At 36.1% G+C, this 72,089-nt stretch overlaps 2 protein-coding genes and 2 long non-coding RNA genes across 9 annotated transcripts; 2 read left to right on the forward strand and 2 right to left on the reverse strand.

Annotated features, from left to right (window-relative positions):
• Nucleotides 1-6,209: 6,209 nt before the first annotated feature.
• Nucleotides 6,210-11,641, reverse strand: LOC110689119. 3 transcript variants are annotated; one of them, XR_002504805.1, is made up of 5 exons: nucleotides 11,083-11,640; nucleotides 10,525-10,595; nucleotides 9,957-10,089; nucleotides 6,997-7,306; nucleotides 6,210-6,821 (listed from the first exon to the last, which is right to left on the reverse strand). XR_002504805.1 is itself a non-coding variant. In XM_021865848.1 (5 exons), exons 1-4 carry the CDS (start codon nucleotides 11,237-11,239, stop codon nucleotides 7,227-7,229), a joined length of 441 nt encoding a protein of 146 aa, XP_021721540.1. In that variant the 5' UTR covers nucleotides 11,240-11,641; the 3' UTR covers nucleotides 6,941-7,135; nucleotides 7,210-7,226. The 3 variants fall into 3 exon arrangements, 2 of the variants coding, with proteins under 2 accessions (XP_021721540.1, XP_021721539.1); XM_021865848.1 differs by lacking the exon at nucleotides 6,210-6,821 and having other exon boundaries at nucleotides 6,941-7,135; nucleotides 7,210-7,306; nucleotides 11,083-11,641; XM_021865847.1 differs by lacking the exon at nucleotides 6,210-6,821 and having other exon boundaries at nucleotides 6,941-7,306.
• Nucleotides 11,642-20,185: 8,544 nt separating this feature from the next.
• On the forward strand, nucleotides 20,186-26,594 carry LOC110689121. 2 transcript variants are annotated; one of them, XR_002504806.1, is made up of 2 exons: nucleotides 20,186-22,310; nucleotides 25,865-26,594. It is a non-coding gene; the product is annotated as an uncharacterized LOC110689121 (long non-coding RNA). The 2 variants fall into 2 exon arrangements; XR_002504807.1 differs by having other exon boundaries at nucleotides 20,200-20,635.
• LOC110689122 lies at nucleotides 22,317-25,096 on the forward strand. The gene is made up of 2 exons (XR_002504808.1): nucleotides 22,317-24,540; nucleotides 24,874-25,096. It is a non-coding gene; the product is annotated as an uncharacterized LOC110689122 (long non-coding RNA).
• Nucleotides 26,595-66,446: 39,852 nt separating the features above from the next.
• Nucleotides 66,447-70,856, reverse strand: LOC110689123 (vesicle transport protein SEC20-like). Of its 3 annotated transcripts, XM_021865851.1 has the most exons (9): nucleotides 70,536-70,856; nucleotides 70,319-70,414; nucleotides 69,877-70,183; nucleotides 69,709-69,778; nucleotides 68,079-68,134; nucleotides 67,876-67,951; nucleotides 67,730-67,766; nucleotides 66,976-67,090; nucleotides 66,447-66,886 (listed from the first exon to the last, which is right to left on the reverse strand). In XM_021865851.1, exons 3-9 carry the CDS (start codon nucleotides 70,158-70,160, stop codon nucleotides 66,649-66,651), a joined length of 876 nt encoding a protein of 291 aa, XP_021721543.1. In that variant the 5' UTR covers nucleotides 70,161-70,183; nucleotides 70,319-70,414; nucleotides 70,536-70,856; the 3' UTR covers nucleotides 66,447-66,648. The 3 variants fall into 3 exon arrangements, with proteins under 3 accessions (XP_021721543.1, XP_021721542.1, XP_021721544.1); XM_021865850.1 differs by lacking the exon at nucleotides 70,319-70,414; XM_021865852.1 differs by lacking the exon at nucleotides 70,319-70,414 and having other exon boundaries at nucleotides 69,877-70,237.
• Between the last annotated feature and the right edge of the window lie 1,233 nt (nucleotides 70,857-72,089).

The raw sequence follows: 72,089 nt of genomic DNA on the forward strand, positions 1-72,089 counted from the left end.
TAAAACTTGTTGGCGACTCTTTTGCTCTATTTTCTTTCCCTTTGGACGCCACCGTACTTTAGTGTATGATCACAGTGGGGTTCAAGATAGGGGTAATGCTTGAAATATTCCCCACAGTTCAATATTAATTTTTATAATATTTGTACAACTTAGAATTTTTTTTTTACTAAACATAATTTTTTATTAATTTATGCTTTTCATAAATATTCAATATTAATTTTTAATAACATTTTTAACAATTTAGAAAATCATTCAAATAATTTTTTTTTAAAAATGATATAAAAAAAATTAAATTAAATAAAGAGGGACCACATTTTTATTGGTGATTATTAGCTTGAATCATAAAATATTCTATGGTGATAAAAAAAAAAAAAATAAAAATATTTGATTACCTTAGAGTTTTCAAATGCGAATGATAATTTGCAAGTGAATACTCCGTATGAAAAAACCACTGTCTTGTTAAAATAAAATAAAATAAAATAAAAAAATCCATTGTATCATACATACTCTCTCCATCCATATTTTTTTGCCCTATTGTTAAACTTGGGTCAATCTTTTAAACTTTGACCATAAATATTTGTTATCTAAAATGAAGTATAATATAGTCTTGTGAATTTTTTTTTAATCCGTCTAATTGTATATTTTATTAAATTTTTATAATTTTTTTTGTGTATGAAAATGGATACATAAGCCTTTTAATATGTGTCTTGGAGTTCGTAAAAACTGAAATAGAACAAAAAAAAACAAATGTTTATTTAAATCAGATTTACACTAAACTTATTGTGTGGCGTGTTTTCACACGTGTCATTCTATTGCTACCTACTCCATAATAAACTGCTTTAGGAAAATTATCTCACCTCATTTATTTTCCTTTTTTTCAGAAAATTTGCACTCTCTTCTTCATTTTGTTTCTTTTTCATATACTCAAATTTTCTCTGTCTTCTTCTCTAATTTCTTCTTTGATTTGAGGGTTTTTAGCGTGGCTTCATCAATGAATTTCTAGGTTTGTAATATCAAATTATTTATACATTTTCCTTAATTTACTATACTTTAATTTAGAATTTTCATTTTTTAAAAAGTATTACCGTTTTAAATTGTTTTGTTACTTGCTATTTGCTAACACTTTGATGTAGAAGAATATTATAAATTCAACTTTTGAAGAATTCAATCCAAATGCAGGTGATAGGTACTAAATACAGGACAATTTTACCTAAATTCAGAATAAGTTATTTTTTGAAAAGGATTATATTCCAATTTTGTCCTTGTTTTAACTTAATCCTCTCATGCCCAAAAAAAAAAAAAAAAAAAAAAAAACCTTAATCCTCTACACTTTTTTTTTAAATGATTAAAATTAATTTTGTATACACCTAACTATATAATCATCCCTATTCCCAACTGTTTAATTTACAAACCAAATTCTAATGTATTCAATCTTGTATTTTATTTAATATTGAATACTATACAAATTCAAAGACAATAATAAAGTGCACTACGACGATTTTTTTTAGTGTGAAAATTATGTGCCGTAATAGTTAAATAATCAAACAAAATAAAATTTCCATCTTGTACGGCTAAGATTTTCAAAGGTCTCCAGCACCCCCCGTATACGATTTTCGGGGGTCTCTAGCGCCCCCCGGCTAAGATTTCTGGGGGTCTCCAATACCCCCCGGCTATGATTTTCGGGGTCTCCAATACCCCCCGGATAAGATTCTCGGGGGTCTTTAGTACCCAACGGATAAGATTTTTCGGGGATAACAGTGTCCCCGAAAAACATAGACGGGGGTACTTATAATAAAAAATTACAACAATTAAACAAAAAAAAATTAAACAAAAAAAACCTTAGACTAGATGGTTTATGAGTGGTGAACGACTTTTTTTGTCTCTAAGGCTCAGATTGAAGAATTTTAAGGGAAATAGTGAAATGAAATGAGTTGAAAAAAAAATGGTGACTGAAATGGTGAATGAAATAAAAAAAAAATGGCGAGTGAAATGAATTGCAAAATAAAAAATGTAAAAACTGAAAGACTGATGGTAAAATGGCAAATAAGTATTTTTATTTTGGAAAAGACTATTTCAGTCTTTTAATTATTTTCGTATTATTAATTAATTTCTGCATTTAGGCTATTTTGTACTGCATTTAGTACTTGCGTTCTTTTATTTGTTAGATGATGTCGTTTTTTTTCTTTTTTTTTGTTTTAATTGTTTTTTTTTTTGTTTTTTTTTTTTGTTTTTAGATTTTACATAATGATTGTTTAATTGTTGTTTTTGTATATTTTTCCCTCTAATTTTAAAAATATAAAATATGTTTTATATTTTTTGTACTACTAATTTGTTCGCTGTTTGAATTAACTCTGAGGTTGATAGTTTGATTGTTTGAAGATTTGATAGTTATTAAATTTTAATCAATATATTGGTGGTTTCTTGTCATTCATATGTAAGTGCAGGGAATATTTCAAGCAATACCCCAAACTTGAACCCCACTGTGATCATACACTTAAGTATGGTGGCGTCCAAAGGGAAAGAAGTTAGAGCAAAAGAGTCGCCAACAAGTTTTAGAAACTAGTAAACCGGTCACAGGGTGAAGGTTACACCCCTTAACGATCCATGAGATTGTTAACTCCAATAGGTCTGGAACCATGACTGGAAGTTCGAGGAAGAAGGTACAAATCCAACCTAAAAGAGATTGAACCTACCCTAATAATAGGCCTCTACTTTATTCTGATCGTATTCATGTGTGCTTTCTGACTAACATGCAATCAATAAACTTACCCTGAAACATGTTTATCTATGTTGGTTGAATATTAATGCACAAATAAATTTATTATTGACGATCACTTGAACTATAATCAAATTAACCCTAAACAAGATTATTAATCATCTTATTTAGCGTGATTACAAGTACCAATTCCCTTGAAACATACATAAAAGGTGTGATCAAGCAATAATAATAAATAAGCATCAAGCAACATAATAATTATCATAGTCATAATTATCATAATCATGTTAAAGCATAATAATAGCAATATCCTAGGCATGATACCAACAAGATTAATAACAAACTCTGACATGTTACTAAGCATCAAAGATCAAATATATAGCCCTAACATGATACTAACTTCTAGAAGATTCTAGAAGACTATAATCAATCCTTATCGCATTAGAAATGATAAATCAATAATAGACCCTCCTGTGGATCATTAGGCCTCATATAAATATTAAACCGGGCCCAGTTTAGTAGTTTGACCATAACTTCCTCATTATTCATCGGAATTGGGCTTTTAATATATCGTTGGAAGCTCTTTTCGAACCCTACCCAACTACACTATTATTAGACCCTTGCCATGGACCAAACCAAACTGGATTGGCTGTTTTCACAAAATAGGTTTTCAAAAACAGAGAGAAAGAAAAGAAATAAATCCAACCGCAACACTAGACTTTCCACACTTTCACTTCATTCGATTATGATTCGATGTGAAAGGTACTCATCACCGAGTTTGATTTTGGGGAGACACAAATGGGTGTCTATAGGAAGTATGCCATTTCTCCAAAAAAAAAAAAAAAAAAAAAAATGTAAGTATGGCACTGCTGGTAGTTGCATTGACTACTCATATATATTTCTGTGAGAAAATTTAAGTGAACCATATCACTAATACAATGAAAGCTACTCTGTACTACTACTCTAGGATCTTTTGGCTAAGAATAAACTCTGATAATGCTATAGTAATAGGTTAGTGTTGATGAAGTTTCATTCCCTCCCACCTCTCTAGCTAAATTTTTAAAGTCATTTTCCTTAAATGTGTGACTGTGTTATGTTGTTCCCATTGTTATGATAGAATTGAAATGAGTCTAATTTTAAGGCTATTAGCTTAAATGGTAGAGCAATGTGCTACTGCTTACATGGTGTGGGTTCGAGCCCCACATAGCCTAAATACCACCTTGTTTATTAGTGCATTCCTAATGTTGGTTTATTATGGTCATATATTTATAACTTGTATCTAGCATAAAACTCTTGCTTAGGATAAAAAAAGTACTTTTGGCTAAGGTTACTTTTGCTGTACGTTGTGAGGGTCTCTTTTGTTCTTGATTAGGATAACGTTTGCCTTAGTAAGGGTCACTTTTGTCTTTGTTAGGTAAGTTTTTCCCTCAGCAAAGATCACTTTTGTTCTCGATTAGGGTATCTTTTTCCCTTGGTTAAGGTCATTTTTGTCTTTGATTAGGGTAACTTTTTTCCTCATTTAAGGTCACTTTTTTCCTTGATTAGGGTAACTTTTTCCTTCAGTTAGTGTCACTTCTGTCCTTAATTAGGCTAATATTTTTCCTCAAATAAGGTCACTTTTTCCCTCAATTAGGTCACTTTGTCCATAGTTAAGGTAAAATTTTCCCATTATTAAGATTGTTGTCGTCCTTAGCTAGATTTAGATACTTTTCCCTTTAATTAAGGTTGTTGTTATATTCTACTAGGATAACTTTTTCCCTTGAGTTACGTCGCAGTTTTCCTCGCTTAGGTACTTAGGTCACTTATATCCTTAATCAGGATTACTTTTATGCTAATAAGGTTTATTTTGTGTGTCACCATTGTTGGTTATTATAAGTAACTTCTAATTACTGAGCATAGCCCTATTCGTTAGGGTAACTTTTTAATCAAAGTCACTTTTGTACTCATTTGGGATCACCTTTTCTTTCGATTAAGGTCACTTTTTCTCTCGAGAAAGGGTCATTTTTGCTATTGGTTAGGGTCACTTTTGCCTTTTATTTCAAAATGATTAAATCAAGTTTTAGAAGCAATGCATTTGTGTTTTATTTTGGCATTGGTGGGTGGATTGTGGTGACTGGTGGAGCATTTGTGAATTTTGAAAGTGTTTTATTCAAGGCTATTAGCTCAATTGGTAGAGTAATGTACAATAGGGTACATGGTGTAGGTTCAAGCCCCGCATAGCCTACATAACACCTGTTTATTGGTATGTGTCATTTATCACCATTGTTGGTGTACTAACAGTCGTCTTTATAATTTCTAATGGGCATAGAGCTCACTTTAATTAAAGTCACTTTTGTACTGAATTAGGGTCACTTTTTTCCTTCGTTAGGGTCACTTTTTTCCTTTAATTTGTTAGGGTCACTTTTTCCCTTGATTAGGGTCACTTTGATCCTTGATTAGGGTCACTTTTGCCCTTGAGTAGGGTCACTTTGGTCCTTGATTAAGACACTTTTGCTTTGAAATAGGGTCACTTTATCCTTAATTAGGGTCACTTTTGTCCTTTATTAGGGTCACTTTGGTTCTTAATTAGGGTCACTTTTGCCCTTGAATTAGGGTCACTTTTACTTTGAAATAGGGTCACTTTATCTTAATTAGGGTCCCTTTAGTAACTTTCTTTTACATTAAGGTAACTTTTATTTAATTCGGGGTAACTTTTGATCATTTTAGGACAACTTTTTAATGAATGTACCAGATTTTTTAATAACTTGTGCTTCCCTAGTACTTTTTTTTTTTTTTTTTTAACACAAAGGAGAGGGGCAATATTATTAAAGCAACAGAAACAAATTACATCAAGTAAATATCCGCCAAGGCCATGACACTTAGCGGAAAAGAATTGTAAAAACTTGATAAACCCCATCACTAGGTTCTATGACTTCTATCCTAGATAGGGGTGGCAATTCGGGTCAGCAGGTCGGGTTCGGGTCAGATTTCGGGTCGATTTCGGGTTATGCTTAGAAACTATTAAAAATAGTGTAAAACTTAATATTATTACGAAATATGAAATTTGGGTCAAATCGGGTCGAATTCGGGTTGTTCGGGTTCGGTTCAGGTCGGGTTCGGGTCTCTCTCAGTAACTTCGGATCGGGTTCGGGTCGGGTTTTCGTGTCGGGTCAGGGTTTGCCAGCCCTAATCCTAGAAGCTAAATGAGCAGCCCCATTCCCATTCCGTTTAATGTGCAAGGCTGCAAGCAAACAAAAGAATCAAAGCTCTTGCCCAACTCACGGATATCCTCAATAATCAGATCAATAGGTGCTGTGCACAACTACCATTACACTGTTGAATCAAGTTTACCACAGCAAGAGAGTCGCATTCGAATTCCACCATCCTGCATCCAAGGTAAACAGCAGCATATAGACCACATCTAACAGCCATAGACTCAGGCACTCAGCCATCTTAACAGAAGAGAACCCCCCCCCCCCCCCCCCATTTGGCGTCGCACAACAACACAAATAAACTTCCCATCGTCATCTTAAAATTGATCGAATTCATCAACAAAATTCTCTGCTTCATCTTCTATATATGGTTGTGCGATTTATGTCAAAACTCGTATGCTTCAAGTTCTCCAGATTTTCAATTAATGGTGGTTGAATTTTATATCAGAATATCTTGAATTAGGTATTCACAATTTGAGAAATTAAATGATGATCGAAAATTGGAGGTAAGATCATCTCCAATTTCTTTCTCGCAATTCATATTTTCATTTTCTCTATCCTCCATTGTTGCTGTGTTCAACGGTTGTGCGGAGAAGTAATTAGAATTCTGGAATTTCTGAAAAAAAAAAAAACTGTTCACACGTGCAAACAGCCCGACGTGCAGTAAATTACTGTACACCGGGTGTATGCAAATTAAAGAGATATGAGTAATAAATAGCAAGCATGTCCTTCTCCAATTTGCATCCTTAATTGCCTTTGAGCAAACAGAAACAAGATTATTGTGGTGCACTTTAACAAACATTTCATATCCCATTGCGGCATTGCCTTCATTGGAGATATACAAGATACAACAGGGCTGCTCTGATTATCTTGCGCTCTGATTCTCCTGAACAGAAGCTTGATGACACAGAATCCTACAATATACAAAAGTTAAACTACTCTGACTACGAACAGCAAAGTGGCAGGTTGCTCCACAAACTTAATTACCATACAAGGAGGGAAATTACGGCTAGCACTAATTTTGCGCTAGGAGTAGATTGGACATCGAACAACTGCATTAATTAAACAGTTATATTCAGTACAACTTACATGATGACTGTCCTCAAAAGTCACTCGAAATCTTGGTGTACACTAGTCATAGATTGGAATTTCCTTTTTACAGTTCTGTTTTTGGTCGCGTTACCAGAGCACTCTAATCATTACAGCACCCAGGTTTTGCATGAATAGCCTATGAAGAAGGGAAACTTTTAACAGCTTGCAATCCAACTTTATGTCAGCTATTAAGAAGAATACAAAACTAACTTTTAGTATATTCATGCTTAAGAGGCAGCTGTTGCATTTCTTCCCATTTCCCGTTGTCTGGCACGCTCCATCTTTCGCTTCCGCCATTCTTCCAAAGCTATTAAATATAAAGTACATTAGTGTTGCCAAAATAGAACACAAAACAGATGACAATGCTCATACTAATTTCTGAAGCAACAACTAGATACATGTACAATGGCTTTGTTATATCACTTTTATGCAAACATAAAAAATGCCAATGACAAAACTTCAGTAGACAAAAAGCCTAAATATGAATTGAGTCAAAATACCCAGGAAGAAAATTGTTATAGATGTAGCTTAGTTGGAAATATTTTACTATTTTGGTAGATTCATCAAACAGAATTTTCATATCCTTGCAAAGGTTGAAGCTACAAAAGTGAATAGAAAACAGTAAGGGATAGCTAGTAGAAGAAAGGTAAATATTTTTTTTAAAACCAGCTGTTCCATAAAAATATTACGAGGCAAACTAAACTTAATGTAGCTATCCAAATGACTCTTGGAAGTTAGAACCCAAAATTCAGATAAACTTGGACCTTGATAAAAGTTAATGGTCGGAATTTAAGATTACTCATGGTCTAATCGATGTTGTACAAATGAAAGTTTCCTCCTGGAAATGCTTGACTTTGTACCCATTTGGAAGATTGCTTCTAGCAAATAAAATTCTAACATCTTTGAAAAAATGTGCTCTTTCTGTTTCCAGTGCTTCAGGATATCAAGATAAGTATTAGTCTATCATCTGTAACTTTTGGTCGACTAGTTCTGGTTATGCTTATATTTTCCAATGGAGAAGGAAGTTTTAGAACCTCCTAAAGACTTGGAGGACTGGGGTTACTCAATATCAATTTATTGTATAAAACTCTTAGCAAAAAAAAAAAAAAAGCATTTTGGATTCATAAAAGAAACTGTCTACTTGTAAATTTTTTCATACTTGTTCTATGTACCCAGTATCATTTTTCCAAATTTATGTTTCAATTAACATAGCAATAGATTATCCAAACACAGCTTATCTCCTAAAACTATGTCCACTATCAGTTTTTAGACTAATGTGGGACAAAGGAAGTATATCCTCTGCAGTTGAGCACAGTTTTCACAACTCTTATTCTCCTAGAACCTCATGGAGATTCAAGTTGAGTGTAAGAGCATAAGAAAGCACAGGAATCGGGTTTACAAGTAAATTGAATGAGGTGCAACAATTAAAATCCAGAGGACAGGTGGGTTGTAGGTTTTGGCTTAAAGTTAAAGAGCCAAGATGACTGTTAATGGATGCACTTGCAAAAGGTCAGTGATCTAGTGATTTCTGGACAGAGGAAATGAAACTCTGCTCTCATATGAAATGCTTTCCACAGAGAATTAGAGACTCAACCAGGCCATTCTTTTGCTTTATGACTTCAATTCCTACTAATGGGGGAATTGTGAGATCTCACTGTTAGGTCAGCTTATGTTGATTCAATGGAGAGTAATAGTCCAGAGTTCAGGAAAATTTAAAACAGGGTCTTCACCATGCTTGGGAGCACTTCTGGTACTTAGAAATTTTACCCAAGTGAAAATTATATGTATGGAGACTCGTGCATACAGCAGTAGGCCATCATCAGTTACTGTAGACTGAGGACGAACATCACTTATTCAAGGACAACTCAATTATTAAGTATATTTGAAGAGATTCTACTCGGTATCAATATCACTAAGAACAATACTACTCTAATTAAAAATTAGATTTGTAATTTTATCACATTCTTCCTATTTTAGGAAGGATGATGAGCCTAATATCTTGTGTGCTACAGAATTCCAAATCACCGGGAGATATAGATTCATCATAACGATATTGTCTTCAAATTTGGATCTGTCGACACTTAACAGTCTTAACACAGAGAATGTAATGACACTTGTTGATCATTTTGAGAAGAAAGCTGGAGGGTACTGGAGCTTAAAAAGAAGATGCAACTGCTCTATAGTAAGGTATCTTAATCAATCAGGTTTCTGCTAGCTGGGAAACCAGTAGCTAATGAAGTACTTCTTTGTTGTGGATGGTCCATGGACAAAAATGATAAGGGAATATTTGGCAGGCATTGGATGGAACTGTAGTAAATCGGTAGCAATTTGCGAAAGGAGAGAGTGTTCTAGCTGTTAATGCCATAAAGGCGGGGGGAATTTTCATGCTAAAACGTCAGCTGGAAGTGAAGAGAAGAGAGCTGGAGAAGGTGGATATTCGATCTGACGGCAAGGCATTATGAATTTCTTGGAAGAATAAAGTTGCTGGTGCGATGGAAGTTTCAAGCCTAAGAATATCAATTCATGCACACTTTTTGTTTAGTGTTGTATCAGTCATGTTAGCAGGAGCTTGTCATCTAGCTTTTCTACCAGGAAATCAAGGTTTGTTTGGTCTCATTTTTGTATCTTGCTGTCAAAGATGAAATTACAAATCAACTGTTCTATTGACACGGCGGCTCAATTTTCCTGGCCCATCTTAGAAACTGCAACGTATCTTGGTCTGTTTAACATATGTCAGCATATGGGATAGTTAGGTCTTAAACAAGTGTAGTCGAGGAATGTATAGATCTTAAAGGTTGTAGTTCATGTCCATCCTAAAATATCTAACTGCCATTTAACAAGCATTGAGATGACCCTCCCATCGAAAGATGAAAGCCACACTAAATGAACACATCATCTATCTAGGGAAAAAAAAAATTATGCGAAAGGGGTCAGGAATTAACTGACTATTTGCCTACCTTTTATGCTTGCTGCATCAGTAAAAGTGCGGGCGTTTAACCTCTTTGACAGATCAACTGCAGCAGTCTGCTTCGTCTCTGTATGTTGAACTGTTTCCGGTTCTGCATATGATTCTCGTTCAATTTCCCTGACCTAAATGCAAGAGATCACAAGTGGGTACTTTTAAGAATGAGAGATGACAAATCGACACTCATAGAAGAGATTTAGGGAAGCTACTCAGGTAACATCACATTGCCTTCTCAAACAGATAAAATATCATTTCTACAGTTGTTCCCCAACAGCATAAGTCCCTAGATTCATATCAAAATGGCAATAGTGCAATGAGGTATCAGTGACAGGACATTCGTGCATCGGAATCATATACTTCCTCGGATTCCCGAGGATTGTCTACTTCAGCATATATGATTAACCTTTGCTAGCTACCACAATTCCTATCAAATGACAACAAAGAAGAATTTGATCCTGACGTTGATCAACAAAAGTAAACAAATTCAAAACCTCAAAAATTGAACAAAATGCATCATTACAAATTGTAAATTTTTCAAAAGACAAGCTCATAGAACATACTCTTCGGATCAGCTCCAATGGTTGCATAGCTCTCCGAAGTTCATCAGATTCCTTAACATACCTAAGCTGAACTGTAATAAAAAGAATAATAAATCCTGAGTTGTAAGACTGCTATATCACAGAAAAATAGAAAATAGTGAGCAGTATGACAAAAACCCAGATAAATTAAAGGAGAAAAGTAGAATTTCCTAACAACTTTTTTCAACAAACCCAGGTCATAAACCAATCAAAAAACGAATAATTCAGATGATTTGCAATCTCAATTGAATAATACAAAGTAAACTAAGACATAAATTTGCCGAAAATGTAGAATCCTGCTCACTTTAACATTCATAGCTACAACAGTATAAATCACCTTTCTAACTTAGAAGAAATCAACCATTACAGTTATTGGCTAATTTTCAAAACACACTAGACTCCGACTAATCTGGATTCGAACCGGATCATGACCTATGTTATAATAGTGCACATTTATAAAGAATGGATCTTTGGTATGCTGCAAAATAAACCAAAAATTCACTTGGTACAAAAATCCAATTAGAAAAATAAAATAAAAACCTGAATTTGAGTGATCTGGAGGAAATCTGCGAGAAGAATAAGGAGAAAAGAAGCCCTGAAGCAAGAAAAGCGCAGTAACCAAATTAAACAAACAAACAATAATTGTAGCATTTTTGAAGGAAAATCTCAATTTCCATGACTGTTGTTGGCTCTCCATTTCTTTGCTTTCAGAGTTTCAGCTTAAATTAATTTTTGGGGGTACAATAGAAGGTTGGTAGAAAACAAAAATGGAAGAAATAGAGAAAAGGGAGTTTGTTTGTCCCACATCGGAAGAAGGTGAAGAGTAAGGTGGTTTGGAGTTATATAATTAGAAGTTTTGAATAACTTTATAAACTGCCTTAAACTAATGAGTAAGGAAAACAAAGCGGGCGGTGAGAACCGGCCGCAGCGTCTATCAATAAGAATTGGTGCGCAATAATTTTTGGAGGGGTTAAAGGCTAGCCAAGTTGAGACGCTGCTTACTTTTGCAGAACTCACTTGTGCAGGCCTCCCAAGCCCGCCTAATTCTAGTTTCTTAAATTTTGCATAATTTGTGATTCATTCCAATCAAGAGTAATTAATTGAAATTTTGTTAATTAATAGATAGGATCTTGTTAATGAGCGTTGGATAAGCATTTAAAATAGTATTTAAAGTGATTAATTTGGGAAAATATGACAAAATCACGCGTCGATCAGTGTAATTAATATTAATTTTAATATAATATTTTTCCTTTTAGTTAGTTTATCCAACGCATCCGAGGCGTTCGTTAGCTTTTGCCTAATGGAAAATGCAACTTAATAATCCCAACTGTTGACAGCTAATTGAAAATCAGTCGGCCAACCACCACCCACCTCCCTAACACCCGCCGTCCCTTCCCACTCCCGAAACTCCGGTGTCCGACCTTTTCTATACCTGAATTTCCAGTCGCACGTCATACCTAGTCAAAGGCTATTTAGGTTGATCGTGAGAAGGGAGATGGCTATTTTGGGGTCAGGGTTGGGTTTTTGGTGTAGATTGGTAGTTTTCCGGCGTGGGTAGGGGTTTCTCGAGGTCGAGGCTGGAATTTCGAGGTGGTTAATAGAGGGTTTTCCGAGCGTCAAACGACGGAGGAGACGAGAGGAAGAAAGGTCGGGATGGGGGGGTCTGGTGCCGGTCGTTTTCTGGGGTAAGGGGAGACGGTCGGCGGGCTGGGGTTGGGCTAGATCTGGGCTTCACAGTGGTGGAAAGGGATGTGTGGTGGCTGGGAGGTTTTTTTTTCCCCCTTTTTTTTAATTTTTTATATTTTATTTTAGACCAATCACGTGCTGACACGTGGACTGGTTATCTGCTAAAACAAGTCATTGACTTGGTGTTGACCGGTTGGGACTACTTTAGGCAAACATATCCAATAGTTGGGATTAGTAGATGATAACCTTAGTTGGCATTATTAAAAGTAAATCGTCAATAGTTGGGATTAAACCTGGGCACCGTGCCGGGCCGTGCCGCCGCGGGCCGTGCCTGGCGGGCCACGGGCTGGTTCGTGCCGTGCCGGTCGTGCCGGCGGGCCCAGGATTTCGTGTCGTGCCGTGCCGGGCATTTTCACAGGCCAGCCCACGGCACGGCACGGCCCTCGTGCCTGGCGGGCTGGCAGCGGGCTGGTGCAGTTTTCAAATAATTTTTTTTTTTTTTTTTATATGACAACATTATAAATTAATAAGTTTATAATGTATATAAGTTATAAAATTATAATTATAAGTTTTATAAGGTTATAACTTATAAGTTTATAACTTATAAGTTATAAGTTATTAAGTTATGAATTTTATAATTATAAGTTGAATATTTATGTTTTATAATTTGTATATTCAATATTTATATTTATATATTTACTTTATACTATTACTTTAAAATTTAATGTTTATGATTTATTAGTAATTGCTATAATTTTATTTTTTTTAATATGAATTTACAAATTGTAACAAAACGGGGAAAAAAGGCAAATTGGACTTTGGATGTGAATAATGCGTACTTTATATTATTATTACTTGAGTTGAGAAAATTGTACAATGATAACAATGATAAAAATCATACAATGATGGTATTAAACAAAAATTGGAAAATGATAAAATTGATATTTTTAAAATCGTACAATATACAATAATTGTCTATTCTTCTTCTCCTTCTTCTTGCTCGTCTTCGTCTTCGTCTTCGCCTTCAAGGTCATCGGCTAGTTGCATAGATTGGGAACTAGCCGAACCCGAACCGGAAGCGGAGGTTCCTTCTTCGTTGTCGTTGTGGTCGTAAGAACGGTCTTGTGAGCGATTTTCCGCATCCAACCAATCTTTGAAACACACGCACATTTCTAGTGTTTCGGGTTTTAGACTTATTCTTCTATCGTCTAAAACCCTTCCGGATGCGCTGAAAGCTCGTTCGGAGGCGACGGAGGAAACTTGGATAGCAAGAATGTCTCGTGCCATTGCCGCCAAAGTTGGATGCTTCGAGCTTTGTTGTTTCCACCATGCAAGGAGGTCGAGGCTGTTTATCTCATCGTCGTCCATGCCTTTGGTGAAGTCGTAACTCAGGTACATCTGCAACTCCGAGACGTCGCTTTGCGTTCTCCTGATTGATGAATCACCTGAAAACCTTGAAATCAAGTTAGTAGCTTGTGAAAATAAATGTTTGGCCTTCTTACTTACGTTTTTGGATGGTTGGGAAGGCCCTGAGCGAGGAACGGTGCCATATTTGGCTTCATAGACTCTATATAAAGCAAAAAACTGATCCTTCACATTAGTCTTATAGTTTTCTACATCATCGTCAAGAAACATGCATTGAAAGTAAATGTCAACTAACATAAATGTGTTTTCATACTTTTGCCTAGGATCTAATATGGAAGCAAAAATATAAATCAAAGGAATCTCACTATAATATTTACGCCACTTTTTTTCCATTGCTGGAAGATACTGATCATAATCACTTTGATGGCGATGATCAGCGAAAAGTTGGGCGAGTAAGCATGCATTAGAAAGAAAGTTTTGAGCACAAGGATTGTAAACAGTAGAAAAACAATACGTCATGTTATATAATAACTGTAAAAATTGCATATATCTTTCACAGTTATTCCAATCATCATCATACAAAGCATTTTGTGGAAATTTTTGGTTGTAAAATAATGTTAACGGGTCCTTGTACTCAATTGCCTTTGTTAACATGTCATAGGTGGAATTCCACCTAGTTGGGCAATCGGTTCTAATTTTTATTACCCTTATCTTTTGTTGTTTTAGAAAACTCTTCCATTCTTGGTATCTCATGTTAGAGCTATTAATAGACATAATAGCATCTCTGATTTTGCTGTAGTATGGGCCAATTGCCCGAACTCCATCCTGTACACATAAGTTAAGTACATGGCAAACACATCTAGTATGAAGAGCTTCACCGTCTAATAGTACATCGGTTAAGTTTTGTTTGATAAGATTAGCTGTGTATGTCATAGAGGTTGCATTATCAAAAGTCATAGACATCATTTTATCTCGAAGGTTGTATTCGTCTATTGCTTGCATTAAATGGTGAGCAATGTTAATGCCAGTGTGTGGGTATTCCAGCATTTTGAAATGTATTATTCTTTTTTGTAACATCCATTGATCATCTACCCAATGGCAAGTCACACATAAATAGTGATATTTATAACCACTATCCCAAGAATCGGCTGTTAAAGATACTCTACAGTTAAGGTTACTCAATTCGGCTTGTAACCGGACTTTGTACTTTAGGAAATTTTTCATTGCGGCGGAACGAACGGTTTTCCTAGAGATTCTTTTATGTTGGGGTTGTAGTGCTTTGTTAATGTAGGTGTTGAATGCGTCACTTTCCAAGAAAAGAAAAGGTTGTTCGGCGTGTACTATCATTTTTCCTAGTTTATCCCTATCCCTCTCATAGTTGTATGTAAAGCCGTATGGATGGAATTGGGAAATTTTGGGCTGGATTGGATCACTAGCTGGTTTTGCACAAGCTTTCATGTGTCTAGATAAGTGTCCCGTCCCGTTTTTGGTAACTGCCGTGAATACACTATTACATGTTTTACATTTTGCCCATTGTTCACCATCTTTACTTAGGACAAAATAACGCCATACCTCACTCCTTCGGTTTTTCAAAAGTAGCATCTCAGTTTCGGTTAACCATTCATGATGTGTGTGATGGTTAGTAGTGGGACTAGTGGGAGTGGCAGTAGAAGGGGTAGAACCGGAGGGAATTCGGGTACTTTCTTGGCTACCTTGGCTAGAACAATAGTTTTGTTGATCACCGATATAATTAGGTGGAAATTGGTATGGTGGTAGTGGAAATTGGTTTAGTGGTGGTGCTGGAAATCCCGACGTATTATATGGCTCATAGCCCGGGGGGAAGTAAATGGGGTCATTGGTTTGACTCGTAATTTGGGGGCTCGTTGTATTTGGTGGTTCCCTAGAACTACTACTACGGATAAGTCGGCCTTTCCCCCTAGACCTAGATGATGGGTTGTTCGATGCCATAATTAACAATTAATTTTTTAATAAAAAGTGGTTAACTATAATAATAATAATTAATAACAACAATTTTAACAATAAAAATATCAATAATAATAATTAATAACAACAACTATAACAATAACAATAACAAAAAAAATAAATAATAACAACAATTGTAACAATAATAATAATTAATAACAACAATTATAACAACAACAATAACAATTAACAACAATAATAATTAAACAAGATTATTCTAATAATAACAATAAAACAATAATAAATTTAAGATTAGTTTAGATCTTACAACCGTGCTTCAACGCTCCACTAATTACGATTACGAACTTTTTAATTTTTTAATTAGAGAATTTAAGAGAATAATTAGAGAATTTAAGAAAATAAGGATTATTAGAGATTTAGAGAATATAAGAGATAAGAAGAAGAGATTGTGATTTGGGAATGAATGGAGGTGAGTATTTATAGAATTTTTGGGGAGCAAATTGGCAAAAAACTAGCCGTTTTTTTAGCCGTTTTTTTGGCTTATTAAGGAGCTAGACTAAACGGTAATATTACCGTTGGCCCGCGGGCCGGCACGACGGGCCAACATGGCGGGCCATGGCCGTGCTCGTGCCGGGCCGTGCCTGGGAATTCTCAACCCTGTCCGTGGCATGGGAGTTGATCTTCGTGCCGTGCCGTGCTTGAATTCGGGCCGTGCCGGGCTGCGCCGAACGGCACGCGGGCCAACCCGGCCCGTGCCCAGGTTTAGTTGGGATTATTATATTGTATTTTTCCTCAATTAATGGGTCCTTCTAAATAACCCAAAATTCTAACAAAAATAAATTTATGGGAAATTCTCATTGGTAATACACTGGTTTTGACTTTTTCCATTGATACACTCTTAAATTTTTGTCTTCTCATCGGTACACCCGTGGTTTGGTTTTTTTCCCAACCGTGACTAACACCGTTAAAAAACTATTTCATTAAGTTGAAATAATTAAAGAAAATACTATAATACCCGTTTTAAACATTTAATGTCTCGATGTGCGTGTCAAAATTGTTCGATTAAAGTTTTGTGAGTCATGTTCTTAAGGATCCAAATTAACCTTAAAATTAGCAAAAAAAACGCAAATAATGTCTCATATGCGTGTCAAAAATGTCTCGGTTTGAGTGATGTTATTTATTTTGTGATGAAAAATTTTCGATCAAGGTTTTTTGGGGTCATTTAGGCCCTTTATGGCACAAAAAAATTTAAAAAAAATAAAAATCCAATTCCACAACATGATTTTGTTCTTGTTAAATACTATAGAATCAAGATAGAGTAATAATAACGTTTTAAAATTCATGTCTCACAAGTCAACATGTAAATTCAATGCTGTAAATAGAATCAACACACTAATATAGTACTACCTCCGGTTCTTATTACTCGCAACTTTTGTCATTTTTGGCTGGTTCACATTACTTGCAACTTTTGTTTTTCTTTCCTTTTATGGTAAGTTTTTAGGGTTAAATTTACCATTTTACCCTTACTTTTTTTTAATCAACCTTGTTACACTACCTAAATAAAACTATTCTCATCCCCAGTTTTTTTCTCTCTCCTCGTCCAACACCACAATCAAGGTGGGTACATTGGTGTTGCCGATCGTCAGTGTTAGAGCTGGTGGGTTCGAGGGTCGTGGGTTTGGTGGGTCAGGGTTTGGTGGTCGTGGGTTTGATCGGTTGGTTAGATCGATAGGTCGCGGGTTCGAGGGTCGTCGGTTGTGGCTTAGATTGGTGGGTTCAGGAGGTCGTCTGGGGTCGTGGGTTCGAGGTTCGTCAGTGTTGGCTGTGTTAGTAGGTTAGTCGGTTTGTCGAGCGCTTGGGTTGCTGCCTTGCTGGGTTCGTCGGTGCTTGGGTTGCTGGGTACGGGGTCGTCGATGTTGGGTTTGCTGGGTTCGGTGGTAGGTGGTGGTGGTGGCCTGATTGGTGATTTATGTACAACTAGGTGGTATCGTGGTGGTGGGTTAAGATCAGAGTATTTTTCCTCGGAGATGGAAAATTTGCCATCCGGGTTTTATCAATTTGCAAATACTTCCTCAGTTAGTTAAAAAAATGAAATTGGCTGATATTATGACGATATTAGGTAGCATAGATATCATTATGGGAGAGGTTGATCGTTGAAATGATAATTGATACAACAACAAAAGTACAAGCTATCAATTCTTTTTCCAGATTGGAGTCCTTAAAAGCGGTTTATGAGACTACATGGATGATTGGTTGAATTATTTTTTTTAATTGAATTAATACTTAAGTATACTCTTATCTTTCAACAAACATGCTTAGGAAATTTTGCCTAAATCCAGAGGTAGTATATATAAAAGTGATACACGAATGGCTATAAAATAGTTTTTCCCTCTGAAAATTGGGTTTGTTTTACGGTTGTGCCTTCCGTTGTCTTTTGTAGTTCTTAGGGCCTGTTCTCTTCCGTTGAAATTCAGTTCAGTTCAGTTCAATTCAGCTTAGCTCAGTTCAATTCAGTTCAGTTCAGTTCAATTCAGCTCTTAATTTACGTCTAATGATATTGCTAATGATATAAAGCCAAATGTCATTCTTTTAAGCTCTTATTACAACAACAACAACAACAACAACAAGAACAACAATAATATTAATAATATTAACAATAATAATAATATTAACAATAATAATAATATTAACAATAATAATAATAATAATCAATAAGTAATAAATAATAATAATAATAATAATAATAATAATAATAATAATAATAATAATAATAATAAAAATCAATAAGTAATAAATAATAATAATAATAATCAATAAGTAATAAATAATAATAATAATAATAATAATAATCATCAATAATAAATAATAATAATAATAATAATAATAATAACAACAACAATAATTGAAATAATAATACTAATAATAATAATCAATAAATAATAATAATAATCATCAATAATTAATAATAATAGTAATAATAGTAATAATAATAATCAATAAATAATAATAATAATCATCAGTAATTAATAATAATAATAATAATAATCAATAAATAATAATAATAATAATCATCAGTAATTAATAATAATAATAATAATAATCAATAAATAATAATAATAATAATAATCATCAGTAATTAATAATAATAATAATAATAATCAATAAATAATAATAATAATAATCATCAGTAATTAATAATAATAATAATAATAATCAATAAATAATAATAATAATAATCATCAGTAATTAATAATAATAATAATAATAATAATAATAATAATACTTGTCCCCCTAGTACTTTTGAGGCGGCTCAGCGCACTTTTGACGAAGCTCTTCGATCTTCTTTGGAGCGTATTGTTACTGCTTCAGGACATGGGTTTGGCGATTGGCAGTGGCGGCTTGCCACTTTACCATTTGCGTTTGGAGGGCTTGGTGTTTATTCTGCAGGTGATGTTCGACATTATGCTTTTCTTGCTTCTCGGTTGCAGTCTACTGGGTTGCAAACAAAGCTTCTACGGCATGCTGACATTGTTGGTCATGGTCGAGCTTTTGAAGACGCCTTAGGTTTGTTTAATGGCGTGGTGGAGTCTGATTTTTTAAGTAATCCCAGTGAGGTCGCTGCCCCAGAAATTATGAAGAAATTGGCAGATATATATTTCACGAAGGTTATCGATTCTGCAGAATCCACCTTTTCATTATCCCCTCGTCTATTAGCATTGTGGAAATCTCAGCAGGGAGATCACACGTCTGCTTGGCTTCGGGCCGTTCCTATTTCAGGATTGGGTCAGACTATGAATGCAAAGACTTATCGATGTGTATTATGCTACCGATTGGGTGTTCTGTTGTTCTCTGCCTCGACACCGTGCTCTGTTTGTTCGAGGGTTTTTCCAGGGGATATTTTTGGCGATCACGCGTTGTCGTGTGCTGGTATCGTGGGTATTAAACATAGACATAATGTTGTTCGGGATACCCTAGTTGATGTTTGCTATCGTTCTAGGATTTCAGCAAGGAAAGAGGTTGATATTGGATTGTTTGGAGGGAACGATGAGGCCCTCAGACCTGCTGATGTGTTACTTTATTCTTGGGATCGTGGTTGCGATGTCTGTGTTGATTTGACAGGATCTTCTCATTTGACACAGTCAAGGCTATCTGACTTTATTCTTGGACGGGTTGTGGCTGATGCAGCTCAGCGGAAGCGAGATAAGTATGAGGCTCGTTGTCAGGCGATTGGATATGGGTTCATTCCCTTCTTCTTTTCTTCGTTTGGTGAATTAGAGAAGGAGGCTGTTGCGTTGCTTAAGCGAATTCAGAGGTTCTCGACGACGCAAAGACATTGGAGCACGTGCTGCAGCTCATATTTTTACTAGGTTAGGCATTGCTATAGCTAGAGGAGTGGAGGCCCAGATTGTATCTCGGCTTCCCACTAAGTTATTGTAGGTTGTATGACTTTTTGTTTTTGAGATATAATAATTGAGATAATAATAATAATAATATTAATAATAATATGTACATTTGTATATACACATATGTATAGTAATAAATAATCAATAAATAATCAAAGATCACTAATCCATAGTTAAAAATCACTAATTAATAAGTTCAGTTCAGTGCTCAACTCAGCTCAGTTCAGTTCAGTTCAGGTCAGTTCAGCTGAGTTCACTCCATCTGAATAGACCCTTACTTTCCCGTTTTTCCTCACCATCACTCATTTAGCTCTTTCTCTCTTCCTACTCTTTTTCTCTTTCCTCGTCTATTTTGAGAAGTGTCCCATTTCCTTTGTTTTGCTGTTCTACTTCATCTCTGAGTTTCCTCCGAACATTTACTTCTATGGTTTTATGAAAGAAATTATAATTCAAAATTTGGGTTTTATTGTTTTTTTCGGGGAGAAGGGTTTGATCTTTTGCTTATTTTGTTGTGAATTTCCTCTCTTATGTGATTTTTGATGTAATTAGGATGGAATTTCCTTTGTTTCGTTGTGAAATTAATCTTGGTGTTGATATAATACTTTTTTTATTGTCTACGAGGTGAAGAAGGCAGAGAATTAATTCTCCATTAGCTTGAAGCTTTTATCGATCATTATATTGAAACAGCTTCTGAGGTATGCTGATACTTTTTTTTTTTAAACCATCGAATATCAATTACTGGTGGTGTGATTCTTATAAATGTGGATGTATTAGGGTTTTCCAAGGGGCTTAATACTCTAGACTAGCTATTATTACTGAGATTTTGTAGTGAGGGTAGAAACTTATTGAAACATATAACTTCATAATAAGAACCGGATTTTTTTGTTTTCAAATTGCAATTGACCTTGTAAGTTGTTCCTAATAATAACTACAGAAAGTGAGGAATTGTTTGGACATATGGATTTGTTTAACACTGGTATAAAGTTGCGGCAATTACTTCTACCTTTTTGCCGCTGAACTTTGTGTTGCTTAGAGAAGGGAATGATTGAGTGAGGGCTCATCACATTACTACTTGCTATGGAGTTGTTTGTTACTATTGAGCTGAGGCAGATGAAAGAGATATTATCAACATGAGGTTCAAATTTTGGCTTGTATTTGAAAAAAAATTCCAAAAGCCTTGTTCCTATGTAGATTCTATAGAATCTTCCTCTAATTATGCAGGTGATTTTACTTAAGACTGGTAGTATTGCTGTGAATCAACAACCAAAACCCCATTCCATGCCTGATTCTATATCCAAAAATCTGTAATTATATGAAAGGTTTGATTGATTTGGAATTCAGCAGTCGGTGAGTGTTTTACGATTGTGGTTCTTGATTGTGTTTAACTGGTAAGTCTGATTTATATTATATATATGTTTTAATTTCCCTCTTTTTTTTTTTTTTTTTTTTTTTTTGGACTGCTAAGGTTTAGTCCTATGGTTTTGGGTTTGGTTTATAGCTCTAGCAGTTTGGGATTGATTAGGTTTGGAGTCAAAGCTGTCGATGTCTCTTTACAGTTGGATTGATTATCAAAATTATGTAAGGCTTCACTATTAGATTAGTGGAATTCATTGTTTGGTGCTTGTAGGATAGTTCTATTGATTTTCACTTGTGTGTCCAACTTATTTATTAAGAAATTATAACTAGTACAATACTATTAGCTGCTTTGGATTACAGGTGTGAGAAAGTAATAGGTTGTGGACAAGTACATTAATTAAGATATAGATAGTGTCTCATATTCGTATTATGGAGTTTGCTTTTGCTAGCACTCATTCTCTTTTTCATTTTAGGTTTGGTTTTTGTTTTATTTTACTTTTTTTTCCTTTTGGGTTTGAATCAGGAGGCCAAGTGTTTTAATAGAGGTGGTAGTATAATCGCTTTTTGGTTTGTCTCGATTGTTTGCTTTTGGGATTGGTCGTTCGTTTTGTAGGATGAAGTGTTTAATGTAGTTTTGGTAATGGTGGTGCGGTGGTTGTATGACTTGTATCAGAAGAAAGGTAACGAAATTGCGATTTTAGTTGATATATTTGGTCAGTTTTAATGTTTTTTGTTAAGGAAGTGTTAAAAATAAATAGTGATTTCAGTTTGAGAGGGAAGTCTGATTTGGTTAGTGATATTAAGTATTTTGCTTTATTTTTGAGAGTTTGGTTATCATGTTTTTTGGGTTTATATTAGCAGATTTGCATTTTTTTTTTCATGGGTTTTCTTCATTCTTTAATAAAGTTTAATTGTGGAGAGTTGTAGATTTTTCTTATTGAGATTTTTTATAGGGACTAAACAGAATTGATGCATACGGAGTATGATTTATCAATTTCAATTCATAACAAACATGTAAGTGTTTTTTTTAACTCTTATTCCAAACTTGATCTATATGGATTACTAATTATGAAAACCTATTTGTATTAATTAAAAATGAAATAATTAGACAATTATGTAAGCAAAGAGGAAGAAGAAAGAAGAACATGATATATATGATAAATCGTCGATATTTTATTTAGAGATGATATGAAGCTTCTTTTCGACCTCCTTGATCAAGCACCTCTTAATATTTTTCTGAAAGAAAGAAGGAAGAAAGAAAGAAATATTTATTTTTCCCCCTCAATTTGTTATCTGTAGTTATAATTTTTGCAAATTTTCCCTTTATTTTTTTTTTTTTTTTTTTTTTGGATTTTGATAGTTAAATAATCGATTTTGTATAAAGGAGACTGCTAATTGAGTATTAGTGAGAAACCATAAACACAGGAAACACTCAGAGAGAGATGAAGGAGAAAGGGATGGGAAGAGAGGAGATTAGGAGAGCTAACAATAGACGAGAAGTACACCCAGTGAAAATCTTTAGTACCCATTCTCTACGATTGTCTTGCAAACTACAATCTTGCTTGTCCTTCTCTTTCTTGCCAATATTACAACTCTTTCTCTCTTCTTTTCTTTCTTCTGTTTAAATTAGATGAAATGTGTATTGGGTTTTTTCAGGGGTTTATGAATTTTTGGAGTTTTGAAATTTTAGTTGTATTTTTGGGTATATTTGAGATGAAATTTTAGATGTTATTTCATTCAGTTTGAAATATAGACTTACTTGTCATGAAATTTGGGTGTATTTTTCCAGATATGTTATGTTGTTAAAATGAGCATTTTCCTATCGAGTTCTCACTTTTATTATTGTTTGATTTAATGGTGGGTGTTTCGAATATTTTCTTATAGGTTGATTAATACAATCTCCTGATTAAAATTTCATATAGAATTTTCACTTTATAAAAATTATTAATACAGCTAATTTCAATTAGGAAACTAATGTCACCTTTATAAGAGAGGTCCAACAGTAAACTTTCAATGGCTTCAAAGTACTTGTGTATGTGTTTTTTGAGGCGGCATCTCGGGGCATTGGTAGAATGATTTATGTTGATTTTAATGGTCAAAATAATCAATGTCATGTTTATTTGGTTTATTTTGAGTTTTTGATGGAACTTTAACATAAAGGTGTTTTTGTCAGTTTTGTTCTTTCTTAAGGTATATTTGAGCAAAGTTGAAATTTTTGCTAATTGAGAATTTTTTGATGATTTAACTAAATTTATGTGTTTAATCCATTAATTTAGAATAAAGTCTAGGTATAGTTTTCTTAGGTTTATTTCATCAATTTACTTACATAATACTAATCAAGAAAACCTATTCCTATAAATGACCCTAGCCAAAACTAGCCCAAACCTCCTCGGTTGCCAACTGCCACCCGTAAATATAAGAAGGATACTACACTTTTATTTTAAATGATTAATAATAAGTCAAAGTGAAAACAATGCTAGATAAGTCTTTAGTTTTATAGAGATGAATTGAGATTATGCACGGGAAATTATTTTGTATGAAATTTTTTGCTTTATTGTATTAGATATTATTGTCACAAGAGAAATATTTGAGGTACATTTTAGGGGTTGATCACTTCAGACTTGTGAGTTTGTTTAGGGATTGTTAACAGATGTTTTTTCATAGGTATTTAACTCCCTATAGCATCTTTTTGGGGGCTAAATCTGCTAGGGTTTATATATAGTGTCTGTTTCGTAGGTGTTTTGAGGGCTTCTTGTTGCTGATGTTTTAAGGAATGGTTACAGGTGTATTAAGTGTGTTTAAGAACTGATTTTCGTGGGTTTGGGTAGGGGTGAAAGTAAATTGGATAAAAACCGAAAACCGAACCAATCCAAACCGAATAAGCAATTCGGTTCGGTTTTTTTCGGTTTTCGGATTGGATCGGTTTGAAAAAATGGGAACCGAAATATTTCGGTGTGGATTCGGTTTTGGAATTTGAAAACCGAAAACCGAACACCGAACCGAAATTTATAAGCCCACTAATCCAGCCCTTTTTATGACATATATATACCCAAAACCCTAGATCTTTTCGTCCCCTCTTTTCCTATTTCCCTTTCACAGTTTCACTTTCCCTCACCAAAACCCTAGATTTTCCCTCCTCTCTCCCTCACCACCTCACTCCGTCCGTCCACCACCAGTCTGGTACTTCGGTATCTCACCGCCGCTCAACGCTCACCAGTTACCACCGCGTTCGATTAAGTGAAAGGTAAGAATACCTTCTCTTTTCAGATTTCACTTCTCTTTTCCTGCTTCTCTACAATTTTGTGAATTTGATGTTTTATAATTCGAATTGGTGAATTTTCCTTTGTCCAATTGTCCCTAGATTTCCTTTATTCTATTCGAAAACTTCGAATTGGTGATAGATTGATTGTTTGGTGATATTTGATGTTCGAATTGGTGATAGATTGATTGTTCGGCGATAATTGATGTTCACCCATAGCCTCTGTTTGATATGTTTTAATAACAACAATTATTATATGATTTTTTTTTCATTATTTCATATATATTATGTAACTTGCTTTTTTGTTTCTGTTATTAGACTAGAAATTTGACACAATTGGTGGTGGTCAAAATAACCAAGACTTGGTTGAGCTTGATTGAACGGTTGAAGAGTTAAAGCTGCCAGCCAATTAAGCTGCTGCCATTGTTTCATTAAGCTGCTGCCAATTGAATTAAGTTGCTGCTAGTTGGACTGCTATTTCATTTTTAAGATTTCTATTATGTCTGTAATTTTATTCTAATGGCTGGAATGTTTTTTTTTTTTATTTTTATAACTATTATGCTATTACTTAATGTGACAAATATTAGTCTTAAAAACTTTAGTTTTTTCTTAAAATTTTGTTCAGGAAACGTACAAAATTTAGGCCTTTAAAATGACTAAAACGATAGGCCCAAATAAAAGCCCAAATTTAAGGCCCAAAATGATAGCCCAAAAAAAAATTCGGTTTGGATTGGATTCATTTTTCAAAACCGAATTATTTCGGTTTGGATTGGATTGGATTGAATCCAAATTTGGTTTGGATTCGGTTTCAAAAATCTGAAACCGAAATAATTCGGTTTGGATTCGGTTTGGAGTAAAATCCAAACCGAATACCGAACTTTCACCCCTAGGTTTGGGGAGTGACGTGATTTGCGAAAAGCAACAGATATTAAGTTGGCTTATGAACATCCTTAACAATAACCAACCTAGGTTCAGCCATATGCACCAGTTAATGAGATAAGGAAAGGGATTAGACTTTTTAGAAAGTTTCCATTACACTCTGAAAGCTTTCCTATGTTTGCTTATGCGAAGTGTGTAGTAAGTTTTAATCACCATACCCAAATAACTTATGTGTTTATTTCTTCCCTACACCCCATGTTATGGAGTTATAAGCTGTGTGCTTATTTAGGAAGAAGCATATAGAACTAGAGAGAAATCAGATAGTAATATTTGAAAGCTAGATGGAGCTAATCTTTGAATATTCAATATTATCTTTGTATAATATATTGGTAATCTCTCTTTGCTCCTGATGCTCTGCATTTTAATGCAGATGTGCTGATGTTGATGTGAAAAACTTCCAAAATGTCTTGCTCCTACACTTTTTGGGTGAAAACTAACTGAGACACAAAAGGCAAGCATTTATAGAGACATGGAGGCTCTAACAAGACTCAATCTGTAAAAAATTTAAGCACATTTTACTTGAACTGCTTATATGTTACTGAGATGCTACTGAACTTTTCAGCCCAAAGAGACTCACATATGCCTGACTGTGGATTCATATACACATTATCAAAACCAATTGAAGATCATGCAAGCTAGTCAATCTGATATTCATTAAATTTAATTCCAGTTTGACCATTTCTTTAATAATTTACTCTGAACAACTATTTGTTTTGCTTGTTTTGCAGCCCGACAATTATGCTTGCCCTCAGTGTAGAGCACCAAAGAAGAGGTTTGCATGCTATGATGTCAACACAGCTAAGGCAGTAGGTGGTGCTTTACTGCCTGTCGATAACTTCAAGTAATAAAAGGGAAAAGAACGAGAAAGGATATTAATGTTATAATTTAAAACGAGAATTGAAAATAAGATTGATGGCAATGTTATTATATTGGACAAAACTGAGAATTTTTTTTTATTTCTTTTTAGGGGTTTTAGTGTTTGGCTCATGGAAGCCATTATTGAGCAAGCTTACTTATTCTTTCTCTTACTCTACATTCATCTTTAACAAGAACAACCCATACACTCTCAATAACAATTCAGTTTAATGTGTTAAGCTTAATTTGGCTTACTTTTATTATTCATGATATTTTTACTGTTCATCCTTCATACTTACATTATATGTAAACTTTGAGAGGGAATTTGCAGAAATTGGAAATTAGTTCAAAAAGAAATGGATCTATTCACTTGAGTTCTGTCATCCGTGAATCCGGGAGTGTCTCTGCTAAGGCTAAACTTCAAACTTCTTCCTTCCTTTTTCCCTTTACAGATCCTTATGAATGGCACATAGAAGGGAAATAATGAAGGAAATTTTATTAAATAAGAATTGTAGTTCATATCGCGAATGGTACATTTTTAGGGGTGGAGTTCTAGCGTCTGGTAATAGTTTTTAGCGCCTGGCGACAGAGCCAATTCTTGGCGCCAGAGATATTTCAGCAGCGACAGAGCTCGAAGCCTCTTAGAAAGGTGATTTCGACCTCATACAACAATTTCGGGTTCCTTGGTACGCTAGTTGGCCCCTATAAGCAATTTGACATAATTAAGTAGTCGGTTTGATTACAATCGCAATAAGTGATCGACCTGATGAAAGATCGTCTTACTTAGCTTAAAGCGCCTAAGCGTTGGCTCATCACGGAGACACCGACATAATGATTCACAAGCAGCAAACCACCGACGTACTGGCATAGCGGAAGCAAAGTTCAAGCGAGCTTTGGAGATCAACAAGCGTTGGTCTTCGGAATATTATCGCAACAAACATTCAAGCATCGAAACTCTTTGTTCAGAGACGCGTGGACATTTCTATCAAGCTCTTTTGTTTAGAGACGCGTGGACATATCATCAAAGCTCTTTTGCTCAGAGACGCGTGGGCATCCTATTATCAAGCTCTTTGTTCAGAGATGCGTGGACATGTATTTCAAGCTCTTTGTTCAGAGAAGCGTGGACATATTAAAAAAAAGAAGCTCTTTGTTCAGAGGCGCGTGAACATATCCAAAAAAAGAAGCTCTTTGTTCAGAGATGAGTGAACATCGAAACAGCAAGATGGCGTTCCCTAGATTGTGGAGAGTTGTCACAAACAACTGAAGGTGATTTCAAGCGAAGTTGTCTTCGATAGTGTTCCCTTAGACGTGGAATATTATCAAAGCGTAAGAGGATCGTTTCAAGCGAAGCAATCTTCTATATTGGAAGCAGTTACAAGCGCAGCGGTTTTCAAGCGGGATGACATTCTCTTGGCAGGAGGTCATCAAAACAACAGTAAAGCGGCAACAAATTGGTTACTTCAGAGACGTGTGCTCGACGGTGCAAGATACGCGTTTCTTAACTCTTTTATCTGTTTAACTAACGCTAGTTTACAGGTGTTGGCGTTACAAGAGTGATTTAGGATCGCAGAACGTTCTGAATCATTATCCGACCCTATCGATACTTTGACTTTTGTTTTCGAAACTTGCGTTTCTCCAAACTCTGTCAAAGTGGGGGCTTCTGTAGACACCCATTTGTGTCTCCCCAAAACCAAATCCAGTGATGAGTACCTTTCACGTTGAATCATAATCGAATGAAGTGAAAGTGTGGAAAGTTTAGTGTTGCGGATAGTTTTAATTTCTTTTCTCTTCTCTCTATTTTTGAAAACCTATTTTAAGAAAACAGCCAATCCAGTTTGGTTGGTCTATGATATGGGTCCAATAATGGTGTAGTTGGATGGGGCTTGAAAAGACCTTTCCAACGATATATTATAAGCCCAATTCCGATGAATGTTGAGGAAGTTATGGACAAATTACTGAACTGGGCCCGGTTTGAGCCTTATATGCGGCCCAATGATCTAGAGGAGGGCCTAATATGGATTTATCATTCCTAATGCAATTAGGAATAGTTTTAGTCTTCTAGATTCTTCTAGAAGGTTCTTTTCATTCCTAATTCGATTAACATTGATAAATTGAGTTTTGTTGACTTTTTAGAGTTTTAATTAGAATCAAAGAACATTTTTGAGGAAAATACGATTTTATCTTCCTATACGGCAATTTCTATCTGATTTTAGAAAACGCGTCAAAAAAGGGATTAGCGCCTAACGCCAGACATTAGCGCCTGACGCTAATGTTGGCGTCTGGTGCCAATGGCTGGCGTTGGCGCTAATCAATTTTTATCCGCGTCAGAACTCTGTTTTGATGTTTTATCTTTTTGGCTGATTTTCTTTATAAATAACGTGTTAAAAATTCCGTTTTCATTCACCAATTCTCTCTTTCTAAACCAACTCTCATCAAGTTCTCTTGATTACTTTCTCTCTCTCTTTTCTAAACTAGCCTTCTCTCAAATATAAAAATTCCGCATTAATTAGATTTAGAAACACCTAGCCATATTCGAAATTGCCTTCGCCCTAGACGTGAAAGGTTTAATTTCTGAGGGTTTGGTCCCAAATCTCTCTTTCAATTATTTAATTTAATTGTTTTGTTTATTATTTTCCTTGAAGTTACTAACGTGTGTATTTTGTTATTAGAAAGAGGTACGAGGCATCCAAGTAAGTACTTTAATGGTTTAAATGATATTATGATATATAAATCATGCTTAGATTGTTATTTTGATTCCTAGTATCATGTTAGGATGTTTTCCTTAATTTGATGTTTAGGGTGACAACAATAAATTCCTAGTATTATGTCTAGGGTAACTTTGATATTAAGTATAATTAAAAGCATGATGCCTTTTATATTCTTTTCTAATATTTAATCATGTTAGTATCATGTTAGGGTTAAAGCTTTGATTTTTATTGTTTAGTAACATGATAGGGTTTGTTATTAATCTTGTTAGTATCATGCCTAGGATCTTGCTATTATTATGCTTTAATATTAACACGAATATGATTATGATTATACTTGTTATAATTTATGATGATTATTATTGTTATGATTATGATTATTATTTTTATTGTTATTATGTTGCTTGGTTATATTTATTTTTATTGCTTGATCACACCTTTATGCATGTTTAAAGGGAATTTGTACTTGTAATCACGCTTAATAAGATAATTAATAATCTTATTTAGGGTTAATTTGATTATAATTCAAGTGATCGCCAATAATAGTTTTATTTGTGCATTAATATTCAACCAACATAGATAAACAGGTTTAGGGTAATCCTATTGATTGCATGTTAGTCAGAAAGCGCACATGAATACGATCATAATAAAGTAGAGGCCTATTATTAGGGCAGGTTCAATCTCTTTTAGGTTGGATTTGTACCTTCATCCCCGAACCCTATTTGGTTCAAGACCTTATTGGAGTTGACGATCTCTTGGATCGTTAAGGGGTGTAACCTTCACCTCGTGAACGGTTTACAAGTTCCTAAAACTTGTTGGCGACTCTTTTGCTCTATCTTCTTTCCCTTTGGACGCCACCGTACTTTAGTGTATGATCACAGTGGGGTTCAAGTTAGGGGATTAACGCTTGAAATATTCCCTACAGTAAGAACCTGTTTTTTGAGCTTCTAAGCTTTGCTTAGAATATCATATTTCAGCATAGCACATCAGGTGTCAGCACATTATTAATACGATTATTATTAATACTTAGTACAATAGAAATTATGTACCTCCTACAGCAAGACGCTAACCCATATGACACGAACCGAGTAACACAAGTAACCCCTATAACACTGAACGGGTAACCTCTATAACATTGAAAAAGTAAATCCCATAATAGCATTGTGTGGCCACCGACATAAAAGAGTAAGACCCTGTTTTTTGAGCTTCTAAGCTTTGCTTAGAATATCATATTTCAGCATAGCACATCAGGTGTCAGCACATTATTAATACGATTATTATTAATACTCAGTACAACATAGCTAATTAGGGTTCAACAGAACCGACGTCCAAAACCGACCATTACAACTCAAGTCTAAATTACAACATCAAAATTAACTTTCCACATTTTAAATATATTTTTTCTTATATATCCCGTGCATTTTACACGGGTACACTCTAGTTAAATTATTATTTTAGACCTTGATGGCTGCACCATTTGATTATGTTTACAGGTTTTACTTACGCTTTGGATACCTTAAATAGTGGGTATTCGAGGTTACAATCGCGGTTGCTTCTTGTGCTTTTCAGGTAAGATGATAAATTTACATTTATCCATGGTATTATAATTTTTTGTTTTTTTGGTAGATAATATAATTTCAGGTTACAATCTCGAATTGTTTTGGGTTGCTTCATTTCAAGGAGGGTGTTGACTTTATCGGGATTTGCTTCAATGCCCCGATCACTGACCATGAAACCCAAGAACTTTCCAGAGCGAATTCCAAAAACACACTTTTCCGGATTGAGTTTCATTTGATATTGCCGCAAAGTAGCAAAAGTTTCTTTTAAATCATCTATATGATCTCTCTTCGCCTTTCTCTTCACTATCGTATCATCTACATATACTTCCACATTGCGACCTTTTTGGTTTGCAAAAACCTTGTCAACCAATTTTTGATATGTTGCTCCGTGTAGACACCCATTTGTGTCTCCCCAAAACCAAACCCAGTGATGAGTACCTTTCACGTCGAATCATAATCGAATGAAACGAAAGTGTGGAAAGGTCTAGTGTTGCGGAAAGTTTTAATTTCTTTTCTCTTCTCTCTGTTTTTGAAACTTATTTTAAGAAAACAGGCAATCCAGTTTGGTTGGTCCATGATATGGGTCCAATAGTAGTGTATTTGGATGAGGCTTGCAAAGACCTTTCCAACGATATATTATAAGCCCAATTCCGATGAATATTGAGGAAGTTATGACCAATTTACCAAACTGGGCCCGGTTATAGCTTTATGTACGGCCCAATGATCTAGGGGAGGGCCTAATATCAATCCTAATGCAATTAGGAATGGTTTTAGTCTTCTAGAATCTTCTAGAAGGTTCTTTTCATTCCTAATTCAATTAGCATTGATAAATTGACTTTCGTTGACTTTTCAGAGTTTTAATCAAAATCAAATAGCATTTTTGAGGAAATTATATTATTTTATCCTCTAGTACGGTAAACTTATCGGATTTTCGAAAACGCGTTGGCATCAGGCTTGGCGCCTAACCCCAGACCTTGGCGCCTGTAGACACCCTTTTGTGTCTCCCCAAAACCAAACCCAGTGATGAGTGCCTTTCACGTCGAATCATAATCGAATGAAACGAAAGTGTGGAAAGGTCTAGTGTTGCGGAAAGTTTTATTTCTTTTCTTTTCTCCCTGTTTTTGAAAACTTTATTTTAAGAAAACAGCTAATCCAGTTTGGTTGGTCCATTATATGGGTCCAATAGTGTTGTAGTTGGATGGGGCTTGCAAAGGCCTTTCAACCGATATATTATAAGCCCAATTCCGATGAATATTGAGGAATTTATGGCCAATTTACTAAACTGGGCCCGGTTTGAGCTTTAAGTACATCCCAATGATCTAGGGGAGGGCCTAATATGATTTATCATTCCTAATGCTATTAGGAATGGTTTTAGTCTTCTAGAACATTCTAGAAGGTTCTTTTCATTCCGAATTCAATTAGGACTCTTTAGAGTTTTAATTAGATCAAATAGCATTTTCGACTGAAATTATATTATTTTATCTTCCAGTACGGGAAATTTATCAGAATTTCGAAAACGCGTTAAAAGTCGGTTTGGCGTCCAACCCCAGGCCTTGGCGCCAGACGCCAGCCATTGGCGCCTGGCGCTAGCCACTGGTCCTGGCGCCAATGAGCCAGGGCTGGCGCCAATGTGTTTTTGCGGTATTCAGACTCTGTTTTGATAAATTATCTTTTTTGGATGATTTTCTCTATAAATATCGTATCAAAAACTCCGTTTTCATGGATCATCTACATCTATCATTCACCAATTCTCTTTATTCTTAAGTTTTCACCAACTATCTTCATCATTCATCAACAAGCATCATCGATCATCAACTCTCTTTCAATAATCTTTTTCATTCATCTCTTTTCATCAAGCTTTCATTAGCATTCATTCTTTCTTTTTCTAAACTTCGCTTTTTCATACAAAATTCCGCATTCACAAGATCTAGATACACCTAGCCATATTCGAAGTTGCCTTCGCCCTAGACGTGAAAGGTTTAATTTCTGAGGGTTTGGTCCCAAATCTCTCTTTAAATTATTTAATTTGATTGTTTGTTTTATTATTTTTCCTTGAAGTTACTAATGTGTGTATTTTGTTATTAGAAAGAGGTACGAGGCATCCAAGTAAGTACTTTGATGGTTTAATTGATTTATGATATAGATATCATGTTTACATTGTTATTTTGATTCCTAGTATCATGTCTAGGATAACTTTAATATCAAGTATGATTAAAAGTATGATGCTTCCTATATTCTTCCTAATGTTAATTCATGTTAGTATCATGTCAGGGCTAAAGATTTGATTTTTATTGCTTAGTGACATGCCAGGGTTTGTTATTAATCTTGTTAGTATCATGCCTAGGATCTTGCTATGCTTTAACATGATTATGATTATCATTGATTATTATTATGATATTATTATTATTAATGATGTTGATTATTTGTTATGTTGCTTGATATGTATTATATTTTATGTTTTTATTGCTTGATCACCTTTATTGCATGTTTAAAGGGAATTGATACTTGCAACCACGTTTAATAAGATAATTAATAATCTTGTTAGGGTTAATTGTGACTATAATTCAAGTGATCGCCAATAATAGTTTATTTGTGCATTAAATTCAACCAATATAGTTTAAACAGGTTTAGGGTAAATCCTATTGATTGTATGTTAGTCAGAAAGCGCACATGAATACGAGCAGAATAAAGTAGAGGCTTATTATTAGGGCAGGTTCAATCTCTTTTAGGTTGGATTTGTACCATCATCCTCGAACCCTTATTTGGTTCACGACCTTATGGAGTTGACGATCTCTTGGATCGTTAAGGGGTGTAACCTTCACCTCGTGAACGGTTTACAAGTTCCTTAAAAACTTGTTGGCGACTCTTTTGCTCTATCTTCTTCCCTTTTGGACGCCACCGTACTTTAGTGTATGATCACAGTGGGGTTCAAGCTAGTGGGATTTTAAAGGCTTGAAATTATTCCCTATAGTTTTTGGAGACTCCACTGGGGAGGATTTCTATTTTAATTCCTGAATTTGTTTCGGCAATGATTTAGAATGAGTGGATGAAACTCGAAAAGTTCTAAGTATTTCATGTGCGTAATTTTGATTAACATTATTGTCATATGCATAAAAAGGTTCTCATTGGAAAGACCATCCGTAATGAGTCAAAAACATAGGATTTTACACGTAGGAAATTTGAGAAATGTCTTTCACAACTAGGACTGAAATAACACCGCGCGAAACTGGAAAATTTTATCGAGCAGAGAAAGCTGCTGAGGCATGTGGGAAGTAGCGTCAGGGGCCAGAGCCTGGCGCCACACTTTTTGCCGTAGCGCCTGACGCCAGTATTGGCGCCAGGCGCTACAGTTAAAAGTTGGCGCCAGTCTCTGTTTGCTTGCGCCAATTTCCCCCAATACCGAGCCAGAAATATGCGTTCTAATTTCGACCGGTTTTTCGTATTGTTTGCTCGATCCTACTTCCTGATTGAATTTTTTCTCACTTTTCTGAAACCCATATGTGTTCTACATATGGACATAACCCTCTGGGAATTCATGCTCTATCTACCCGATTGAACGCTCCTGGCAACAAAGGGTACATCTGAGAGGTTGAATTCACCAAACCATGGAAGCGAGTTTTTTCTAAAAACTCGCGGTGTCCTATCCACACGCGTTAACCCTTCACGGTTAGGCTTCTACGCGGTGCATCTGGACAATTAACCATGGACCCTATTTGACCAAACCATATCCTGAACTTTAGAGAACTAGAGCCATGGTTAGGTTGCGAACTCATTGCATCATATTGTGCCTACTTGACTAATTGTGCATTATTTGTTGTGCATATATATTCTATGTTCCTCTTAACCGTTTGTTGATTTGTGTTGAGATTATAATTAATGACTTAAAGAACTTTTCCTAATTAATTAATTAATTTGAGTCAATAAAGTTTTTTCTTCTTTTAATCGGAATCGACCTAGTACGACTTTAGGCATACCCCAGTTGACTAATAATACCGAAAACAGTCCTAGACCGAGGCTCCAATATTGGTGCCAAAATCTGAGCTGTAGCGCTACTGTATGGTGTGTAGCGCCAGACATTTACTAAAAAGTCTGACGCCAATCACCATATTGTGACGCCAGTCCTGTCGCTTGGCCGACAGTTCAGATTATTTGTCGAGTCATCACCTAATGTCTAATTAACCAGTTTTCTAATTAATTCGGTTATTTCCGCTGTCAATAACACCTTGTCAGGACATTAATCGAGTCTTGGTCACATAGTCTAGCCACATGGTCATGAGTCTTAACATGTCACCTACACTCACTAGTCTTAGCACACACTTTGAGTACACATCACCATGGCCATGTCTTAGGTTCATGCATAAGTCGGTCTTTTCCGTCATTTGAGTTGGGGTACATACTACTCCTAATTCTTCATATCCCTCCACCTCCATCTAAATCTTTCTTCACATTCTTCCATATTTCTTCCCCTCCTCCATTCATTGCATGTTGAATAAAGATAGAGTCAAATAATTAACAATAAGTATCCCCAAGTTCCTTTTCCACAGTACTTGGTCGAGGAGAGAAGGGCGATTAATCAAGGACAACCTCTTTATTCAAGTCTCACTTTTTGATAAACCGATTCGTCAAAAGAGGAAGGCTAAGAAGATAATGGAAACTCAAGAAGAAGTCAATGAGCTTAGGAACCAATTGGTTACCATGACTGAAACATTGAAGCTCCTCACACTTAAGGTCGATGATCCCGTGAAGCAAAAACGGATGGATCTCATGCAAGAGAGTCTAAGCAAGCTATCTAGTGACTATAAATTTCAGGGCATGAGTTCGCAAGGGGTCTCGCTGGACAAGGAACTTCTTCCGCAGAAGTTCAATGCCAACGACATCCCAAAATTCAAGGCAACAGATAATCCTTACTTCCATCTAAGAGCTTTTGAAACTATAATGACCATTAAGGGTATCGATAAAAAGGTTTTCCCCTCTCTGTTCCCACTATCTCTTGAATCCGTTTGCCAACAATGGTTCTTCTCCCTTGACAAGGAGAAAACCTCTACCTGGGAATCGATAGAAAACGCTTTCGTTGATAGGTACAAGTGCAATATCCAAGTTGAAACCGATCATAGACAACTTGAGATGCTAATACAAAAAGAAAATGAAGGCTTTACTTCTTTTTTTAATAAATGGAGGGAAACTTCCGCCAAGATGATTGAGGTCCCCACCGAAAAGGAATCTGTGAGGATGTTTATCAAGAATCTCCAAGAAAAGTATTCGAAGCACCTAAAATATCAACACAATTTGAATACTTTCAAGGCCGTTTATGACATCGGAATTGAAATCGAAGATGACCTTGCAAAGCAAAAAGCTACTAACAATAGTAACCACGGTGGCTGGAAAGGAAAGAAGAACGACAATCCTTCTTCTTCCAAAAACGCCCACTCTAGTAACAATGTTAGTACCTTTGATCTCAGTGAAGTTTTAGCCATGGATAACCAAGGATATAAGAAGCAACTAAGGAAAGACTTCACCCCCATTGGGATGAGCTACGATACTACCTTCGATCGACTCCATGCCAAAGGACTCATTACTCCCATTGGACCTATTCAAGATCCCGCACCTGAAAAGAGATTGCCTAGTTGGAATCCAGACGAACACTGCAAGTACCATCAAGGTAGGGGTCATACTACTGAGAGCTGTTGGAAGCTAAAGGAGGCTATCCAACATTTGATTGGTAATAACAAGCTTCCCATGTCTCCAGTTAACAAGAAGAGCGAGTGATGATAAAGAAAACAACACAAGACAAGAGGCGAGCTTCAACGACAAGATTTCATGGCCTCTTTTTTCTATTTCTTTTTCATCTTTTCTTTCCCCAATAAGTCTAGCATAGGCACCTTTTCTTTTCCTTTAGATTAATTTTGTAGATTTTTCCTTTTTCCCTTAATAAAATGAGCATTTAATTCCTTGCATATGATCATTTCATTACATTGCATTCAAAAAAAAAAAATCCATGTCGAGCTAAGCACAAGGTATACCAATGATTTGAGGCACCCCTTGTAGCCACATCATATCTCCTTTCGCCTTTAAATTTACACATCCTTTCTTCATAAACCACTTTGAGCCTCGTCTAACGATAGACCCTTCTTTTTTCAACCTACATCTACCTAATCTTGGGATGGGATGGCGTGCAACTTATGCAATTCTAAAGAGATATTGAGCAAATTCAAAAGAAAGCAATAGCGAAAAATAAGCAATAATAAAAAAAACAAAACAAGTGTACAAAAGGGTAAGTGTTCCAGTGTCTTTGATATGAAAATATCTTCGATAAGAACACGTCTCAGATTGCGTCTCTTATCGAGTGCTCGGTACTATGCCTGAGAAACATGAATGCCAAGTGAGTGATAGACCGCATGATCGGGATTGCCCACACTTATAAAAATAAAATAAATGCTTAAGCAAAAAGAGCTAAAAAGAGTAGAAACTCAAGCATAAATACAAATATTCAAAAGCGAGGTTGCACACCTTGGGGGCTTATCTAGGGTCTTGAGCCTTTATCCCCTTCTTCTTCAGCCTTTAGCCTAACCACGTTACAACCCTTAAAAGACCTTTTTGAGGTATACACACACTTGTACGAGGTTTGGCTAGAGCTACGTTCGGCCTGATTCCTAACGGATACGTAGGCAACCTCACATCGAGGTGCGGCCGTAATAAACATGCATTCATATTCACATTCACACACTTGCACCATGATCATATCAAGGAATTCCCTATGCTCATCCCTATTCGTTTAGAGCTAGACTTGGGGGCTTGATCCTTATATCATTAGCTTGCCTAGCCTAAGAGTCACCACCATTTGACTCTTTTCAATATATTTTTCCATACATTTAGCTCTTGCGGCCTAGATTTAGTGTCACTTTCACACACTACACACATACATGACCAAATATATTTCCCTTAGGAACCCTTTTTCATGAAATCTTAACGCTGAAGCATGCTTCGTCAAAATCACTCATCAATCATAATCATCATTGCATCACAAAGTACGAAGTGCTTAGCCTCCGTGCCTAATTTACCCAAATACTTTCATCACGGAGTCAACAGTTGAGATAGCCTAGGATGGATTAATCCTTGAACCTTGAGAGATAGTATCAAATGACATTTGACTAAGCTCATTCAACATGCATCTTCAAACTTTTGATTTTCTTTTTCGCGTCTTTCTTTTTCGGGAGAAAGTCGGTACCCTCCACAAAAATGACGGAAAATTTTTGCTTTTCTGCATTTTCGAGTCAACACAATGCATACACAAGTCATGTACACATTGAGTCATGTCGTGCCATATCACTTTGATTTGAGTCTAACACATGTGTCATTACACTTCGAGTTGAGTCAACCTCGAGTCAGTCAAACATATCGAGTCAAGTTTATACCTTGAGTCGTGTCTAGTTAATGAGTTAAGCAATGCTAAACCTTAGGTTAACCCTACGATGATTAAAGAGATTGGCAAAGTTCTATAGTCAAAATAAATACAGGTGCAGCAGAACAGGGAAGACCCTATCACAGCGTTTGGCGACAGAGTCAATTCTTGGCGCCAGAGATATTTCAGCAGCGACAGAGTTCGAAGCCTCTCCAAAAGTAAATAAGTGATCGACCAGATGAAAGATCGTCTCACTTAGCTTAAAGCGCCTAGGAATTGGCTCAAAAGCAGAAACGGCACCGACGTGTAGGTTCAAAGCAACGAAAGCGCCGACGTACAGGCATAGCGGAAGCAAAGTTCGAGCGAGCTTTAAAGATCAACAAGTATTGGTCTTCGGTAATTTTCTTTGGAATATTATCGCAACAACTGAGGATGACTTCAAGTAAAGTTATTTTCGACGGCATTCGCTAAGATTGTGGAGGTTGCACCAAAGATTTGAGAAGATAGCACGAGATGGGCGGTCTTCGACAGCATTCGCTAAGATTGTGGAGGTTGTCACCAAAGATTTGAGAAGATAGCACGAGATGGGCGGTCTTCGACAGCATTTGCTAACATTGTAGAGGTTGTCACCAAAGATTTGAGAAGATAGCACGAGATGGGCGGTCTTCGACGACATTCGCTAAGATTGTGGAGGTTGTCACCCGAGATTTGAGAAGATAGCACGAGATGGGCAGTCTTCGACGACTTTTGCTATGATTGGAAAAGTTGTCACTGTGATTCAAGAAAAGGCTCAAGATGTAGCAACATTGATCGGCGGCGTTCCCTAGATTACGGAAGATCGTCAAAACAAACAGCAAGATGACGTTCCCTAGATTGTGGAGGGTTGTCACAAAAAACTAAGGATTGTTTCAAGAGAAATAATCTTTGATGGTATTCCCTTGGACGTGGAATATTATCACAGCTGAGAGGATAGTTTCGGGCGAAGCAATCTTCTAATTGGAAGCAGTTACAAGGCGTAGCGGTTTTCAAGCGGGATGACATTCTCTAGCTTGTAGGAGGTCGTCAAAACAACAGTACAGCAACAATCGGTTACTTTCAGAGACGTGTGCTCGACGGTGCAAGATACGCGTTTCTTAACTCTCTTATCTGTTTAACTAACGCTAGTTCTGCAGGTATCGGCGTTACAAGAGTGATTTAGGATCGCAGAACGTTCTGAATCATTCTCATCCCTATCGTTACTTTTACTTTCGTTTTGAAACTTGCGTTTCTCCAAACTCAGTCAAAGTGGGGGCTTCTGTAGACACCCATTTGTGTCTCCCCAAAACCAAACCTAGTGATGAGTGCCTTTCACGTCAAATCATAATCGAATGAAACGAAAGTGTGGAAAGGTCTAGTGTTGCGGAAAGTTTTATTTCTTTCTTTTCTCCCTGTTTTTGAAAACTTTATTTTAAGAAAACAGCTAATCCAGTTTGGTTGGTCCATTATATGGGTCCAATAGTGTTGTAGTTGGATGGGGCTTGCAAAGGCCTTTCCAACGATATATTATAAGCCCAATTCCGATGAATATTGAGGAATTTATGGCCAATTTACTAAACTGGGCCCGGTTTGAGCTTTAAGTACGGCCCAATGATCTAGGGGAGGGCCTAATATGATTTATCATTCCTAATGCTATTAGGAATGGTTTTAGTCTTCTAGAAAATTCTAGAAGGTTCTTTTCATTCCTAATTCAATTAGGACTCTTTAGAGTTTTAATTAGATCAAATAGCATTTTCGACTGAAATTATATTATTTTATCTTCCAGTACGGGAAATTTATCAGAATTTCGAAAACGCGTTAAAAGTCGGTTTGGCGTCCAACCCCAGGCCTTGGCGCCAGACGCCAGCCATTGGCGCCTGGCGCTAGCCACTGGTCCTGGCGCCAATGAGCCAGGGCTGGCGCCAATGTGTTTTTGCGGTATTCAGACTCTGTTTTGATAAATTATCTTTTTTGGATGATTTTCTCTATAAATATCGTATCAAAAACTCCGTTTTCATGGATCATCTACATCTATCATTCACCAATTCTCTTTATTCTTAAGTTTTCACCAACTATCTTCATCATTCATCAACAAGCATCATCGATCATCAACTCTCTTTCAATAATCTTTTTCATTCATCTCTTTTCATCAAGCTTTCATTAGCATTCATTCTTTCTTTTTCTAAACTTCGCTTTTTCATACAAAATTCCGCATTCACAAGATCTAGATACACCTAGCCATATTCGAAGTTGCCTTCGCCCTAGACGTGAAAGGTTTAATTTCTGAGGGTTTGGTCCCAAATCTCTCTTTAAATTATTTAATTTGATTGTTTGTTTTATTATTTTTCCTTGAAGTTACTAATGTGTGTATTTTGTTATTAGAAAGAGGTACGAGGCATCCAAGTAAGTACTTTGATGGTTTAATTGATTTATGATATAGATATCATGTTTACATTGTTATTTTGATTCCTAGTATCATGTCTAGGATAACTTTAATATCAAGTATGATTAAAAGTATGATGCTTCCTATATTCTTCCTAATGTTAATTCATGTTGGTATCATGTTAGGGCTAAAGATTTGATTTATATTGCTTAGTGACATGCTAGGGTTTGTTATTAATCTTGTTAGTATCATGCCTAGGATCTTGCTATGCTTTAACATGATTATGATTATCATTGATTATTATTATGATATTATTATTATTAATGATGTTGATTATTTGTTATGTTGCTTGATATGTATTATATTTTATGTTTTTATTGCTTGATCACCTTTATTGCATGTTTAAAGGGAATTGATACTTGCAACCACGTTTAATAAGATAATTAATAATCTTGTTAGGGTTAATTGTGACTATAATTCAAGTGATCGCCAATAATAGTTTATTTGTGCATTAAATTCAACCAATATAGTTTAAACAGGTTTAGGGTAAATCCTATTGATTGTATGTTAGTCAGAAAGCGCACATGAATACGAGCAGAATAAAGTAGAGGCTTATTATTAGGGCAGGTTCAATCTCTTTTAGGTTGGATTTGTACCATCATCCTCGAACCCTTATTTGGTTCACGACCTTATGGAGTTGACGATCTCTTGGATCGTTAAGGGGTGTAACCTTCACCTCGTGAACGGTTTACAAGTTCCTTAAAAACTTGTTGGCGACTCTTTTGCTCTATCTTCTTCCCTTTTGGACGCCACCGTACTTTAGTGTATGATCACAGTGGGGTTCAAGCTAGTGGGATTTTAAAGGCTTGAAATTATTCCCTATAGTTTTTGGAGACTCCACTGGGGAGGATTTCTATTTTAATTCCTGAATTTGTTTCGGCAATGATTTAGAATGAGTGGATGAAACTCGAAAAGTTCTAAGTATTTCATGTGCGTAATTTTGATTAACATTATTGTCATATGCATAAAAAGGTTCTCATTGGAAAGACCATCCGTAATGAGTCAAAAACATAGGATTTTACACGTAGGAAATTTGAGAAATGTCTTTCACAACTAGGACTGAAATAACACCGCGCGAAACTGGAAAATTTTATCGAGCAGAGAAAGCTGCTGAGGCATGTGGGAAGTAGCGTCAGGGGCCAGAGCCTGGCGCCACACTTTTTGCCGTAGCGCCTGACGCCAGTATTGGCGCCAGGCGCTACAGTTAAAAGTTGGCGCCAGTCTCTGTTTGCTTGCGCCAATTTCCCCCAATACCGAGCCAGAAATATGCGTTCTAATTTCGACCGGTTTTTCGTATTGTTTGCTCGATCCTACTTCCTGATTGAATTTTTTCTCACTTTTCTGAAACCCATATGTGTTCTACATATGGACATAACCCTCTGGGAATTCATGCTCTATCTACCCGATTGAACGCTCCTGGCAACAAAGGGTACATCTGAGAGGTTGAATTCACCAAACCATGGAAGCGAGTTTTTTTCTAAAAACTCGCGGTGTCCTATCCACACGCGTTAACCCTTCACGGTTAGGCTTCTACGCGGTGCATCTGGACAATTAACCATGGACCCTATTTGACCAAACCATATCCTGAACTTTAGAGAACTAGAGCCATGGTTAGGTTGCGAACTCATTGCATCATATTGTGCCTACTTGACTAATTGTGCATTATTTGTTGTGCATATATATTCTATGTTCCTCTTAACCGTTTGTTGATTTGTGTTGAGATTATAATTAATGACTTAAAGAACTTTTCCTAATTAATTAATTAATTTGAGTCAATAAAGTTTTTTCTTCTTTTAATCGGAATCGACCTAGTACGACTTTAGGCATACCCCAGTTGACTAATAATACCGAAAACAGTCCTAGACCGAGGCTCCAATATTGGTGCCAAAATCTGAGCTGTAGCGCTACTGTATGGTGTGTAGCGCCAGACATTTACTAAAAAGTCTGACGCCAATCACCATATTGTGACGCCAGTCCTGTCGCTTGGCCGACAGTTCAGATTATTTGTCGAGTCATCACCTAATGTCTAATTAACCAGTTTTCTAATTAATTCGGTTATTTCCGCTGTCAATAACACCTTGTCAGGACATTAATCGAGTCTTGGTCACATAGTCTAGCCACATGGTCATGAGTCTTAACATGTCACCTACACTCACTAGTCTTAGCACACACTTTGAGTACACATCACCATGGCCATGTCTTAGGTTCATGCATAAGTCGGTCTTTTCCGTCATTTGAGTTGGGGTACATACTACTCCTAATTCTTCATATCCCTCCACCTCCATCTAAATCTTTCTTCACATTCTTCCATATTTCTTCCCCTCCTCCATTCATTGCATGTTGAATAAAGATAGAGTCAAATAATTAACAATAAGTATCCCCAAGTTCCTTTTCCACAGTACTTGGTCGAGGAGAGAAGGGCGATTAATCAAGGACAACCTCTTTATTCAAGTCTCACTTTTTGATAAACCGATTCGTCAAAAGAGGAAGGCTAAGAAGATAATGGCAACTCAAGAAGAAGTCAATGAGCTTAGGAACCAATTGGTTACCATGACTGAAACATTGAAGCTCCTCACACTTAAGGTCGATGATCCCGTGAAGCAAAAACGGATGGATCTCATGCAAGAGAGTCTAAGCAAGCTATCTAGTGACTATAAATTTCAGGGCATGAGTTCGCAAGGGGTCTCGCTGGACAAGGAACTTCTTCCGCAGAAGTTCAATGCCAACGACATCCCAAAATTCAAGGCAACAGATAATCCTTACTTCCATCTAAGAGCTTTTGAAACTATAATGACCATTAAGGGTATCGATAAAAAGGTTTTCCCCTCTCTGTTCCCACTATCTCTTGAATCCGTTTGCCAACAATGGTTCTTCTCCCTTGACAAGGAGAAAACCTCTACCTGGGAATCGATAGAAAACGCTTTCGTTGATAGGTACAAGTGCAATATCCAAGTTGAAACCGATCATAGACAACTTGAGATGCTAATACAAAAAGAAAATGAAGGCTTTACTTCTTTTTTTAATAAATGGAGGGAAACTTCCGCCAAGATGATTGAGGTCCCCACCGAAAAGGAATCTGTGAGGATGTTTATCAAGAATCTCCAAGAAAAGTATTCGAAGCACCTAAAATATCAACACAATTTGAATACTTTCAAGGCCGTTTATGACATCGGAATTGAAATCGAAGATGACCTTGCAAAGCAAAAAGCTACTAACAATAGTAACCACGGTGGCTGGAAAGGAAAGAAGAACGACAATCCTTCTTCTTCCAAAAACGCCCACTCTAGTAACAATGTTAGTACCTTTGATCTCAGTGAAGTTTTAGCCATGGATAACCAAGGATATAAGAAGCAACTAAGGAAAGACTTCACCCCCATTGGGATGAGCTACGATACTACCTTCGATCGACTCCATGCCAAAGGACTCATTACTCCCATTGGACCTATTCAAGATCCCGCACCTGAAAAGAGATTGCCTAGTTGGAATCCAGACGAACACTGCAAGTACCATCAAGGTAGGGGTCATACTACTGAGAGCTGTTGGAAGCTAAAGGAGGCTATCCAACATTTGATTGGTAATAACAAGCTTCCCATGTCTCCAGTTAACAAGAAGAGCGAGTGATGATAAAGAAAACAACACAAGACAAGAGGCGAGCTTCAACGACAAGATTTCATGGCCTCTTTTTTATATTTCTTTTTCATCTTTTCTTTCCCCAATAAGTCTAGCATAGGCACCTTTTCTTTTCCTTTAGATTAATTTTGTAGATTTTTCCTTTTTCCCTTAATAAAATGAGCATTTAATTCCTTGCATATGATCATTTCATTACATTGCATTCAAAAAAAAAAAAATCCATGTCGAGCTAAGCACAAGGTATACCAATGATTTGAGGCACCCCTTGTAGCCACATCATATCTCCTTTCGCCTTTAAATTTACACATCCTTTCTTCATAAACCACTTTGAGCCTCGTCTAACGATAGACCCTTCTTTTTTCAACCTACATCTACCTAATCTTGGGATGGGATGGCGTGCAACTTATGCAATTCTAAAGAGATATTGAGCAAATTCAAAAGAAAGCAATAGCGAAAAATAAGCAATAATAAAAAAAACAAAACAAGTGTACAAAAGGGTAAGTGTTCCAGTGTCTTTGATATGAAAATATCTTCGATAAGAACACGTCTCAGATTGCGTCTCTTATCGAGTGCTCGGTACTATGCCTGAGAAACATGAATGCCAAGTGAGTGATAGACCGCATGATCGGGATTGCCCACACTTATAAAAATAAAATAAATGCTTAAGCAAAAAGAGCTAAAAAGAGTAGAAACTCAAGCATAAATACAAATATTCAAAAGCGAGGTTGCACACCTTGGGGGCTTATCTAGGGTCTTGAGCCTTTATCCCCTTCTTCTTCAGCCTTTAGCCTAACCACGTTACAACCCTTAAAAGACCTTTTTGAGGTATACACACACTTGTACGAGGTTTGGCTAGAGCTACGTTCGGCCTGATTCCTAACGGATACGTAGGCAACCTCACATCGAGGTGCGGCCGTAATAAACATGCATTCATATTCACATTCACACACTTGCACCATGATCATATCAAGGAATTCCCTATGCTCATCCCTATTCGTTTAGAGCTAGACTTGGGGGCTTGATCCTTATATCATTAGCTTGCCTAGCCTAAGAGTCACCACCATTTGACTCTTTTCAATATATTTTTCCATACATTTAGCTCTTGCGGCCTAGATTTAGTGTCACTTTCACACACTACACACATACATGACCAAATATATTTCCCTTAGGAACCCTTTTTCATGAAATCTTAACGCTGAAGCATGCTTCGTCAAAATCACTCATCAATCATAATCATCATTGCATCACAAAGTACGAAGTGCTTAGCCTCCGTGCCTAATTTACCCAAATACTTTCATCACGGAGTCAACAGTTGAGATAGCCTAGGATGGATTAATCCTTGAACCTTGAGAGATAGTATCAAATGACATTTGACTAAGCTCATTCAACATGCATCTTCAAACTTTTGATTTTCTTTTTCGCGTCTTTCTTTTTCGGGAGAAAGTCGGTACCCTCCACAAAAATGACGGAAAATTTTTGCTTTTCTGCATTTTCGAGTCAACACAATGCATACACAAGTCATGTACACATTGAGTCATGTCGTGCCATATCACTTTGATTTGAGTCTAACACATGTGTCATTACACTTCGAGTTGAGTCAACCTCGAGTCAGTCAAACATATCGAGTCAAGTTTATACCTTGAGTCGTGTCTAGTTAATGAGTTAAGCAATGCTAAACCTTAGGTTAACCCTACGATGATTAAAGAGATTGGCAAAGTTCTATAGTCAAAATAAATACAGGTGCAGCAGAACAGGGAAGACCCTATCACAGCGTTTGGCGACAGAGTCAATTCTTGGCGCCAGAGATATTTCAGCAGCGACAGAGTTCGAAGCCTCTCCAAAAGTAAATAAGTGATCGACCAGATGAAAGATCGTCTCACTTAGCTTAAAGCGCCTAGGAATTGGCTCAAAAGCAGAAACGGCACCGACGTGTAGGTTCAAAGCAACGAAAGCGCCGACGTACAGGCATAGCGGAAGCAAAGTTCGAGCGAGCTTTAAAGATCAACAAGTATTGGTCTTCGGTAATTTTCTTTGGAATATTATCGCAACAACTGAGGATGACTTCAAGTAAAGTTATTTTCGACGGCATTCGCTAAGATTGTGGAGGTTGCACCAAAGATTTGAGAAGATAGCACGAGATGGGCGGTCTTCGACAGCATTCGCTAAGATTGTGGAGGTTGTCACCAAAGATTTGAGAAGATAGCACGAGATGGGCGGTCTTCGACAGCATTTGCTAACATTGTAGAGGTTGTCACCAAAGATTTGAGAAGATAGCACGAGATGGGCGGTCTTCGACGACATTCGCTAAGATTGTGGAGGTTGTCACCCGAGATTTGAGAAGATAGCACGAGATGGGCAGTCTTCGACGACTTTTGCTATGATTGGAAAAGTTGTCACTGTGATTCAAGAAAAGGCTCAAGATGTAGCAACATTGATCGGCGGCGTTCCCTAGATTACGGAAGATCGTCAAAACAAACAGCAAGATGACGTTCCCTAGATTGTGGAGGGTTGTCACAAAAAACTAAGGATTGTTTCAAGAGAAATAATCTTTGATGGTATTCCCTTGGACGTGGAATATTATCACAGCTGAGAGGATAGTTTCGGGCGAAGCAATCTTCTAATTGGAAGCAGTTACAAGGCGTAGCGGTTTTCAAGCGGGATGACATTCTCTAGCTTGTAGGAGGTCGTCAAAACAACAGTACAGCAACAATCGGTTACTTTCAGAGACGTGTGCTCGACGGTGCAAGATACGCGTTTCTTAACTCTCTTATCTGTTTAACTAACGCTAGTTCTGCAGGTATCGGCGTTACAAGAGTGATTTAGGATCGCAGAACGTTCTGAATCATTCTCATCCCTATCGTTACTTTTACTTTCGTTTTGAAACTTGCGTTTCTCCAAACTCAGTCAAAGTGGGGGCTTCTGTAGACACCCTTTTGTGTCTCCCCAAAACCAAACCCAGTGATGAGTGCCTTTCACGTCGAATCATAATCGAATGAAACGAAAGTGTGGAAAGGTCTAGTGTTGCGGAAAGTTTTATTTCTTTTCTTTTCTCCCTGTTTTTGAAAACTTTATTTTAAGAAAACAGCTAATCCAGTTTGGTTGGTCCATTATATGGGTCCAATAGTGTTGTAGTTGGATGGGGCTTGCAAAGGCCTTTCAACCGATATATTATAAGCCCAATTCCGATGAATATTGAGGAATTTATGGCCAATTTACTAAACTGGGCCCGGTTTGAGCTTTAAGTACATCCCAATGATCTAGGGGAGGGCCTAATATGATTTATCATTCCTAATGCTATTAGGAATGGTTTTAGTCTTCTAGAACATTCTAGAAGGTTCTTTTCATTCCTAATTCAATTAGGACTCTTTAGAGTTTTAATTAGATCAAATAGCATTTTCGACTGAAATTATATTATTTTATCTTCCAGTACGGGAAATTTATCAGAATTTCGAAAACGCGTTAAAAGTAGGTTTGGCGTCCAACCCCAGGCCTTGGCGCCAGACGCCAGCCATTGGCGCCTGGCGCTAGCCACTGGTCCTGGCGCCAATGAGCCAGGGCTGGCGCCAATGTGTTTTTGCGGTATTCAGACTCTGTTTTGATAAATTATCTTTTTTGGATGATTTTCTCTATAAATATCGTATCAAAAACTCCGTTTTCATGGATCATCTACATCTATCATTCACCAATTCTCTTTATTCTTAAGTTTTCACCAACTATCTTCATCATTCATCAACAAGCATCATCGATCATCAACTCTCTTTCAATAATCTTTTTCATTCATCTCTTTTCATCAAGCTTTCATTAGCATTCATTCTTTCTTTTTCTAAACTTCGCTTTTTCATACAAAATTCCGCATTCACAAGATCTAGATACACCTAGCCATATTCGAAGTTGCCTTCGCCCTAGACGTGAAAGGTTTAATTTCTGAGGGTTTGGTCCCAAATCTCTCTTTAAATTATTTAATTTGATTGTTTGTTTTATTATTTTTCCTTGAAGTTACTAATGTGTGTATTTTGTTATTAGAAAGAGGTGCGAGGCATCCAAGTAAGTACTTTGATGGTTTAATTGATTTATGATATAGATATCATGTTTACATTGTTATTTTGATTCCTAGTATCATGTCTAGGATAACTTTAATATCAAGTATGATTAAAAGTATGATGCTTCCTATATTCTTCCTAATGTTAATTCATGTTAGTATCATGTCAGGGCTAAAGATTTGATTTTTATTGCTTAGTGACATGCCAGGGTTTGTTATTAATCTTGTTAGTATCATACCTAGGATCTTGCTATGCTTTAACATGATTATGATTATCATTGATTATTATTATGATATTATTATTATTAATGATGTTGATTATTTATTATGTTGCTTGATATGTATTATATTTTATGTTGTTATTGCTTGATCACCTTTATTGCATGTTTAAAGGGAATTGATACTTGCAACCACGCTTAATAAGATAATTAATAATCTTGTTAGGGTTCATTGTGATTATAATTCAAGTGATCGCCAATAATAGTTTATTTGTGCATTAAATTCAACCAACATAGTTTAAACAGGTTTAGGGTTAATCCTATTGATTATATGTTAGTCAGAAAGCGCACATGAATACGAGCAGAATAAAGTAGAGGCCTATTATTAGGGCAGGTTCAAATCTTTTAGGTTGGATTTGTACCATCATCCCCGAACCCTTATTTGGTTCATGACCTTATGGAGTTGACGATCTCTTGGATCGTTAAGGGGTGTAACCTTCACCTCGTTAACAGTTTACAAGTTCCTTAAAAACTTGTTGGCGACTCTTTTGCTCTATCTTCTTCCCTTTTGGACGCCACCGTACTTTAGTGTATGATCACAGTGGGGTTCAAGCTAGTGGGATTTTAAAGGCTTGAAATTATTCCCTACAGCGCCTGGAACCAGGCCTGGCGCTAGTGGTGGTGCCTGGCGCCAGCTAGCCAGGGTTGGCGCCAGCCCTGTTTTCTGAGCGTCAGACTCTGTTTTGTTAATTTATCTTTTTTGGCTGATTTTCTCTATAAATATCGTATTAAAAACTCCGTTTTCATCAATCATCTACATCTATCATTCACCAATTCTCACCAATTGTTTTCATTCATCATCAACAATCATTAATTTTTAGCATTCTCTAAATCATTCATCTCTCAACATTCAATTCTTTCTTTCTAAACCTTTGTTTTTCCATACAAAATTCCGCATTCACAAGATCTAGAAACACCTAGCCTTATTCGAAGTTTCCTTCGCTCTAGACGTGAAAGGTTTAATTTCTGAGGGTTTGGTCCCAAATCTCTATTTCAATTATTTAATTTAATTGTTTGTTTATTATTTTCCTTGAAGTTACTAACGTGTGTATTTTGTTATTAGAAAGAGGTACGAGGCATCAAAGTAAGTACTTTAATTGATTAATTGATGTTATGATGTAGAAATCATGTTTATATTGTAATTATGATATTCCTAGTATCATGTCTAGGGTAATTTTAATATTAAATATGATTGTTATGATGTTTCCTATGTTCTTCCTAATATTTATTCATGTTAGTATCATGTTAGGGCTAAAGATTTGATTTTTATTGCTTAGTGACATGCTAGGGTTTGTTAGTAATCTTGTTAGTATCATGCCTAGGATCTTGCTATTTTATCATGCTTTAACATGAACATGATTGTGATTATAATTGTTATAATTTATGATGATTATGAATATTATTATTATTGTTATTTCGATGATGATTATTCATGATTATTATTATTATTTTGATGATTATTATTATTTTATTATGATTATTACTTTTATGATTATTATTTATGATGATATTTAGTATTATGTTGCTTGATTATATTTATTTTTATTGCTTGATCACACCTTTATGCATGTTTAAAGGGAATCTATACTTGTAATCACGCTTGATAAGATAATTAATATTCTTGTTTAGGGTTAATTGTGATTATAAATTCAAGTGATCGCCAATAATATTTTATTTGTGCATTATATTCAACCAACAAAGATAAACAGGTTTAAAGTTATTCCTATTGATTGCATGTTAATCAGAAAGCGCACATGAATACGATCTGAATAAAGTAGAGGCCTATTATTAGGGCAGGTTCAATCTCTTTTAGGTTGGATTTGTACCTTCGTCCCCGAACCCTTATTTGGTTCTAGACCTTATGGAGTTGACGATCTCTTGGATCGTTAAGGGGTGTAACCTTCACCTCGTGAACGGTTTACAAGTTCCTGAAAAACTTGTTGGCGACTCTTTTGCTCTATCTTCTTCCCTTTTGGACGCCACCGTACTTTAGTGTATGATCACAGTGGGGTTCAAGATAGTGGGATTTTACGCTTGAAATTATTCCCTACAGTTTTTGGCGACTCCACTGGGGAGGATTTCTATTTTAATTCTTGAATTTGGTTCGGCAATGATTTAGAATGAGTGGATGAGACTCGAAACGTTCTAAGTATTTCATGTGCGTAATTTTGATTAACATTATTGTCATATGCATAAAAAAGATCTCATTGGAAAGACCATCCGTAATGAGTTAAAAACATAGGACTTTACACGTAGGAAATTTGAGAAATATCTTTCACAACTAGGACTGAAATAACACCGCGCGAAACTGGAAAATTTTATCGAGCACAGAAAGCTGCTGAGGCATGTGGGAAGTAGCGTCAGGGGCCAGAGCTTGGCGCCAGACTTTTAGCCGTAGCGCCAGACGCCAGTATTGGCGCCAGGCACTACAGTTAAAATCTGGCGCCAGTCTCTGATTGCTGGCGCCAATTTCCCCCAATACTGAACCAGAAATATGCGTTCTAATTTCGACCGGTTTTTCGTATTGTTTGCTCGATCCTACTTCCTGATTGAATTTTTTCTCACTTTTCTGAAACCCATATGTGTTCTACATATGGACATAACCCTCTGGGAATTCATGCTCCATCTACCCGATTGAACGCTTTGTGCAACAAAGGGTACATCCGAGATGTTGAATTCACCAAACCATGGAAGCGAGTTTTTTCTAAAACTCGCGGTGTCCCATTCACTTGCGCCAACCCTTCACGGTTAGTCTTCCGCGCGGTGCATCTGGACAATTAACCATGGACCCTCTTTGACTAAACCATATCCCAAACTTTAGAGAACTAGAGCCATGGTTAGGTTGCGAACTCATTGCATCATATTGTGCCTACTTGACTAATTGTGCATTATTTGTTGTGCATATATATTCTATGCTTCTCTTAACCGTTTGTTGACTTGTGTTGAGACTAAATAAATCAATGACTTAAAGAACTTTGCCTAATTAATTAACTAATTAATTAATTTGGGTCAATAAAGTCTATTTTTTTAATCGGAATTGACCTAGTACGACTTTAGGCATACCCCAGTTGACTAATAACACCGAAAACAGTCCCAGACCGAATCTCCAATATTGGCGCCAAGGTCTGAGCTGTAGCGCCTCACTATGGAGTGTAGCGCCTGACGACAGCTATGTTGTCTGGCGCCAAGCTCCAATGTGTGACGCCAGTCCTGTCGCTTGGCCGACAGTTCGGATTATTGGTTGAGTCATCACCTAGAGTCTAATTAATCAGTTTTCTGTTTAATTCGGTTAATTTTCCCTGTCAATAACACCTTGTCGAGTCATTAATCGAGTCTTAGTCACATAGTCTAGCCACGTGGTCATGACACGAGTCTCAACATGTCACATACACTCACTAGTCTTAGCACACACTTTGAGTATATGTCACCATGACCATGTCTTAGGTTCATGCATGAGTCGGTCTTTCCGTCATTTGAGTTGGGGTACATTCTACTCCTAATCCTTCATATCCCTCCATCTACATCACTCTTCTTCACATTCTTCCATCTTTCTTCACTTCCTCCATCCATTGCATGTTGAATAAAGTTTGAGTCAAATAATTAACAATAAGTATCCCCAAATTCCTTTTCCACAGTACTTGGTCAAGGAGAGAAGGGCGATTAATCAAGGACAACCTCTTTATTCAGGTCTCGCTTTTTGATAAACCGATTCGTCAAAAGAGGTAGACTAAGAAGATAATGGTAACTCAAGAAGAAGTCAATGATCTTAAGAACCAACTGGCTACTGTGACTGAGACACTGAAGCTTCTCGCACTCAAGATCGATGACCCCGTGAAGCAACAACAGATGAACCTCATGTAAGAGAGTCTAAGCAAGCTATCTAGTGACTATAAATTTCAGGGCATGAGTTCACAAGGGGTCTCGATGGACAAGGAACTTCTCCCGCATAAGTTCAACGCCACTGACATCCCTAAATTCAAGGCAATAGATAACCCTTACTTTCATCTAAGAGCTTTCGAAACTATAATGAACATTAAGAGTATCGATAAGAAGGTTTTCCCCTCTCTGTTCTCACTATCTCTTGAAACCGTTTTCCAACAATGGTACTTTTCCCTTGACAAGGAGAAAACCTCTACCTGGGAATCGATAGTAAACGCTTTCGTTGATAGGTACAAGTGTAATATCCAAGTTGAAACCGACCATAGACAACTTGAGATGCTAAGACAAAAAGAGAATGAAGGTTTTACTTCTTTCTTTAATAAATGGAGAGAAACTTCCGCCAAGATGATTGAAGTCCCCACCAAAAAGGAGTCTGTGAGGATGTTTATCAAGAATATCCAAGAAAAGTATTCAAAGCACTTAAAATATCAACACAACTTGAATACCTTCAAGGCCGTCTATGACATAGGTATTGAGATCGAAGACGACCTCGCAAAGCAAAAAGCTACTAAAAATAGTAACCACGGTGGCTGGAAAGGAAAGAAGAACGACAATCCTTCTTCTTCCGAAAACGCCCACTCTATTAATAATGTTAGTACCTTCGACCATGATGGTGTCTTAGCAATGGACAATCAAGGATCTAAAAAGAAACCCAGGCGAGAGTTCACATCCATTGGAATGACCTACGATGCTGCTTTCGATCGTCTTTACAATCGAGGATTAATCAAACCTATTGGCCCTACCGAGGATCCAACACCAGAAAATCGATCCTCGAGATGGAATCCAAATTCCTATTGCAAGTACCATCGAGGCAACGGTCATACCACTGATGAATGCTACAGGTTTCAAAACCTCATTCGAGATCTCATAGAGGCAAATAAGATCCCATTGCCTCTAGCCAGCGAGAAGGCTGGATGATGTCGGAGCAAACAACACAAGACAAAGGCGAGCTTCAACGACAAGATTTCATGACCTCTTTTTCTATTTCTTTTTCATTTTTTTCCTTTCCCCTATAAATCTAGCATAGGCACCTTTTTATTTTCCTTTAGATTAATTTTATAGTTTTTTCCTCTTCCCCTTTTTAATAAAATGAGCATTTATTTCCTTATATATGATCATTTCATTACATTGCGAAAAATAAAATCTATGTCAAACTAAGCACGAGGTATACCAATGATTTGAGGCACCCTTGTAGCCACATCATATCTCCTTTCACCTTTCAAATATGAAATCCTTTCTTCATAAACCACTTTGAGCCTCGTCTAACGATATACCTTTATTTTTTCAACCTACATCTATCTATCCTTGGGATGGGATGGTGTGCAACTTTTGCAATTATAAAGAAAGCTTGAGCAAATTCAAAAGATTAAAATAGAAAAAATAGCAAAAAATAAATAAAAGTGTACAAAAGGGCAAGTGTTCCAATGTCTTTGATATGAAAATTTCTTTGATATGAACACGTCTCAGATTGCGTCTCTTATCGAGTGCTCAGTATCGTGCCTAAGAAACATGAATGCCAAGTGAGTGATAGACCGCATGATCGGGATTTCCCACACTTATAAAAATAAAATAGATGCTAAAGCAAAAGATAAAAGTGAGCTAAAAAAAGAGAGTAGAGCATAAAGATTCAAAGGCGAGGTTGCACACCTTGGGGGCTTATCGAGGGTCTTGAGCCTTTATCCCTTTATTCTATAGCCTTTAGCCTAACCACGTTACAAACCTTAAAAAGACCTTTTTGAGGTATACACACTTGTGCGAGGTTCGGCTAGAGCTACGTTCGGCCTGATTCCTAACGGATACGTAGGCAACCTCACATCGAGGTGCGACCGTAATAAAAATGCATTCATATTCACATTCACACACTTGCACCATGATCATATCAAGGATTCCCTATGCTCATCCCTTTTCACTTAGAGCTAGTCTTGGGGGCTTGATCCTTATATCATTAGCTTACCTAGCCTAAAGAGTCGCCATTATTTGACTCTTTTAATTAATATTTTTTCCACACACTTAGCTCTTGTGGATTAGCTTTAGTGTCACTTTCACACACTGCACAGATACATGACCAAATATATCTTCCATTAGGAACCCTTTGTCATGAAATCACAACGCTGAAGCATGCCTTGTCATGTCAACATCACTCATCAATCATAATTGTCATTGCATCACGAAGTATGAAGTGCTTAGCCTCCGTTCCTAAGTTACCCAAATGCTTTCATCATGGAGTCAACAGTTGAGATAGCCTAGGATGGATTAATCCTTGCAGCTTGAGAGATAGTATCAAACAACATTTGAATAAGCTCATTCAACATGCACCTTCAAAAACTTCGATTCTTTTTTCGCGTCTTTCTTTTTCGGGAGAAAGTCGGTACCCTCCACAAAAATGACGAATTTTATTTGCTTTCTTTTGCATTTTTGAGTCGCACGGTCACATTACAATGCACACAAGAGTCATGTACACATTGAGTCATGTCATGTCATATCACTTTGATTTGAGTCACACGTGTCATTTTACTTTGAGTCGAGTCAACCTCGAGTCAGACGATCACATCGAGTCAAGTTTATACCTTGAGTCGTGTCAAGTTATTGAGTCAAGCAACACTAAACCTTAGATAATTGAAGAGATTGGAAAAGTTCTATAGTCAAAAATAAATACAGGTGCAGCAGAACAGGGAAGACCCTACTCCAGCGCCTGGCACCAGAAATATCTCAGCAACGACAGAGCTCGAAGCCTCTCACAAAGGTGATTTCGACCTCATGCAGCGATTTCGGGTTCCTTGGTACGCCAGTTAGCCCCTATAAGCAATTTGACATGATTGAGCAGTCGATTTGATTACAGTCTAAGTGATCGACCTGACGAAAGATCGTCTCACTTAGCTTAAGTGCCTAAGTATTGGCTCATTACAAACACCAAATCATCGGTTCAAAAGCAAGCACTCAAACGATAATGTTTCCAAATATGGATTGTCGCGCATTCTTATTAAACGACAAAGTTTTCCAAAAATTGGATTGCCATCCCTAACTGACAATATTTCCAAAAATGGATTGTCATGCAACGACAATTTTTCCAAGATTGGATTGTCATCACTGGCAAAGTTTCCAAGCGTGGATTGTCGTGCTCCTCCTTTGTTTGGCAAGTTTTTCCAAGTTCGGATTGTCATACATTCGTCGGCTCGTTGGCAAGTTTTCCGAGATTGGATTGTCATACACCCAGTTCCCTATGGCAAAATTTCCCAAAGGATTGTTGTAGGTCTCTATTCATCATAAATTTCGACAAAGGTTCCTCAACGTGGATTGTCATTCATTTCAATAAGTGGCAAATTTTCCCGAAGAGGATTGTCGGTCGACTCTTTTTTGCAAATGTTCCAAGACGCGGATTGTCAATAGTGGCAATATTTCCCCAAAAGGATTGTCGCATAGCGTTTGGCAAATTTCCAAGATGTATTTCTTTCAAGAGTTATATTCCAAGATGTGGATTGTCGATCATAGCAAAGTTCTTATGAAAGATTGTTACGAAGCATTGGCAACTTTTCCAAAAATTGGTAGATTTTCCGAGATACGGATTGTCGCTTCATCGTGGCAATATTTCCAAGGATGGATTGTTACGAAGCATTGACAACTTTCCCTAAATCGGATTGTCATACATCATACAAGAGTTGTGTTGGCAACTATTCCCAAAGAAAAGAGGATTGTCATCACAGCAAAAGCACCGACATACTGGTTCACAAGCAGCAAAGTGTCGACGTACTGGCATAGCAAATATTAAAAAGCAGTGATCTTTTCGAAGACTATCACAGCAAGAAAAAGAAGCTCTTTGTTCAGAATGTCAAAGCAGCAAGGTGGCATTCCCTAGATTGCGGAGAGTTGTCACAAACAACTAAAGGTAATTTCGGGCGAAGTTGTCTTCGATCATAATCCCTTAGGCATGGAAGATGATCATAATGCAGATGAGGATTGTTTCAAGAGAAATAATCTTCGATAGTGTTCCCTAGGATGTGGAATATTATCAATGCAGATGAGGATTATTTCAAGAGAAATAATCTTCGATGGTATTCCCTAGGATGTGGAATATTATCAATGCGGATGAGGATTATTTCAAGAGAAATAATCTTCGATGGTATTCCCTAGGATGTGGAATATTATCATTGCGGAGGAGGATCATTTCAGGCGAAGCAATCTTCCAAAAGTTACAGGCATAGCGGTTTTCAAGCGGGATGGCATTCTCTAGCTTGCAGGAGGTCATCAAAACAATCGGTTACTTTCAGAGACGTGTGCTTGACGGTGCAAGATACGCGTTTCTTAACTCTTTTATCTATTTAACTAATGCTAGTTTTTCAGGTGTCGACGTTACAAGACTGATTTAGGATCGCAGAACGTTCTGAATCATTCTCCGTCCCTATCGATACTTTGACTTTTGCTTTCGAAACTTGCGTTTCTCCAAACTCAGTCAAAGTGGGGGCTTCTGTAGACACCCATTTGTGTCTCCCCAAAATCAAACCCAGTGATGAGTACCTTTCACGTCGAATCATAATCGAATGAAACGAAAGTGTGGAAAGGTCTAGTGTTGCGGAAAGTTTTAATTTCTTTTCTCTTCTCTCTGTTTTTGAAAACTTATTTTAAGAAAACAGCCAATCCAGTTTGGTTGGTCCATGATATGGGTCCAATAGTAGTGTAGTTGGATGGGGCTTGCAAAGACCTTTCCAACGATATATTATAAGCCCAATTCCGATGAATATTGAGGAAGTTATGGCCAATTTACCAAACTGGGCCCGGTTTGAGCATTATGTACGGCCCAATGATCTAGGGGAGGGCCTAATATCATTCCTAATGAAATTAGGAATGGTTTTAGTTTTCTAGAATCTTCTAGAAGGTTCTTTTCATTCCTAATTCAATTAGCATTGATAAATTGACTTTCGTTGACTTTTCAGAGTTTTAATCAAAATCAAATAGCATTTTTAAGGAAATTATATTATTTTATCCTCCAATACGATAAACTTATCGGATTTTCAAAAACGCGTTGGTATCAGGCTTGGCGCCTAACCCCAGGCCTTGGCGCCAGGCGCTAGCCATTGGCGCCTGGCGCTAGTGGTGGTGCCTGGCGCCAGCTAGTCAGGGTTGGCGCCAGCCCTGTTTTCTGAGTGTCAGACTCTGTTTTGTTAATTTATCTTTTTTGGCTGATTTTCTCTATAAATATCGTATTAAAAACTCCGTTTTCATCAATCATCTACATCTATCATTCACCAATTCTCACCAATTGTTTTCATTCATCATCAACAATCATTAATTCTTTAGCATTCTCTAAATCATTCATCTCTCAACATTCAATTCTTTCTTTCTAAACCTTTGTTTTTCCATACAAAATTCCGCATTCACAAGATCTAGAAACACCTAGCCTTATTCGAAGTTGCCTTCGCTCTAGACGTGAAAGGTTTAATTTCTGAGGGTTTGGTCCCAAATCTCTATTTCAATTATTTAATTTAATTGTTTGTTTATTATTTTCCTTGAAGTTACTAACGTGTGTATTTTGTTATTAGAAAGAGGTACGAGGCATCAAAGTAAGTACTTTAATTGATTAATTGATGTTATGATGTAGAAATCATGTTTATATTGTAATTATGATATTCCTAGTATCATGTCTAGGGTAATTTTAATATTAAATATGATTGTTATGATGTTTCCTATGTTCTTCCTAATATTTATTCATGTTAGTATCATGTTAGGGCTAAAGATTTGATTTTTATTGCTTAGTGACATGCTAGGGTTTGTTAGTAATCTTGTTAGTATCATGCCTAGGATCTTGCTATTTTATCATGCTTTAACATGAACATGATTGTGATTATAATTGTTATAATTTATGATGTTTATGAATATTATTATTATTGTTATGTCGATGATGATTATTCATGATTATTATTATTATTATTTTGATGATTATTATTATTTTATTATGATTATTACTTTTATGATTATTATTTATGATGATATTTAGTATTATGTTGCTTGATTATATTTATTTTTATTGCTTGATCACACCTTTATGCATGTTTAAAGGGAATCTATACTTGTAATCACGCTTGATAAGATAATTAATAATCTTGTTTAGGGTTAATTGTGATTATAAATTCAAGTGATCGCCAATAATAGTTTATTTGTGCATTATATTCAACCAACATAGATAAACAGGTTTAAAGTTAATCCTATTGATTGCATGTTAATCAGAAAGCGCACATGAATACGATCTGAATAAAGTAGAGGCCTATTATTAGGGCAGGTTCAATCTCTTTTAGGTTGGATTTGTAACTTCGTCCCCGAACCCTTATTTGGTTCTAGACCTTATGGTGTTGACGATCTCTTGGATCGTTAAGGGGTGTAACCTTCACCTCGTGAACGGTTTACAAGTTCCTGAAAAACTTGTTGGCGACTCTTTTGCTCTATCTTCTTCCCTTTTGGACGCCATCGTACTTTAGTGTATGATCACAGTGGGGTTCAATCTAGTGGGATTAAAGGCTTGAAATTATTCCATACACTCCGGCATTTTTTAACCCAAACGACATTGCTTTGTAGCAATATACCCCAACATCTGTTATGAACGTTGTTTTAGGCCTATCTGATTCATGAAGGCTAATTGATGATATCCTGAGAACGCATCTAAGAAGCTTAACATTTCATGGCCAGAAGCTGAATCCACCAACCTGTCTATCCGAGGCAATGGATAGCAATCTTTTGGACAGGCTTTATTCAAATCTGTAAAATCTACACACATCCGCCATTTTCCAGTCGGCTTCTTGACCATTACGACATTTGCTAACCATTCTGGGTAAGTACATGGTTCTATAAATCCTGCCGTTAAAAGCTTGTTGACTTCTGCTTGAATGACTTCGATTTTTTCTGTTGAGAAGTTGCGCTTCTTTTGCCTTACCGGTCTAAACCATCGGTCTACATTAAGCTTATGCTCCATTACATCCGGATGTATGCCAGGCATATCATTTGCTGAGAACGCGAATACATCCACATTCTCCCTTAGCAAGTCAATCAAGTTGCATCTCATTTCGACATCCATATCAGCTCCAACTCTAACCGTTCGGTTTGGATTTCTTGGTTGGAGTTCTACCTGCACTGTCTCACCTCCCGGTGACGACCTCGGCACAGAATCTGGCCTAGAATCAAAATTCTCCATAGATAAGTCTCATACCGTTGGCTCTCTTTCTCGCTTCAGATTGCTTGGCACTGGTCCTTTTTGCCCTGGATTTTTCAATGTTGTGACATAGCACGATTTTTCCATCACTTTCCCACCATGTACCTTTTTTACAACCCCCTTATTCGACACATAAGCAATAGTTAAATGGTAATTTGATACCACTTCCTGTATGTCGTGAATTATCGGTCTTCCAACAATTCCATTATATGTCGACGGCACATCCACCACCAGAAATTCAGCCGTTGTATCTCTTGCCGTTACTCCATCTCCGAACCTAACGGGAGAATTATACTCCCTTCTAGCCTTACTGTCGAGCCATTAAACCTGATCACTGGGTAAGACACCGGCGTTAGGAATTGTCGGCCTATCATCAACTCATTAAACGCCTGCATGAACACCAAACGACATCAGAATTGGTAGTATACAAAATCATGTGCCCTTCATATGAGGTTATATATCTACCAGGATCTCCCCTTCCACCAAACCGACATGTCGGCATTTTGATTTTTTCCATCGGTTGATCAAGGATGCTCTATGCAAACGGCGATGCCCTCAACTAGACTATTGTGCGCATCGTTCCTTGCTGGTAAGTCCTTGTACTTTCATCTGGACTTGAAGATTGAACTTCTGATTCTCTGGGAGTCTGATATGATCTTATCGGTGACCTTTCATGCCGGCGTCTTTCTGATCCTCCAGCCTGGTTAAACTGATTATTATGAGTTATAATCGGCACCCCTTCTGCATCTTGGGTTGCCCCTACTTCCTTCCTTTTTCTACTCATGGCGGTCATTACTCTCGTCGCCGTCTCTAGTTCTTCTTATGTAAACCCAGCCATAGGATCTGTATCTGCCCCTGCCTGCCCTTCTGGGGTTAGCGGCGTATGAAACTGATTACCCTCCAGAGTATGAGTTTCGTCTTCAATCTGAACTTCTGGATTAGGCATTCCATCCCCTATTCTTATTCTTGGGTTTACTACTTTTTCAGCTATCGGTGTATTCTGATTTTCAGGCTCTTTATTTTATTTTTTTATTTTTTTTTAGGATCGGAAGATGTAAGGCTCTTTAGGCAATAGAAGCTATTATGTAGCTTCCCCTCCTTCTAGCGCCAATTGTTTTTTCAGGGATCCGATGATCCAACTCCAAGATTCAAAGCCCGAGTATATAACCCGCTATGCTCCTATTGGCCAGACGAGAACCTACACACAGAAAAGAGATTAGCTAGCCCCGGGGTGAATCCGAGGATAACCACTCCAATGACTAAGTTAGTAAGTGTTTAGAAAAAGAAGAGAGAGAATTTAGAGAGAGAAAGAGAGTGTAATAAATGCTACCTTTCTTATGAGGTAAAACCGGATTATTTATAGCTTGATTAAGTGACAGGTGGCCGCGTAATATGCAAATTAGTTTTTGCCACGTGTCAAATGTGAGGACGACACGTGTCAGCTGCCGACAAGCCGATATGTATACTTTCTCCATAAATGCCGATATGAGCCAGAATTGCTGATGAAACGGATTCGAGTAATATATCGGCCTACCATACAATATCGGTCTAATGTAAATATCTCCCCATACAATTCCATATAATATAGTATGTGAGTGTATTTTGTGTATCTTTTTTGGATTATCTCTATGATTTAGAAATGTAATAAAGTGTTGCATTGTAGTCTATGCATGCTGTTTTTGTATTTATTTATTTTTATTTTTATTTTTTTTTTTTTTTTTTTTGCAAAAGAGTTTATGGTTATTGATTTAGGCCTTTGGTAAAGTTCGTTATTATCGTTTTAGAATATTAGAGTTTTTGATTAACTAGAAGTTAAAGATGATTTATTTGTACATTTTTGTTAAAAGTTGTTTATGTGTCCTTCCAATTTGATTGCTTAATTATGTGAAACAATTATTTTTAAGGTATGCTCTTGTTAATAAGTTAGTAGATGATGTCCTTCCAAGTTTATTTTTTGACATTATCTAAGTATGCTCTTGTTATAAAGTTAGTAGTAGGGGTGAGCAAAAATTCAGGATACCCTGATATGGAACCGGAACTTGTTGATCAAGTTCCGGTTCCGGTTTCGGGTAATAAAATTAGGAACTTGTTGCAACAGGTTCCGGTTCCGGGTAATAAAATTTTGGATCTAGAACCTGTAGGGTACCCTGTTAGTACAGGTTTTCTATAGGGTACATGAAACCGACCTATATGGTATTAAAAATTCTAGACAATTAGTGTTGGTTTGTTATATTTGAAGTACTATACTAAAGTTGTAAGCTTTTATTGTGATCATCTATTTTTAAAAAAAATAAATTTGTCACAATTTATCAAGTAACTATTAAACTTACTTTGACAGACAGGGTACCCTGTTTAGGAACCGAAACCTACAGGTTCCGGTTCCGGTTCTCAATTCTTAGGAACCTGTTGCAACAGGTTCCGGTTCCGGGTCTTGATATTTTTACAGGGTACCCTGCTACGCTCACCCCTAATTAGTTGTGAATTCTAATATGAGCTCGCTCTTGCTTTTGTCCGGTCAGCATACGTGGTAACGCAGATTATGCGTGTTGCACATTTGATGTTTTTGCCTATTTGTCCTATGCCTAACAGTAGAAATGCATCATTATTGACCCTTGTGGCCCTTCACTGTTCTTTTGCTGCCTCGACCTTTTTATGAAATTTGAGACTCTGAACACCAATCTCTAATATCATGTTCTGCATGCCTATTCTACTTTTATAACCTACATGCAACAGTTAGAGCTGTGAAAAGCTGACCCGATCCGAAATACCGACCATAACCCGACCTATTAACCGACCCGTCTGAACCCAAAAAAAATGGTGACCCGAACTCAACCTGAAAATAACCCTAAACCCGAGTTGGCCCGAGTATTTGAGACCCGAACCCGAACATTAACCGACCTAGAGACAACCCGACCCGAATGTAACTCGTAAATTATTAACCTGAACCGAACTCGACTTGAATCGAAATTGACCCAAACCCGTTTTAACCCATCAAAACCCGAATTCAACCCGACCCCAATGTAACCCATAAATTATTAACCTCAACCGAACCCGACCTGAATCGAAATTGACCCAAACCCGTTTTAACCAAATGACCCGACTTGATTATAACCCGCAAATTATTGACTTGAACTGAACCCGACTTAAACCCGAGAATGGCCCTACCTGATTATAACCCGTAAATAATTGACTTGAACCGAAACCGACTCGAACCCGAGAACGACCCTAACTTGTTTAAACCCGTAAAGACCCGAATTTAACCCGACCTATTTTTCACTCGACCCGAATGTTACCCGACCTTTTACTAACCCGACCCAAACCCGATAAGATGTATGACCCGTCTCAAGCATGATCCAACCCGAACCCGACCCGCATATGTCATGACATTAACCCGTATTGACCCGACCCGAGATGACCCGACTCACACTAACCCGACTCAAACCCAACCCGTTTACCCGAATTGACAGCTCTATCAACAACTATGTTTGGGTACATATCTAAGTTTGATTTCACATGTTAATGTCATAAATTTGTACCAGAGGGGACTCACCTAAACATTGGAGACAAGGATTCAACAATCATGAAACAATATCCAAAATATAAGACATCTCCAATTTGCTTTTTATTTGGTTTTTTGGTTCAAAATTATTGATTGATATATAAGAGCTTAATGACATTATTATTGAAATATTTGTCATATTGACTGAAGTTATGACTTATGAGAGATTTAACAAGCGGATTTGTTGCTTGAATTTTCCATGTGCTATTTATGTTGATATTTTCAACTTTCAAGCAAGAAGAACTTGTGATTTTTGGAGTCTAATTTGATAATTTTAATAATTGAGTCAAATGTGGTTGCTAATTTAAATATCTGTTTCACAATCTAGGGTTTAATTTCACATTATCACACATTTTATTTTATTTTTGTATCCAATTTAGGACTCTTCTTTGGAAAAGTATTGAAATATTAGTCATATTTACCAAATTATGGAAGATTAAACAAGCGGATTTGTAGATAAATTTGTTCGTTTCATCACACCTTTTGACAAAATGCTGCTTGCCTATGATATTAATGCTTTTTATTGGCAGCAATTATACTAAATTACTAATACAAAACAATATTAATTGACTCTGTTTTTGTTTATTATTAGTCAAGTTGATGATTCTTGGTGAATGGTGGTAGTTAGTTTGTATCGTTTTGTATTTGTATAATGGGTGCATCTATAATGATAGGATTGGTATGTTAAGGTATGAATAAGCTAAACCTTAGAAATTGCTTGTTGAAATTGATAGGATTAGTTAGTTTAATTAGAACAATCAGTGAAATTAGGGAATCCCATTATTCTCTTGAGCAATTGAGCATTAGTCTTACGAGTATGAATTAGACAAGGATTAATAATTTGGTTCGATGTCCAATTGTTCAACAATAAGTGAGCTATGCGATTACAAGAGCTGAAGCAATGGTTGCTGTTTTTTAGGCTACTTCTCTATACAATTTGTTCAAGCAGGTCCTTTGAGTTCTCAATAGCATATAAACTTGTAGATTTCATCATTGGCTCACTAGTACTTTAAAATTTGTTTGAACTTTAGATAGCACTGTCGTTTTAAACTCTGCCATAGGTTATAGTCATCAAGGGGCACTGATGGAAGTGTTCATATTGTGGTTTCTGGTGTGGATAAGCTGTTGGCTTTAGGTTTATAGTAGATCAACAGAAGTAGGATGGTAGTTTGAGCTTGAGCATGCAGCATAGCTACATGGTGATATATCATCTGACTTGAATGAGAGAATGACAATGCTATATGATCTTAGTCAATAAAGAAGTAAAGGTTATACAGAATTACAGAGTACAATTTTTCCTTCAACCTTTCTTCCTTTTTAGGTGCTTTCTATCCGCCATGCTGAAATAAGTAGTGTTGCCTTTGTTTACTTGGTTTTTACCTTTATAATTCTAGAATCCCGTGGCTAGCGGAAAATTAAGTAATTGATTTCCTTAACCTTTCTTCCATTTTACGGCATTCTTGTCATCAGCAGAGAGAGAATATCATTTTTTTTTTTTTTTTTTTTTTTTGCTTTTCTCTGTTCATATTATTTTAGAAGAGGAAGGGAAGATATATCGAGATCAAAATCAGTATGCCAAGTTGGAGCTTGCTGCTGCTATAGGAAGTGAGCAGTCATTTCAGGAAAAGCTCTTGAAAGAGAACAAGGAATCCTAGGAAAAGCAACTAGAGAAACGAATACAACAGTGTAATGAAGTTGAGGTGAATACTGACTTGGGAGTTTAAATTCAGGGATTGAAATGTAATGTGTGATTTTTTTTTTATTTATTATTTTTTTTTTACTTGGTTGAGATGATTTAATTTGTATTAGAAAGTTAAAAATAGATAAGAAATTTTTACTACAAGGTTTAAAAATTACCTTGATACTATTGAAATTGTAGCTCGTTTTTGGTTTTTGATGTTGCATTTCAAGTTAAGCTCAAAAAGGAAAACCATGCTCAAAAGTTTGGAGAAAGTGAGACAAATGTTAGAAGATTTTTTTGACATGGCTCGTAAATCGTTTCTTTGTGTCCTGCTCTTTGATGAGATTGACAACGTTGTCCGTATATAGTGATAAAAAAGTTATTAAGTATCATGTAAAATTACATTGTAAATAAAAAGGAAGTGTTCTATGACGAACTTATATATCTATAATCTTGTGGTTATTTTTTACGTTCTTTACGAATTGTTTTATTTGGAAACACAATTAAAGTAGTTATTGTTGTAGAATATTGAGTTAAATAGCCATTTGGGGAAAGAGATTATGTGATTATATTATTATTGAGAGAGAGAGAAGCGCTTAGGAGCTAATTTTTGAAGAAAGATCACTAGAGAGAGAGAGAGAGCATTTAAAAAAGATCAATTAGAAAACGAAAGATCACTTATGAAAATCACAACAAATAGCTTAAGAAAATCAAGAAACCAATTAAGAAATATCAATTAAGAAAATCAACCAATTAAGAAAATCATTTACGAAATTAATTCAGAAACCATTTTTAAAAGATCACTTAAGAGAAACAGAGTAGTTAGCTTAGGGAGATAGAGAAATAGAAAAAGAGACCACTTAACAGAGATCACTTAAGAATATCAGGGCAAATAGCTTAGGAGAGTTATACCAATTAAGAAAGATCACTTAAGAAGAAAATCAATGCAATTAGCTTAGGAAAGACAGAGAGACCCCACTTACGAAAAATCACTAAAGAAAATCATGAAAATTAGCTTGGAAACAAGGCTTGCTAAAATGCGAGAAAAAGAAAAAAACATGGCAATTAGAGAGAGAGAGAGAGAGAGAGAGAGAGAGAGAGAGAGAGAGAGACCACTTGAGATAGAGAGACCACTTGGAAGAAAATTAGAGAAATTAGCTTTGGAGAGAAAAAAGACTAATTAAGAAAAATCACTCAACAATATGTACCTTTACATAGTAATTTTGGATTGGCTAATAATTTTACAACATACTTCCTCCGTTCTTTTTTACTTGACCCGCTTTGACTTTTATACTATTCACCACCCCTCCTTTGACCGTGTTTTTGTGAATAATGTGTAAGGATAAACATATTCATGTTGGATCATTTTGAATTCGTCTCAATAAGAACTATCATAATATATAACTTTTATATTTTTTAATTAGGAGAGTTAAAGTTATTGACCGTTAAAGTTTTGCACTGGCAAGCGTATTAAAAGAAATAGGTCAAGTAAAAAAGAACAGAGGAAGTACACAGTATAAAGTTTAAAAAATAAAAAATATTAGGCCCATACCAATTTATTTATTTTAAACAAGTTTGTAGGATTGTATCCACTTATTATATAACAAGATCATTTTTCCACATATGCTATTATTACCCAATTAATATATTAAATATTAATTTCTAATATTTCTACTTTTCATATTTTTCCTTAATATGTATTTTTACATGCATACAAAATTTGTATACTTCGCAAACATAATTAACATGTAACTATGTGACAGTATACATAATTTACGGACAATTATCATCTCCTTTGAGGACCGCGCGCGCAGAGCCACAATTAGGAATATTTAAAAGAACAAAATAACAACATATTCAAAGTTCATCACGCAAGACATTTTGAGCGGGGTTTGCTCCAATTGTTGGAGGTACATTATCATGCTGTACAACATTGAGTCCATCTGCCACTGGTTGTCCAGCACCAGCTCCTCGATACATACCTGCTTTTAAGGATGCAACAACTACTCTCTGCAGTTTCAATATTCCAATACGCTTTGAAACAACATAAAGAACAACTAGAGAGAAGACGAGGAACCCTGCAAAAATTAGGATTCTGCAAAGAGAAAAAGAGTGTTCTTTTCAAATTCCAGATAGTTCAATATAAATGGCAAAGAAAGTAAAGGGCAGAAAAAACTTGTATACCGGTCTATAAGGTCTTGGCGCTGCATCGTGGAAAGTAGGTTACGTGTTCGCATCAACAATGATCGATGTCCTTTGTATTCACTTTCAGCTTTCTTCAATGTTCCAGTCGATTCCTCTACAGGTTAAGAAATCTAATTAGCCTCAAATTAGCAGCTTACCCATATCCTAGTCTATAAAAAGAACATCTAATTAACCTCAAACAAGCTACATATCATTATCCTAGTCCAGCAATTTCACAGTCATGTTTAATCTCATAGACCAATATCATATTGCAATTTGCTAGCAAAACTCATGGGCTCCGTTGATAACTCAGCAGGAAATCGAAATACTGCAAACCCATTTGGTAGTAGATCAGCAAGTTATCATTCCATGGGAAACAATTTCCAATAAACCAAAGTGGAACTTAATTTTAGGACTGCTTGCTCTTTTCCTTAACAAGGGCACAACTGATCTAATAATAACCTTTGGCTTTTGTTCATTAAAATCAGATCGTTTAAAACAGCTAACCAAACAGAAGAGTATTATAGGGAAATAAGTCAATGACATCCATAAAAGCCAAATCAATAACATAAAACATCTCAAGACTTTTTACACCTCCTTTACAGGACACAGGTGACCTAGATATGCTGGGCATCTAGAAATTGGCAAAGTTAGAAGGAAGTATAAGAGACGTTGCAAACAAGAAACAACAAAAGCAGAAAACTGTAGTCCAGGGGAAAGTAAAGGGGGGGAAAATAGGGATGAATCAACATACCAAAAGTCATTAATGTACTTGTACTTCTGTCCAACTCCTATGCTTAGAGAAAGACAAGAGTAAAGGAACAATGTGAGTTCTTCAATTAATATTACCTTGACATAAAATGTATAATAACCAAACATTATCCAAATACTAGTACAGACCTGAGCCATAATCTGGCGACTACGACGAAGGCTCTCAGTAATGCTTTCAGCTGTAGACGTCATCCCGGCCTTTGTCCTTATATACAATAGAATGCAATCATTACTTAGCTAAATTTCCATACTATGGTATGATTAAAAAAGAATGTACAGCAATATCTCACTGTCCTATTCACAGTAACAAACTAACGAAGCATAGCACATACTGTAAATTACGTCTACGCGCAGTAGACTCGCTACCACCGCCTAGAAGAAGTTCCCTCTGAAATCAACAGATTGGCTACAGTGAGACAAAATCTTATACATAAAAATTTTCAAAAGCAGTGATGGAAGATTCTTTAAAACTAACAATGGATACCTGGGGTATTTTAAAGTCTGAACAGTAGAGAGCATGAAAAAACCTAGGATCCTAACAAAGCCCAAAATTGTTTATTCCTGATTGTAATAGAGTTAATATTCTTATTTATCCTCTATATATACCCCTAAACATATCATTAATAATTAGAAAATAATGACAAGAAATGATATTCTACATTCCTTAAAGAAGAATCTCATTCCAGTAATCATGAAGTTCCTAAATCCTAGTAATACAGTTACAAAATTCTTCCCTTTCATTGTTTTATGATTCACTCAAGTATGAATTTCAAAGATAATAATAATCAGTTCATTAGCACGACAGCTATGTAGTTATGGAAACAAATAAAAATTATTGCCAACTTGTAGGGTGTAAAAATAGAAGAATGTAATGGAGACCTAGGGCTGGGGGAAACGAAATCCATGGATGAAACTTGAAAGATCAATGGAAAATGAACCTACACAAGCTTTCCATTCATAATACATAAGAGGTAGTTTAATCATTTCCTCTTATTCATCAACTTATCCTTTTCGCTCCAAAAAATCACGTTCAAAATTTTATAGTACCTATGTAGAATCTTACCCACTTCACAGTACCAGCCATGAAAACCATAGGAACAGAATATTGGGTTTTGTTGTTGGTTCAATAAATTCATCTCCCATTTCAACACAGTTATGCTTGTCATCAGCCTCACTTCATCAGGTTTAAGGTCCTATCTGTTTCCTACATTCTTTTCTCAATATGCAATTCCTTCTCTAAGTATAAGAGATCAATACTTATGCTAAATATTAGGAAACACTGAATATTTCTAACCCTAAATCATGTGTTTAAGCCTTCAACTCAATAAGTGAGTGCTCGAAATATTGATAATATGATAGAACTCCATAATAGGCATTTATCCATTCATCTGAAAAACAAGTTAAGCAACAAAGCAAGATTCAATAATCCCTTAGGATAGCTCATATCATATGTTCATATGGGGCAATGGTGTCCTTTATAGTCAATAAACCCAAGATCTCTTTTTAAAACAAAAGGAATTGCAAATATTAAATTAACATTTAATAAATCCGAAGGGTATGGCCCAATACATAAGTTAACGAAAAAAGCAAACAAACAAGCTATGATCAACAGATCTTTCTAGTCAACAATACTGTTTATGACATACAGAACACATTCCAGTAGCTGTCTTGGACGGAGATAACAGCAGAAGGTATACATATAGTGGTTTTTGAGTAACAGCAGAAACAGATGTTTAAAAGCAAAAGATTATCATTCAGTACAAAGCCAACAACTCTATAATAAGCTATGAAGGTAATGGATGACCTTTTCTCATACACTCTACTTAAAGAATTCACTAAGCAGCGTGGCAAAGCCAAAGTGTATCATTATGAAGGTCATGAATAAAGAAACCATAAACAAATTAACTAAGATGGACTTTTTTTTAAAACCATAAACAAATTAACTAAGATGGACTTAATTACCTCTTTCTGAGCAGTTTTCCTGCTGTTCACCTTCGCTTGCAAATTAGCATTCCTCAAAGCAATTCGCAAGCTACATAATAGAAACAATGCTCAAATTGTAAACCCCAACATTTAAAATAAAATAAAATAAAATAAAATAAAAATTGTATTGTATTCCTTTTCCTTTACCTTTGAGATTGTTCCTTCCAGTTCTCGAGAAGAGCTTGGGCAGACTGAACCTCGTCGTAGGTTGGAAGTTGAGGAGCCAATGTATCAAGCTTAAGATGCAATGAGCTAAGCATAGCAAGACCATCCTGCGCCAAACCGTTTAATCGAGGAAGCGAATTCTTCTCTCCACTAATGTCTCTAGAACTATCATAATCTTCTATCGCCTTTATATGTCCTTGAGTCTGAAAACTTGTTTCAGACCACTGTTTCTTAACTTCCTCCACAGCCTTAGCAATCTCATCCATTATGTATAGTCAGAAGTAATAACCTTCAAAGCAACAAACACCCAAATTTCATAGTTTGATCCCAACATTTAAAGGTTCTGCAACACATTAGCAACTAAATTTGATTGAATGATCAAATTAGGCATGAAAAATCGCATAATTTTAGGGAGAAAACGCACATTTGATTCAATTATCAAATTAGGAAAATAGTTTTCTTCTCTAGCAACATAATCGGTCGTAATGTAATTTGAATCAATAGTCCAAAATTTCGAACCCTAAAACAGTTAAACTAAATTAGATCAATGATACTATTATAAAAAAATAAATTAGATCAATGATAAACCCTAGATTGTAAAATTTGATATTCGATGATTACAAAAAGAAACAACAACTTACCACAGAAGCTGCTTCAATGGAGAACGTGGACTGCGCTTCAATGGAGACTGAGGGCAATTAAAGAAAAAAAAAACAATAATAAAGGGAAGGGAATTGAACGGGAAGGGATGAAAGGAAATGGGTAAAAAGAGGGCAAGATTTTTTCAATCAAAGAAGAATTATTAACTAGTTTTTTTTTTTTTTTTTTTTTTTTTTTTTTTTTTTTTTTTTTTAAGGAAAGAATTATTCACCTTAATAGAGAGAGTAATAGACGATTTTTTTTTTCTAATTTAATACTACCTCCTTTCTTTTTAGTCACGTATTCCTTTTTAAGAAATTTTTTTTTAGTTTATATGGATTTCATTCTCTCTCACTCTCTCTCCTCTCCTTAATATATGTATCTAAATCAAACGCGTCAACTAAATAGAAACGGAGGAAATATTTGTTAATATGTACAAAACTTTAGCTCAAACTAGGTTACGTCCCGTTTTAGCCAATTTGTATTTACCTTATTAAAAATTTACATTAAATAAATTTTAACCAAAAAAAATAAAAAATCAAATCTAAAAGATACACCAGGAGATGACACATGTCATTGTTGGTGTGTCTTTTAGTATATATTATTGATTATTGATTATTGATGATTATTGATTATTGATTGATTATTGATTATTGATTCAGATATTAGAATGTTAAATCGATGATTATATCAAATAAATTTATAAAATGGAATGTTACAAAATTATACTCCGTAATAAAGAATGTTATGATAATTATTCTAAGATTAAGTGTTAAATTAAGGAAAAATTTTAAATTACTACCCAAAAATATATCTATTTTCAAAATAACTACTCGTTTATTTTTTATTTTTTTTATATATTTTACCACCCTTTAAATTAAAAACATTAATCAGATTACCACCCATTTTAAAATTCCGTAGGATTTCTATTATGTGGACCCACCCAACGGCTAGTAACGGCTATGTCTAAGCATTACAATCAGCCATGTCTTCACTCCAGCTCCCCCTTAAACCAATTTATTGAGTACAAGACAACCTAAAACCAAAAGAAAACAAATTAAAAAACAAGAGTTTGCTGTCTGAATTGTCACTACTACTGATCATCTTCTTCTTGTCACCACTAAGAGTCGTTGGTTGAGGCTCACATAAGATAAATCCACCGGAATTTTGAAATGGATGGTAATATAAGTAGTTTTTGAATTTAAGGGTTGGTAAAATAAAAAATTAAAAAAAATAATGGGTGGTTATTTTGAAAATTGGTACATTTTTGGGTGATAATTTAAAAAATTTTCTTAAATCAATTACAATTACAAAATTTTGCTTCCAAATGCAGGGAGATGGAAAAGAGAAAGAAAGATTAAAAAAAATGAGGAAGAGAGGTGAAACATGACATAGAGGAGAAAATATGTTAACTATGACGATGAAGGAATTTAATGAAAGAAGGTAAGTGAAGGAGAAAGAGAAAGAACAAAAAAAGAATGAAATAAAAAATGGTTTGACCCCTTATTAAAAGTTAGATGCCAAGCATAAGATTAGTTTTTACCTGCTACTTTTTT

This window comes from Chenopodium quinoa, unplaced genomic scaffold, assembly GCF_001683475.1.
Source record: "Chenopodium quinoa cultivar QQ74 unplaced genomic scaffold, ASM168347v1, whole genome shotgun sequence".
Taxonomy (NCBI): domain Eukaryota; kingdom Viridiplantae; phylum Streptophyta; class Magnoliopsida; order Caryophyllales; family Amaranthaceae; genus Chenopodium; species Chenopodium quinoa.

Excerpts from the sequence above, each read along its gene's own strand:
- LOC110689119 (XM_021865848.1), bottom strand. The coding sequence starts at position 11,239 with ATGGAGAGCCAACAACAGTCATGGAAATTGAGATTTTCCTTCAAAAAT. Across the intron at positions 10,596-11,082 it reads TCCAGATCACTCAAATTCAG|TTCAGCTTAGGTATGTTAAG; the intron begins GTTTTTATTTTA and ends TTTTTATTACAG. Across the intron at positions 7,307-9,956 it reads TGATGCAGCAAGCATAAAAG|CTTTGGAAGAATGGCGGAAG; the intron begins GTAGGCAAATAG and ends TATATTTAATAG.
- LOC110689123 (XM_021865850.1), bottom strand. The coding sequence starts at position 70,160 with ATGGATGAGATTGCTAAGGCTGTGGAGGAAGTTAAGAAACAGTGGTCT. Across the intron at positions 69,779-69,876 it reads TGGAAGGAACAATCTCAAAG|CTTGCGAATTGCTTTGAGGA; the intron begins GTAAAGGAAAAG and ends TCTATTATGTAG. Across the intron at positions 68,135-69,708 it reads GGAAAACTGCTCAGAAAGAG|AGGGAACTTCTTCTAGGCGG; the intron begins GTAATTAAGTCC and ends TGTTGATTTCAG.